The sequence below is a fragment of the Electrona antarctica genome (genome assembly GCF_951216825.1).
Source record: "Electrona antarctica genome assembly, chromosome: 12".
NCBI lineage: Eukaryota > Metazoa > Chordata > Actinopteri > Myctophiformes > Myctophidae > Electrona > Electrona antarctica.
In genome coordinates, this window is record NC_136793.1 from 34,665,900 (window position 1) to 34,724,680 (window position 58,781).

Consider the following 58,781-nt stretch of genomic DNA (forward strand, 5'->3'; position numbering starts at 1 on the left):
GTCCTGAAGAAGGTCATTGACCAGAATGTCACATTTCAATAAATGTTTAGCAAATGTACGTGTGTGGGAATTGACTTTATTCTTCCTCTTAATTATCTCTACTTTGCACTTTAGATTCGGGGTAAAGGATTATTGTTCATCATCATGCTTGGAATTGGAGGGACCTTTCAGAATGGCTGTCGTTTCACGGTCATCAGCTCCCCCTCACCAGTGAGATGAATTTTTGGTCAATTGCATTCTCCTTTTATCCGTTCAGCATGGTATATTATGGGTAATTCCAATGATCTAACTTCAAAGTGGGTAGTAAAGGACAGGAACAGAAGTCCAAAAGTAATTAGATGTTGACAACCGATATACTTAGTTGAAGAGAAGCACACTGTCTGTTTCAAATATCTCTCTCTATCTCTGTCTCCCTCTCTACAGTATTTCTTACCACATCTCTATTCTCTATATAGGATGCTTTTATAGACTGTCACATGATGTTGCTTACTGTACAGCAGTGACTGATGATTTATGAAATTGAGAACAGCATACTTAAAGGAGCTCTTCATCAATTTACAAACTTATCCTGTCCTTATGCTCAGTATTTCCATCTACTCACTCTGCGTCTCATTGGTGAGCTATGGACTGTTCAGAAACCAGCCTACCAATGACATAATCAATGGGATTCCAAGCAAATACAGCCAATTCCTGGGACATTAGCATGCTGAAATAGAGGCCATTGTTCTTGGGTTCAAATCATTATTAAAATTAGCTTAAGGGAGGACCGGTCGGTGGGCCGGTGGTCATAATCATAATTATAAGGCAGGGGTCGGCAATTGAGATTGTCCTCGGGCCAATATTATTCCCAGACATTCCATCGCGGGCCGGCCGTCTGGCGCGTGCGCGCGCGCAGCGCGCGTGCGCCCGTGGAGGAGCGCATGCGCGCGAAGCGCGCGTGCGCGAAAAAATTCGGGTCTAATTCGGGTCTAATTCGGTCTAATTCGGGTCTAATTCGGGTCTATTTGACCAATATAAATCAACTTTTTTCTTTTTTTTTGCTGGAAAAATATGGTGCTGACACGACGTTATGCTGCTTTCACACGGGCAGATGCAAAGCTACACTAGTACACCTAGTCACAGAACAGTGTCGTCGTTAAGCAGCAGGAGGATCCCACTGGCAGCACCTGTCCGTTTATCATTAGCACAACCACGAACGTCCAACACTAATGATAAACGGACAGGTGCTGCCAGTGGGATCCTCCTGCTGCTTAACGACGACACTGTTCTGTGACTAGGTGTACTAGTGTAGCTTTGCATCTGCCCGTGTGAAAGCAGCATAACGTCGTGTCAGCACCATATTGACTTAAAAAAAAAAAAAAAAAAAAAAAAAATCTCAAAATTATCTCACGGGCCAGATATTATTTCTGGGGGGCCAATTTTGGCCCGCGGGCCGCCTATTGCCGACCCCTGAATATAAGGTGTGTTGTCTAACCTCAATGTGTCGTCATGGCATCAGGTGCAAACAATTTAGCCTGCAAACCATCCCGGTCGAATTCACATTATCATTGTGTCTTCTGCAGACCAGTCTGGCCCCAAGTCAGTTTTAGTTGGTCAGTCACAGGGCCCTGAGCCAGCCTGCTACGGCCCGATCTTTAGGATGTATATATTTTTTAAATCTTGTTCAAACCTGCCTACCGATGATGTCACTGGTAGGCAGGTCCACACTCCACAGCCCTCCTCTGAGACACAGAGCGAGTGGACATAAATGGTGCCATCTTATAATGAGCATTAGTGAGTACAAATTGAATTGGTTGAAAGTGAGTGAAGTGGTCCTTTATATACTTACAATTACAATACATGACAGGAATATGTCTCAGTAGAGCCACAGAGATGGAATTACTAATATTAATACTGTATCATCTTCAAATCACGCACAAGGTCTGAAACGTCATATATTAAATTCCAACTTAATATCAATATGGCGTAATTTGGTGTAAAGGTCAAGAATGTTAGTTATTGATTAAAACATTGTCATTCATAACTTCACAGAAGAAAAGCAAGTCTCAACCATTTTATAGTAGATTACCTAATGTAATGATATAAAATGACATTCAAATGTTCCATTTCGTGGCTCAACTACACACATCTCTAGGTTGCCTTGTTTAGTGAGATAAATCGAGTTTAGTAGTGCTATCCCTTAACTCTTTTAATGCATTTACAGTACATACAACGCTTCATCAACAACACTTGGTATGAAAGATATGAAGAGGTCCCACATCCACAATCAGTCACACTAATTTGGTCAGCTATTGTTTCTATATATTCTTTTGGAGGCTTATGTGGCTCTGTCATCTACATATATATAGGAACATTTGGAAGGTGAGTAACATATAATATGGGGCCCTATTTTGGGGGCCAGGTGAAATGGCGCAAATTGCAGTCGCATAACGTGGCAGGTGGGGCGTGGTGAAAGTTATTTTCCAAACTGTAAGGGTGGAGTAACCGCGGCGAAGTGGTGACGTGGGTTGGATAGTTTGAATATTAGTGGTGGATTCAATCATGACTGATCAAATGATTGTTTTTCATTACAGTGCAGTGCACTGTTCTCAGCCCAACGATGTACTGCAATGTTCTGAAATGTAAACTGATACCCTTGAGCAGGAGGTGCAGAGTGCAAAATGCACAGCACCCAAAACAGATGATGTCAAATTACTGGTGCTATGCAAAATGTTTTTCAGCTAAGATGTGGATGTCCACAAAAACATATGCATGGACCTAGAAAAATTTCTGTTTTGTGTGCGTAGTTTTTAACCTAGTACTGTGGGTCTGCAAGATATAGATGTCCCCCAAGGAAACAAAAATGGCCGCTATGCGGACCTCATAGAGCCTACATTATGTATCTGTGCAGCAGTAATGGTCATTGACCAGAATGTCACATTTCAATAAATGTTTAGCAAATGTACGTGTGTGGGAATTTACTTTATTCTTCCTCTTAATCATCTCTACTTTGCACTTAAGTTTCTGGACAATGAAAGGACATTTGTGTTTTTGTGCCCTGTTTTAAACACTATAGCATAACCAAATAGACAAGCCAAACATACTGAATAAAGTGGGTTTATGTGATTTGGGAGATCTGGATGCATCCTCGCCAACTAAAGTGTGCAAAAAACAGCAATGGAAGTGTGTACCTAACTATACGCGGGATATTGGCAATTTATTCCGCCTGTCCCAAAATAGGGCCCTCGGTCTCATATTGACAGATTGACATATTTGATTGATTGATTCGTTCATTCATTCATTCACAACTTCCATTCCTTCTACAGGAAGGAAGCGATGATAGGGAACAGTTTGTTCTCCATTTTCTCAGCAGTGATCATGTTGACAAGTAAATGGGCAAAGTCTTTTGAAATGATTCTACTGGCACAGTTTCTATTTGGCATCTCAGCGGGTAAGCAAACAGCAAATTATTTTCTATACTGTACATACTGTAACAGCTCACATTTACCTCTGTGGAAACAACTGACCTGACAATGTCTTGTGACGTTTAGGTACAACACAATGCATCCATGTGATATACCTAGGAGAGAGTTCACCAAGAAAGATAAGAGGATTGGTGACAATGACGTCATCAACCTTTATATCACTCGGCAAGCTATTTGGACAATTTGTTGGACTGAGGTCTTCAATTATTGTTCTCTTTCTTTAAAATAAAGAAACATTGATTGCTGTGCATACAGTACATATAGACAATAATTTAGCTGTAATGCAATATTCCATCTGCATTTTTCCAGTGAGATCCTCGGTCGTGAAGACTTGTGGAACGTCCTTCTCTCTGTTTCAACTTGCTTCTCAGTTGTTCATCTGTTCGCATCGCCGTTCTTTCCTGAGGCTCCCAGATACTCACTGATAGAAAAAGGCAATGTTGAGGAATGCAGAAGAGGTTGGTGAATTTTCCCTCGTGCACGTCACTGTTTACAGGATGTATTGCCATCGGACTCCCCCTTGCCTCCTCAGTGTTTGCAACTCCATGTGTAAGAATTATATTTAGAAGAGATATCTGTCTCTGGATCGCCTAAAAGATTTCCTTTTCCTTTTTGATCTTCTGTACAGTTTATGTTTACAAGCTGTACAAGTTTCTTTTTTTGTTTTTGTTCCCATTCTTCTCTCAATCTAGCTCTCCAGAGTCTGTGGGGTCCAGGTGATTACAAGCAGGACATTGAGGAAATGGTAGCCGAGCAGGAAGCCATCAAGGGAGCCCCTCCTAAAAGTCAGCTGGAGTTCATTCAGGACAGAAGCATCCGATGGCAGCTCATCGCCATGACAGTGATGAGCTGCGGCATCATGTTCTCTGGTGCTAGTGCGGTACGAGGCGTTAACATTTTCTTTTGTGCTAAAATGTATTTTTTTGTTATTTGGGGACCTCTCAGAACAGTACGCCAGCCAGTTAATGTCAGATTTTAATAATATTGTAGTTGTCTTGAATGTTTTCAAAACATTTAAATTGATTTCTTACACTTTTAAAGTAGCCAGAAAAATATTTTCTGACTTTTGCTAGGGGTCCTTACTCACCTAGGACACTCCTGTGCCTATCTCTATAGAGGGTATGCGTGTGACATCATCATCAAACCAGGAAGTTATGCAGGAACGCCTACTGAGTGGCAAAAAACTACTTTCTGGCCTTGACAGCCCATACATCCACACAGAAAAGTCTTATCTGATTGCATTAAACAACATTAAACAATGTTAAACTCACTTTGCCTGTTGCTTTGCCACTCGATTTGCCACTCGATGTGCCATTCACTTTAAGCATGCGCATACTCTCTATATAGTCATTACATTCCTCGCACTGCTCTTGCTCCAGAATAATATCAAGTTAGATCATAATTGAAGCACAAAAGTGTTGTGGCTGGGCTCTGAAAACAAAAATGTATAGGCCCTACTAGTAGGCCTACTAGTATCCATTTTCTGGTCATTTAAAAGGTTTGATTAAATTGTTATTTTCAACTGCAGGTTAATCTCACATGTTAAAGGTCAGGTCAAGATATTTCTTGCACTTTCTCATGCAAGCAGACAGCAGACATGTCACATGTTGACATGGAAATAGATTCACTTCACCATGTAACCAAGAAGGTATGCTGGAACTAGCATTACTGTAATAATGCATCCCGGTGGGATGCATATCATAGTCATTCCTCAGCTGCATCGCAAAACTGATGCAGTGATCAGCACTGGAAATGTACGTGGTTGCGGCATATGGGGGGCTGACAGTGACAGGCGACTCAAATGTGTCCTGAGTGAAAGTCATGAGGCCCTTCAGGGTGTATCAGCAGCAGCACTGTTGAAGTGGTTTCTGCGAATTGAGCCAAAGACAGTGGAACTTATATGAGTACCTGGATACTGCTCATCTCCATCCTACTGGCTGACAGTGGGTAGACTTCTTCATTGTTTCAACACTTATCATACACCGGTTTGAATGTGCAGAGAGAGAAAGAAGGTGACATTAACTAGTTAGTCATGGGATCATCCTAACTAGATAGGATGGGAAATATACTGTAAGTTAAGTTTTCGCCGTGGCGTTCAGTGGCCATTTTGGATTGCCCAAATGGCAACTTTGGGCAACCACAGCTAAATGGTTCTAGAACACCATATGAATTCAAATCAACAAAGAAATGTCATAGGAAACAACTAATTAGTCTTGAACACATGGGAGCATCAATGGATTATTGATTTTTGTTTTACATTTTAGCACAAGAATCGGGAGTACACCTCTATATACCAGTGGTCCGGATATACATTTAGTTATGCATTATCCTCTGTCATCAACAAACACTCACTTCACCCTGTCTGTAAGTTAGACATTAGTCTCACAAACAAAAACGTCACTATTACACAATCAGAACCACAACACTGGAAAAAGTAAAGTGCACAATGTCATGTGTAACTCAAACTCTTCATCTTACAGATCACCACCTACTCATTTGACATCTTCCTGAAGGCAGGTGTCCCAAGGGAGAACATTCGCTACGTCACGCTCGGTATAGGAGCATCTGAGGTTCTCAGCTCCATCTCATGTGTGAGTGTAACAGCCTAATATCTCCCTTGGGTTTGAACTCCATCTCATGTGTGAGTGTAACAGCCTAATATCTCCCTTGGGTTTGAACTCCATCTCATGTGTGAGTGTAACAGCCTAATATCTCCCTTGGGTTTGAACTCCATCTCATGTGTGAGTGTAACAGCCTAATATCTCCCTTGGGTTTGAACTCCATCTCATGTGTGAGTGTAACAGCCTAATATCTCCCTTGGGTTTGAACTCCATCCAAGGGGGCAGGCAGACTTTCCCACGTTGAAGCTCTGGGTCCTAGTGGTAGGAGGAGGGACTACAGGCGGACCCGTGGATTCATGACCGGGAAACCCCGTGCAGCTGGGCTTTAACGTTGAGCGCTCGGTTGCCCTACGTCACTCAGGACCTCAAAGTTGAGGTCCTGGGAGGGACTTCCGGCAGTCTTCCGGGTGCTTCAAAACGCCACTGAGCAACTTCCACTGACATGAATAGCTGGGGGGGCGGAGCTTCGCGCCAGTTCAGTCTCTATTATATATATATACTCTATGACTCCATCTCATGTGTGAGTGTAACAGCCTAATATCTCCCTTGGGTTTGAACTCCATCTCATGTGTGAGTGTAACAGCCTAATATCTCCCTTGGGTTTGGACTCCATCTCATGTGTGAGTGTAACAGCCTAATATCTCCCTTGGGTTCTCAGCTCCATCTCATGTGTGAGTGTAACAGCCTAATATCTCCCTTGGGTTTGAACTCCATCTCATGTGTGAGTGTAACAGCCTAATATCTCCCTTGGGTTTGGACTTCGGTAGATGTTTGCTTTGCCATGCAAGACAGATTTTCAATTTGCAATGACAATCTGTCAGTGTGATTGCTGAATAGTTGGATAAAAGCTCAATGGGAAGGCATAATGCATAAAGCCTTCCCTTTGCATAAGGGGCATGGCCAGGCCTGATTTACAGCTTTTCAGGCATATTTTTACCCTCTGCAGGAAATCTTTCTTTTACAGTTATGCAGGAATGCCTACTGAGTGGCCAAAAACTACTTTCTGGCCTTGACAGCCCATACTGTACATACACAGGATTCCACACAGAAAAGTCCTATCTGATTGCATTAAATAACGTTAAACTCACTTTGACACTCGATTTGCCACTCACTTTATGCATGCGCATACTCTCTATACATAACTTTTCAAATAACAATATGGAACAAAGACACATACGTTTTAAATAGCACATACAGAAATACTGTAAGAAATATTGTTATGTGTTTCAATCATTAAACAAAGACATGATGTGAATTTACATCTTCAAACTATTCCAGTAATTCCATTTAATGTGATTTTTCTTTTACACACCCGCTCCGACCTTGTGGTTCTTCCTTAGGGGTTGCTCATAGAGTCTGTAGGGAGGAAGCCTTTGCTCTGGGGAGGCTTCGGTGCCCTATCAACCATCCTGATGTTAACCACTGTCTCACTCAACCTGAAGGTGAGCCTACAGCCTCTGGCGAGATAAGCATAGTCTCACATAGCCGGATGATCAGAGAATGCTTTATTAAGGATAAATAATCCTTTATACAGTAAGCTCTGTGCATAACTGTAGTCCCGGGTTTCTGGAGTGGCATACCTATTTCCTGTTCCGGTTCATTTTCCCATTGCTTCATTTGATTAGCTGATATATATCATTGCTTCATTTGATTGGCTGATATATATCATTGGTTAATTTGATTGATTGCAGTGGAGACAATCATACAAAGCTGTGGGACAATGAACCGAAACAGGAAACCTGCAGAGCCTATTATGCACTTATTGACGTTCTAAAGTGGGAACAATGATTTATAAAGGTTACTTTATTATTCACTTATTAACAGTTAACTATGCATTTTGTATCTACCTGGTCTACAGTGGGAACAATGCTTTATTAAGGTTACTGAACCTCTAGGCATGTCTGCAGGGTCTGCTGCAATACGTTCTCTCCAACTAAGTAAGACACTCTCTGACCTTTGGACAAGAACACATGTCGTTGGTTAATAATGACCCCTGCAATCCATCAATGAGCTACTATAGCAGATCTTCGATGATCTGAAGGTATTATTGCTGCTTCTGACTAACTCACAGTCTGTGTCGTGGCCATTGAATACTCCTCCTGAGGTGTGCCATGTCACACTGCCGACCTCACTGCACTCTCACTTGACTTAACTAGAAGTTTGGGCTGCTGCGGATAATCTCCCCAGGGATTTGTTTTTCCTGTGGAAGATTTTGTCTGGTTTCCAGGCTAGCTATGCAGCCCTCACGTCTAGAGTTTGGGCCACTACGCTTTTTGAGTGGGAAGAATTGTCATGGTCCTGGGCTGTGGTTTGGCGTCAGGACCTCTCTACGCTCTAGAGCTGTTAAAAACATTTTCAAAAGTGTATGATTTCTGTCTGCGATGTTTCATGCACTTTTTCCACAGACGCATAAATTGTGTCACCTGTCTTATTACAGGACTCCAGTGAGTGGGTTCCATACAGCACTGCAAGCTTGATTTTCCTCTTTGTGATCTTCATGAGGGGAGGACCTGGTATGCAGAAAATCAAGCTACAATAACAACTGAATATTTATGTATACTGTATACACAAACATAAGTTGCATACAAAGGTAAATGTGTCCAACGATGTAATCTTCCCAGGCGGAGTGTCAGCTTCTCTTCAAAATGAGACCTTTGTCCAATCCTATCGACAAGCAGCGTTCGTCTTCACAGGGATCCAGCGCTGGATAGGATCAGCTGTGCTAGGCCTCATCTTCCCTTTCCTTATTGTAAGTACACTGCTTTGCTGATCCGTTAATATCCCCATAACCTTGAGGGGGGTGGGGATTAGTAGTCATATATTACCTATTTTTAACAGCTTTTGAACATCGGAATCCAATTGTAACTCATCTCAGATCTAACTAGAAATGCACTCTGTCGAGGTGCCAATTTGCGCCTTGCACACAAGTTGTGCACAAGCAGAGCACGCAAGTACTGCTACTAACTAATGTCTATTACAACTGCTGTTCTAAACCCTTTAGACCCGTTATTGACCTTTTACCAACCTTGAAACGTACGTCACCATCAACAGCCAATAAGGGTCACCATTCAAGCTACGCCACCAAAAATACACAATCCCTGATTGGCCAAAGGGACCACCAAAAATTCAGAAACCCTGATTGGCCGAGGCAGTCACCGACATACGCAGCAGAAAACAGTACTTGCGCTCTGCTTGCACAAGTAATAATTCATCATGTGGATCATGATTAGATTTATTTTAATGCATTGGGACATGCATTTCTTTTTATTCACTGTGACGATGATCTTTCAATCTCAACAAATTTCATGACAATTTGGCCATCTAATCTTGAGTTATGTTGATAACAGTTATAAGTAGTGGTGCATGATGCACATCAAATAGTAAATCGTCTGCATTTTTTGTATAATGCATTTATCCAAGTGCTTTACAGTGTCGGCAATGGCACTTCAGTACATTTAGACACGACCAAGCATTTCCTCCCCGAAATCACACACACTTGGCACTGGGATTGAAAGCCTAAAGGCCTATTCACACTCTACAGTTGTAGGTGATAAGTTGACCACTAGTCCGGGAGCCGTGGGGGTGAACGTGGTTTTGTCAGATAAAGTTTTTTTCTCAACTGATTCTTGTAGCTAGGGGTCACGTCTTAAGAATTCAAGAGGTGCCCAGTTATATCCCTTGAGCATTTTTTGTTATTAACCCCTTGATGCCCGAAACACTGAAAATCCACCTAGTATTTAATGCAAAAAAGTTGGTCTAAGCCAATTTGATGCATTTAGACCAAGTATTTTTGCATTAAATACCATAAAACTCTATTTTGGGTGGATTTTCAGTGTTTCGGGCATTAAGGGGTTAATAACAAAAAAAGCTCAAGGGATATCACTGGGCCGCCTCTTGAATTCTTAAGAGGTGACCCCAAGCTACGAGAATCAGTTGAGAAAAAAACTTTATCTGATGAAACCACGTTCAGCCAAAAATTACCCTTTCGCTCCCGGACTTGGTGGTTGGGAAAACTATACAGCATGATGTCACTTGTCGGTGAGAACTCACCGCTCACCCGAACACATCTCTGTTTTACTAACCTTATCACCTAAAACTGGAGTATGACTAGGCCTTAATGCTTAATCTGGTTTAGCATTTAAAGCGGTCCGCTCATGTGAGAGGCAGTTGAGTTCCACGTGCGTCACAGAATTTTTGGGAGGAAAGGCCCCTTATTAGCTTCCTAGACAGCCTCTTGAGCCACAGGAGCCCAAATTAGGGGCAACAGCCGTTGTCCCCTCTTTTAGATAAAGAAAATAATGAAGCTGTCTGATATAAATCAGCACAAGTATTCCAAAACTACCTTTTATTGAAAAACACTAGAACCTGTAACGCTTTGATCAAATCTTACTGAGATTTGTTTCATTCACCCAATATTCATTAAAATGGACGTTTTATTGTTCTTGTATTTCATTGTATTGTACTGTATGTGTTTTGTATGTATAGTTTTACTACCATTTTTAAGAGCCTGCTCAAGGACTATACAGATAAATTAGCTTATGGCTAACTCTGGGCCATTTACATGGATGTGAAAACTGAAATGTTGATTAATGAGCATTGTCAAATAAATAAATACAAATGGTTCCTTATAGTTCTCTATATTGGTTAATCACTGCTCTCTATGTCCCCAGGATGCCTTGAAGTCTTTCATCTTTGTGCCGTTTGCCATGGTGTGTCTACTGGCCTCTCTGTATTGCTACTTCCTCATACCTGAGACCAAGGGGAAGACTCTACTGGAGATCTCAGAGGAATTTAAAGCCACCACTGTCTGCTGGAAGTCTCCCTCACATGACAAATACATGGAGACCAAGTTATGAGGCTGTTCAGAAAACAAAATATTAACAGCTCTACTCTTTCCAACGATTTGACAAGACCTTTACCCGTCTCCCACTCCGTGTTTCATCTGCAGATTAGCCAGCGGCATACCAGGCTAATCTCACCTGGCAATGTCTCACTGGGCTGATGTGGCAGATTTGGAAAAAGTGGAATTTAATTGTTATTAATTTCTTTCTATGGTTGAGTGGCAATGATCACCCAGTAAAGCATAATCATTAAGCTCTAATGAATCATGAAAAGTGTATTTTCTGTAGAATGATAACACAAAAAGGACACAATGACCCGCATCTGATGCCTGGAGAAAGTCTTTGACCAAAACGTTGCTGAAGTAAAAGTATTCATGTTGCAAGTGTAGACGGTGTGCAGGTCATTGTGTACTTTTTGTGACACATTAAAACACAAACACATTAACAAAAGTGAATCTAAATAATCAGTGGTGACTTGTGGGGATAGTCCACTAGCCAGAATATGAACTGTTGAATGAGTACACCAAGGTTTTATGTTAGAAATGTTGAGTATGGGTCCCCAGGATGTAGAAACTGCCGGATGCTAACTTGCATATGTTGAGCAATTTTCATATTTGGCATAATATGTGACCATACCATTAACAACCTATAAGGAAAAAAAATGTCATCATGCTTTATGTACTGTAGCATGTGACGTGTCAAACTAGGGCGTTTTCATGATGCTGAATCCATTCCAAGCACAAAAACACTCCTTGGGCTAAAAACGGCCATAGCCGTCATCACAAATGTGATGATGTAAGCACATTTGGGCAAGTGGCTATATGGCCGTTTTTAGCTCAATTGTTTTGCAAAAGCTACCGGGCCCATAGCAGCAACATCACTACCGCTACTGGGCCTATAGCAGCAACATCACTACCACTACCGGGCCCATAGCAGCAACATCACTACCACTACCGGGCCCATAGCAGCAACATGACTACCGCTACCGGGCCCATAGCAGCAACATCACTACCACTACCGGGCCCATAGCAGCAACATCACTACCGCTACCGGGCCCATAGCAGCAACATGACTACCGCTACCGGGCCCATAGCAGCAACATCACTACCACTACCGGGCCCATAGCAGCAACATCACTACCACTACCGGGCCCATAGCAGCAACATCACTACCACTACCGGGCCCATAGCAGCAACATGACTACCGCTACTGGGCCCATAGCAGCAACATCACTACCGGGCCCATAGCAGCAACATCACTACCACTACCGGGCCCATAGCAGCAACATCACTACCACTACCGGGCCCATAGCAGCAACATCACTACCACTACCGGGCCCATAGCAGCAACATCACTACCGGGCCCATAGCAGCAACATGACTACCGCTACCGGGCCCATAGCAGCAACATCACTACCGCTACCGGGCCCATAGCAGCAACATGACTACCACTACCGGGCCCATAGCAGCAACATGACTACCACTACCGGGCCCATAGCAGCAACATGACTACCGGGCCCATAGCAGCAACATCACTACCACTACCGGGCCCATAGCAGCAACATCACTACCGCTACCGGGCCCATAGCAGCAACATCACTACCGCTACCGGGCCCATAGCAGCAACATCACTAACACTACCGGGCCCATAGCAGCAACATCACTACCGCTACCGGGCCCATAGCAGCAACATCACTACCGCTACCGGGCCCATAGCAGCAACATCACTACCGCTACCGGGCCCATAGCAGCAACATCACTACCGCTACCGGGCCCATAGCAGCAACATCACTACCACTACCGGGCCCATAGCAGCAACATCACTACCGCTACCGGGCCCATAGCAGCAACATCACTACCGCTACCGGGCCCATAGCAGCAACATCACTACCGGGCCCATAGCTCACACTCACTCACACACACTCTCTCTCTCTCTCTCTCTCGGAATAGGGTTGCCCCCAATCACGATAGAAGGGTTAAGCCTGCCATCTAGTGTTTGCTGTGGTCCATTCCTACTGACCAGTTTCCTTTGGACAGCTGTCCTGACCTTGTAGCATAAACACAGACAAATAGCATACAGTGCAAAACTATTCTTCAGTGCTGATGGTCACTAAAGTTGTAGGTGGTTGTACTGTAGTAGGTTCCAGTATAGGCCTACAGTCCACCATTATGAAACAAACATCATATGTTTGAAACAATGTCATATACACTGAAGAGTGAACACAAATAAAGATGAATACAATAACAAGTATTTTGTCTGCAGTGTAATTTTTTCAAGGTGTCCAAAGGTGAATTATTCAAAGAATGTGTAGCCTATACAACTCCTCTAATGGAAGTCAATTCTGATCCTAATGAGTACGACATGGATTATGCGCACGCACAAACACACAGTTGGGAAACCCTTCAACTATGAATATTATGCCCACTGTGTCCAACAATCCCAACCATGTGTTGGGAGAGAAAGACCACATTGAGGTCCGCGTTGATGATACACAGATACACAATGTAACTGTGTCCCAGCCAAGCTCAGCACAGAATATGTACACATAGCTGAATCAAGTGGATGTGTCTGTTGTACCATGTCATTCTGTCTATGCATTGAACTGCCATTGTCCTATGAGGTCCAATTGTATGTATGAGGAGCAACTGGCTATGATGCTTTGGCAAGCTTGGCATGCTTTGACATTTTCCTGAGAGAGAGAGGAAGTGGACAAACAGGCACATACAGTATACCTAATCTGATGTACAGTTGGGTGCCACCGATATTGTCCCTTATTATTTGACCCATTTAGGCCTGACCTCAAAATTTTAAAAAATCCTCGTTTTCTGAAAAAAAAATAGCAGACCTACAAGCTCGTAGCGCGCCACTCGGTGGCGCGCTATGAGCTTGTAGATCTGCTATTTTTCAATAGCTTAATTATAACATAGTTTAAAACACCAAAAGGGGTTCCCGCCCAAAATGGGTTACCTGTCCTTTTGCGCAGATCACGCAAACCTCAGCAAAAAGAAAAGGACAATATCGATGGCCTCCAACTGTATGTGTCTGACTATGTAAAGTCATTACATTTCCACGAGGCAATCGAGCCTCCCTGGTTGTTGTTGTTTGGGGCGACTGTGGCTCAAGAGGTAGAGCAGGTCGTCCATTGATCCATGGGTCGGCGGTTCGAATCCCGGCTCCTCCTGTCTACATGTCGAAGTGTCCTTGGGCAAGACACTGAACCCCAAATTGCTCCCGATGTGCTGGTTGGTACCCTGCAAGGCTTCCGCCGCAATCGGTGTATGAATGTGTGTGTGAATGGGTGAATGTAATGCACAATCTATGTAAAGCGCCTTGGATAAAGGCGCTATATAAATGCACCATTTACCATTTAGATGCTGTGTGAGGCAGAATATAATCTGAAAACGGTAATTTCCCCCAAATAAATGATTGTGGAGGTGACGAGTAAACAAACAGAGTCCTCTCAGATCCACTTTGCTAGGCAAACGGGAAGTGAAGACAATTAAAACAGCAGCCTTGCTGTATCCTAATAGTGAGAGCTGTGGAGTCAACAGTCTTGTTCTCCAGGGAACTGTTACTAAGGTGACACAGGCTCTTTCTGAACAAACAGGCAGGAGGATTTTCATCGATTCTACCTTTCGTCAGACGAACCCTGTACTTAACTGTAATGCGTCATGAGCAAGCTATAGAACTATAGAAAGTAACTATGTTCACATTGTTCACTGTAATCTGTGCTATCTAAAGCAGCGATGTTAATTATCTACGCATAGGGAGCCCCTATTTTCAACTTCTCAATAGGCCCCCAAATAGGACATTTTGAAGGGAAGGTAATCACTAATGCCATTAATTCTGGGATTGCTTAATTTACTGTAAGTGTCTATTGTGTGCCAGCATGGGCAGCTACTGTACAGTTAACTGGCACACAGACAAACTTGAATGAAACACCCACAATTAACTGTAATTCCTTCAGCTGCATTAAACTGAGACAATGTCTGCTCTGAAAAGGAACCATTCCGTATACTACAGGAGGTGAACTAGGGTCAACACGATGTACTGTAGTAGCCTGATTCGATTTCTTGGGGGGAAAATGTTGCTCTCATTGTCAGCATACTTATTCTTGTATTAAATACAGGCTAGTGAAATGATGAAAATGACAAAAATATTATGCCACATTAGAACATGGTTAAATTTTCACATTTTCTTCACAACAATCAACAAACTCAGGGAATCAATTACAGAACAGCACAAAATGAATGCCCCTTAAAGTCTCCCCCATTTAAATTGGTAAAAATGTCACTAGCATTTGGGAAAGGATAAAAAAAAGTGTTCTCCTCAGAGCACAGGTCTCCACCAGCCTAGCCAGAGTCCGCAAACTGTGGTCATACACTAGCCACTTGGAATGGAATCTGAAAAATCAAATGTATACATCTTGATCACATCTTGATCGCCCTCAGATTGTGCGAGTGAGGAAAACATGTTTATTGTACGACTTATGGTTCAACATTTATATGCCAAAGTAGTTAAATGTTCAAATGGAAGTTCTTCTTTCACTTAGTGGGAATGTGAGTGCAAAGTTTTCCAGCAATCGGGCAGGCAAGCGTCTTGGTTACATGAATATAGATAATGTGTACTGATTTGCGTGATGTTTGGACAAAATCTGTAGGAGAAATTGGCCTCATGGTGGGAATATAACAAGCCTCCAGGTAGTGCGCGTGCAAACTGACGAGTGCGCGCGCACACACACACACACACACACACACACACACACACACACACACACACACACACACACACACACACACACACACACACACACACACACACACACACACACACACACACACACACACAGGATGGACAGACAGGGGAGACAACGCGGAGAAAAAACATACACAGTGCTCAGAAGGATTAAACTCCTTTCCCACATGGGAGACCCAGATTTTAATGGATGTGCATTACTGTAGCTGATATTGAAGTTCACATGTTAACATAAAGCAGGATGAATGCCATTCTCTTAATTAAATAAATACATATGCCGTCTTTAAAATGAAATCACATGTCTGGGTTATATTTCAGTGCATAGAAAAAAGTGAAACTGATGGTAAAAACTCTCGCACTGTTAAATTGGCTTAGTTACAGTCAAAAAAAGCTTTGACTATACGGAACAAAGACAGGCACAAATGTGACGAGACCGTGTCAATTATTCATAGATTAAAATTCCATAGTCATATTAATTTTGTTAGTTTACCATGCATCAATCACCCCCCCCCCCCCTCATTACAGGACACTGCTCTATACTGAGGTGTTTGTTTTTTAAAGACTACTAGAACTTTCAGTTAGGTAGACTCCAAGAGCACAGGGCTGACGGTTGCAGTAAAGGCCACCCAAAAACCAATATGCACATAATACTACTTACCAATAGATACTTTTCTAGAGTCTAAATATTTGGTGAGATTAAGGAACAACACAGAGGTAGTTACTGCTTATAGTTTGTCTATGTCTTGGGGTACTGTGAAGTTGTGAATATAATTAGGCCTGTCACAATTATTACATAATCGCCTAATCGAAATTATTTGGCATAATCGTCAAAAAACATTTAAAAAAATTGTGGAAGAATCCACAAGCTCACAATAATGCGAAGTGTAGTGAGCTTGTAACTCGGCTATTTCTCGGCAATGGTCACCAAGTTATGTCCACACTCCTGTGTCATGCAAATTAGGATTGTTTTGGCAGACTCCTGAACAGCATTTGTGACATGTCTGGTGAGGATTGGAGCAATGGTGTGCCTGAGGCCGCCGGGGCCCCCTAGTGTGACTATTGTCATGGCAGACCCCTGAACAGTGTTTGTGTCAGGTGTCGTGCAGATTGTGACAGACCTACATATAATACTACCCAAAATCATAGAACATTCCACAAATAAGGCAAAATTGCTTTGATTGTTGCATCCAAATAGCTCTCCACTTGCAACTTCTGGCCTCACATTGCCTCATTGATTGTGCATTGTTTACTTATCTTGGATGTGATGTTTTGGGCAAAATGTGGGTCCTCATCAAAGCACACCCTAATCTTCCCTCTGAACATGTAAGTGGGGTGATTAGAGGTTGGAGGTCATGCCAATCCACTGTTTGACCAGTTGGTGGGCAATGGCTTGTCTGGGAGGCATGGTGAAGACTGGACTGGATCCTCTGTACACGGAATCAATCACCTGTCAGATCGTGAAACATGTTCAGTGCACTGATTGGTCATTAGATAAATTGAGGTAAAATATTAGCAATGTTAGTATACTCTCTGTATTTAGTCTTTGTACATTCTTTCTGTACTGCATAAGTTCCTATATACCCAAATAGCATGTCACTTGTTCGTCATCAATGCCAATCCCACCTAAACAATGTAGAAGGTGTTATGTCCATAAAAGTAAAATTATGGTAACATAATACATTCAGCACATACAAAAGGAACAATAAAAACATGAACAATATATTAGTAAAATGTCACACAAAAGCTAGCCTTGCGGAGTCTAAAGTTTGGCATGCTACTAGTCCTACATTGTAGGACTAGTAGCATGCCAAAGTTTGTGCTATTGCCATTGAGAATGCATTGGGCATTTAAGTTAAATAACTCAGAAACTACAAATCATTTCAAAGTAAAAAGTTCCAGCATTTGTCTTCACAGTAAGCTGAATTATAAAATGTGTGAATAGAGTTTCTAGGTGAAAGTAATTTTTTGACGTGCCATAGAGCTGCCATTGAGCCCCATTATAAATTTCTCAAATTTGAAAGCACTATATTTCTAAAACTATGAAACATTTCAAAGATTCCATTTCAGGCAAACATGTCCACCGTAAGATGAACCTACATAGGTTTGAATGGGGTTTCTATAGTGTAAGTATGTAGGACTAGTAGCATGCCAAAGTTTGTGCTATTGCAGCCATTGAGAATGCATTGGGTGTTTAAGTTAAATACGGGGGGGGGGACATATTTTGACAGCAGAAACTGCCTGTCATAATTTCTTATAGAGCTGGTCATTTTGAAAGTAGATCTCACGTCATAAATGTGTGGGCACCCCTGGTCTAAACCTTTGTTTTTCTCCGTCCACTGTACAGCTCAATAAAGCAGATATGCCTTGCAAATGTTTTTAAAAAAAAGTGTTTTCCTCCGAGTGAGGCTAGGGGGTCTGTTAAGCCTTTGGAAAGCTCTGGCTGATAGTGTTCCTAAGCTTCTCAAGGCTGCACTAGCTGTGTCTAAGGTCAAATCGAGGGTATTCGAAAGCAACATAAAATCCCATGCTTTTAGTACTCCTACTGTGTTCTTCACAGTTCTTTACTAACCTGCTGCCTTGTAAACCAACGTGCTTCCTCAATCTCCTTTTCGTCCACCTTGATGTCGGTCGACAGGGCGACGGCCATACAGCCAATCATGAGGTTGGAAGGCATGGGCCATGGCTGGCAGGAGATATACTGAACCGGTCCTACCTTCACGCCACTCTCCTCCTCTACCTCCCTCTTAACTGCAGCCTCTATTGCCTCACCTGGAGGAAGACAGGGAGAAACTGAGAGTTCCCTGACAGACCCCAGTTCACTTCACTTTAAATTGTATCTCTTTAGTTCCATTTAAAATCTTTGGAATAAAAATGGCTTCAGCGAAATTGGTGCTGCATGGATGTGTTATTTGAAGGTGCTCGGCTACATTATGTACAACTATAGGCTCCGTGTCATGCTCTAATTGCACAATCACTGACTAAGTGGATGATATTAGCCTATAATTATTTCACGGCCTTGAATCTTATAACACGGATGCCAGTGATTAAGAGCTAGATTTACCCACATTTGTAACCAAAATTGTTCACCAATGAACAGTGGGTTATCGTCATTACACTATACTGTATTGTACAATATATTGGGGTTCTAACTTGTGTTATAACCGTGGCTCCTTTACAATGTTAAATCCAAATTGTGCGCATTGCACAGCACTGTACAGCACTGTACATCTCTTTTTTTAATGTTTTTTTTTGTGGCTTTCGCCTTTATTTTATTAATTTTTTTATGAAGGGACAGACAGTAGGCTGACAGGAAATGGGGAGAGAGATGGGGGGGTGACATGCAGTAAAGGCCGTCGGGAACGGGAGTCGAACCCGCGGCACACTGCCAGACTGGATTACCAGCCAAGGTGCCTGGACCGCTGAGCCACGGCCCAGGCCAGCACTGTACATGTGTGTACAGTGCTGGCCTGGTGGTGTGTGTGTGTGTGTGTGCGTGTGTGCGTGCGTGCGTGCGTGCGTGCGTGCGTGCGTGCGTGCGTGCGTGCGTGCGTGCGTGCGTGCGTGCGTGCGTGCGTGCGCATCTAGAAACGCAGTATTGTATGTGTATTACCAGGCTCTATGAATCCCGCCAGGCAGGAGAACATGCCAACAGGGAAGACTTTCTTCCTGCCGAGCAGACACTGGTTTCCATCAGGATGAATCACCAGCATTATAACTACTGGGTCTGGAATCACATGAGCAGATGATGCCTGACCTGCATTATTCATAACCTAATCTACCAACAGTCCAACACACAGGTAGCAGGATTAACAGGTAGCTTGGATTAACCAAGACTACTTTTTCAGGATTCATAATATGTTTGAATTTAAATCCTGAAAAGTAACTGTTTTGGACATACAAGTTTTCCACCCGATAGAGACAATATAATAAAGAGCTTGGGCCTCCTTTTGTAAAAAAGGGAAAAAAAAGTATTTATGATATAATTATAAATGTTAAATATATTACAGGCTGTCGGGAAGCAGTGAGGCAATGCATAGGAGGAAAGCACTGGCTAAAAGGAAAGAAAACTGAAGATGAATGAACCAAGACTAAGGGCCGATTCATACTCCTATTTTACCGCTGTTTCGGCGCTGTAGTGCCGAAATGATTTCGGCTCGTCAGAAATTTTCAGTAGCACCGAAGAGCCGACTTTAGGACGGTACCCGCCCCCCCGAACCTCAAATGACGTCACATTGTAGGCTCTACAGCGCCGAACCGACTTTTATTCGGCTCTAAAATAGGAGTATGAATCGCGCCTAAGTGGACTTACCAACGCGAGGGTAGCAGGTATTGTGTACACCTTGCAGGCTTTTACAGTCAGGATTCAGGCAGGTCCTCTTGTACCCTCCATCCTCCATTTTAGTACCACTACCACAGGTCGGACAGAAACTGTAGCGGCTGTGCCACGCCAACACTGCCCTTGCCTGGGCTATGATACCTGATGGATGGATGAGAGTTTTATTTGTTTCAAGTTTAGCTTAGTCGTGAATGAATAAGGTTATTGTAAGTTTTTTTTTTTTTTTATATATTCTGTACTAGAAGAAAATAGTTATTTTGTTCGTCAGTTTGATAGACAAATTAACAATTAGGCATTTTAGCAGATGTTCTTCTTTATCGACAGTGACTACAAAGTACAAAGTGTAAATTGCATGATCTCATGACAACTAACAACAGGTTAAGCAGCCAATTAAACATAGTATACTAGCAGGCAGACATCAAAGGTAGCATCTGTCTAAATAAAAAGCTTAGCATCGTTAAGTAACAACACCGGTAATTTCACTAAGCTGTACCTTTGTTTATTCAAATGTAATTATAATAATACATATTAACATCATACAATTACAATTTAGCAGACACTCTTAATCTAGATCGATTTACAGTAAGCAAGGACAACACAAGGTAATACATCAATGCATAGAAATAGTCATCTAGTAAACCAACAACCTATCATCAGTCTAACAGTAGAATATCCAAAGATAATCTGTACATTGAAACTATCAAACTATAGGATGCTAGGTCAATAATGACTTGGCATTTGTCTACATAACATGCTATAAAAATTTAAATTTTAGCCTTTGCATAAGCCTACAAGGTCGCCGAGGCGAGTGCAAGTGCTGCGGCAAGTGCTACAGGCTAAGGTGGAGTCTGAAGAAGTGAGTCTTCAGACTATGGCGGAAGATTGGGAATTTGGGAGTGAGTCTGCAGTTTTAACGGGAGTTCTAATGGGAGTTCATTACATAGTTTGGGAGCCAGAAGGGAGAAGAGTCTGGGACGTGTGGAGTGTTGTCTCAGATGTCATATATTTAGACAAGACCCAAAATACTGGACAAAAATGTCAGAATATGTTTGATGAATGGATGCGAGTGTGACGGTTGAGAAAACTGTGTATTTAATCTTTTTAGTCATTCAAGACATTTTAAATACAAACACAAACACAAAGTGGGCAAAGCCAACAAAATATGAAACAAATGCACAACGCTCAATGCTCACCAGCCTCATCTTCACTGAGAGTCAGCAGGTCTCTGTTGGGTCTCTGAGGGAAAACGCTATTTGCCTCTCTGCTTAGTTTAAGGAGCTCAGCCGGTTCTGTGTCTGTGTTGATGGCAAACCAGGCAGGAGGCTCCCTGATACCGTTTGTCTGAGGGGAGGATGTTGAGGAAGAAGAGGGCGTGTTCCTCTGCTCTACCCCGAGGAAGATCATCACAGAGTCTGGTTTGTGGAGTAGCTCTTTAACCACTTCGTACCCAAGCCGGCAAACTTTGGTGTGTGTCTATCAGGGTGAGAAGCAGGATTCTGTTTATTCACTACATCCTAGAGGGTCTGTTCAGCAACAGGTGATTTGGTTGTTGGATAACCGAAACACTCCAGTAATGATCACACCTGTACTTCTCATAGGTCTAATGGTTAATTGGCCTTACCCCTGGGCCGTCTTCCTGGGAGCTTAACATGGGGCTGAGGTTGGAGAAAAGCAGGTAGACAGAGTCTGGGCTTTTCTGTTTGGCCTCCAACCAGGCTGTGTCTGCCCTCCTCTCACTCTGCCTGTCCAGAGGCTCTCGGTTGAAGTAGTTGTCCTGTTGGTAAAGGTCAGAAGTCTGCAGGACATGCTGTGGTTGGTCAGGTGTCCCAGCCAACAGGTCAGAGATGTGTCTGTGGCCCCAGAACTTGGCGATGTCATAGGCCGTCTGAGATGAGTGGTTCACTGACAATTTGTCACAGCTTCACAGAGAACGGGGGACAGGAACATGCTCAGGGTTGAGGTTAGGTTAAGTTTATTTGGACATCCATGCAAAAGCTATTAACCAATTAAAACAAGACAAGCATGCATCATTTCAGAGTTCTCGTCTCTGGAGATAAGAGGTTTCTGCCTGACAGCAAGGATATATAGCAACATGCGTTTTTCAGAAACTGTAAGGATTTAGAAGGCATTTGTAGAATCGAGAGGAAGAAAGACTACAAAAGCGGACAACCCGCAACATTCCAAATTAGAAGAGTATTTTTATAGGTGCAAGGCTCAGAAGTGCAAAATGGAAACAAGGAAGCGCCAGCACACAATAAATGTCCATTTGTAGAATCGGCCTCAGGTAGGCTATTAATGGGTTAATGGTATAGTGATATTTTTTGGTTACGTTTTTTTAGAAGTGTTATAGAAAATAGAACAAAATGATGTCATACCCATGTGACAGGAGCGTTTCCGCCACATCATAGTGTCCATTACGTGCAGCCATCATCAGCGCGGTCCAGCTGTTGTGTCCGGAGCAGTTTAGCAGGGAGGGGGAGTGGGACAGAAAGGTGGACAGCAGGGACACGTGCCCTCTGGCTGCTGCATCCAAAAACTTCTCCTCCATCTCCTCCACTGCACTGAGCTGGACACTAGCCATTGTAGCTGCAATGACAGGAAGAGAAAGGGAAGTAGGCAAAATCAATAAAGGTTCTCAAAGTGGGGTCCAGGGACCCTCCTTACTTGAGGGGGTTCCAGGGGTCCCTATAGTTGTTGAGGAAGAAAAAGGCGACGGCGTGCTCCTCTTCTCCACCCCAAGGAATAGCATCAAAATCAAGTTCAAGCACTCTATTTATATATATATATATATATATATATATATATATATAAATGTATATATTTATATATAGCTCGCCAAATAGTTTAACAACAGATCTGCTATTTTTGAAAATGTTGATCTCACAAATGTGTGGAGATTATTTTTAAATATTTTAACAACAAATCTTTCCAGATGTTGTTGCTTTGGGTCAATCGCTTTGGGTCCTTGACCTTCACCTTGACATGAAAATGTTTGAGAACCACTGTAGATGATTCTGTCCCAAAACGTGGATTTATTTCCAAGAAAATGTACAGTACTTTTGTGTTGCATAAACATCAAGTAAAACATAACTTATTACCCCAGTATCACTTCAACAAGAATGAAGCCTATAGATATGAAAGTCGACTGATGCATAAATTATGCAGCATAACTCATGCCTGACAAGTTGGTATACTGTATAGGCCTATATCTTCAATCAGCTGTGGTGGTTGATTCATATTTTCAGTCATGTAACGGGGTTGTTACATGACGTAAACTATTGCAAATCAGGTAGGCTGCAGCAGGCAGTCAACTCCCTGAACTACACCTATCTCCCTCTAACTATGTTAGTAAATGTAAACGTATTACACATAGAGGAGAGCTGTACTTAATGTTTATTTTAACAAGATAAACGTTCAAGAGAACATAATTCGGTGTACTGTACATGCGGCATGATTTGCTAGCTGGGTAATAGACATCAGACCAACCTTGTTGTCAGGAATATGCGGATGTCTGTCTGAGCAGTGTTCCATCAGCAGATATAAGCTAGCAGATATAAGACTTCCGGTGGACGATCTCTTCAAAATAAGAGTAAATGTAGGCCTATACCATTATAGTACCAGTAGCCTATAACATTAAAAATATATCTAAATCCCCCACATGGAGAGAATTCAGCTGGAAAAATGTGAGTCGTTTCTTTTGCACTCCAGCCCAGAAAAGAGTATCAGTCGGACTGTTGGAGACTCTGTGGGGAAACATTGGCAAATCATTTTCATGTGTTCTGGAGTTGCCCTTCTGTGGTTCCATTTTGGAGAAGTGTCCACAGTGTCCTGGAAGCAGTTTTTGGTGTTGACATTCCTTTTGATTTTAAAACCATGTATCTTGCAGATCTGGAAGGACTTCAATTTGCAAAGCAGGATCAGTATCTACTGAGGGTACTGCTGGTGGCATCCAAAAAAGCCTTAACAAAAAAGTGGCTTACAAATGTTATACCAACTATGAATGAATGGATTGATTTAATCTATAGTATATTTATTATGGAGAGAATTACATTCAGCTTCAGAGGTCAAGTTGAAGTCTTCACAGATAACTGGTTTAGATGGATTGCTCATGTTTCTACCATAAGACCTGATTTTTTATAGTTTCAGTTAAACCTGTTAAACCTGTATATGCACCTGTTTGAGGTACTTATGTATTATGAATGATCATCGATCACACAAGGGCAGATATCTCCCCTTGTGTGTATTGTACGTATATTGTCTTGTTTTGTTTTCGGTTGTATGTATTGTCAATTGTCAGTCGTTTCGTTTTCATGTATGTTTGATTAAAATTCAATAAAAACGTAAATTAAAAAAAATATATATATATATATCTAAATGGATTAAAATGTTGTTCACTGCAGTGCATGGCCTTCACAAATTGGATGCTCAGCTGACAGGAGACGGGTCGACAGGCCGTACAGTACAGACAGTGCGGCCAAATAGAGGTTACAAAAGTGCCATTTCCAGACTATAGTGGACACTGGGCCTACGCACGTGTTCAGGAAGACCTCCACTACTACAACACCACTCTCCAGTCCAGTGCGGCTGGTAAAAAAGTGCCCACAACAAACGCTGGCCCACATTAACCTACCTGACCTGGCGGAGACCTGTGCTCTGAGTAGCACTTTTTTCTTGAAATAGGCGGGATCAAATGTAAAGATATTGTTAGTGTATTCTTTCTTTTCTTTTCTTTTTTAATAAGTTATAATAAAGTCAACTTTTCTTGACAGTATCTGGAAATTAATATCACATCACTAGAAATTTTAAAGATCATCTCCCCTCCTATGTAGGTAAATATGCACGCATATGCATTTTTAGACACAAAGATTCAGTCAAATATTTTGTTTGCACAGCCTAAAGAACCACATCCTTGAACACGTTGATGTGTGTAAGCGTAGTTACACCACACATTGCACGACCTTGACATATTGAGCAACAGGGATGTCTTATAAAAACAACAGTTCAGAGCAACATGGAAAAAGGCTTCACTATTTACATTCTGGTGTTAACTCAGCATATCTCTATACACTTGCCAACTATCTTCTCAAAGAATAGAGATCTTAAAACATTTTCATGTCAAACAAATGTATGCTTTTATGGAAATAATATACTTTATGTAAAAGGGATTAGCATAAACCAACCAATTTTATTTGTGTAAATAAAATGTAGGTTTAAAGTATGAATGTACAGTCAGAAATTATCTCTTTCAATAGCATCGGAGAAAGAAAGAAAAAAGGGTAACTAAACATCTTGTTGAGTACCAGTCTAGTTTGCACTGGTTCAGCAGTGTCTCATCTTCCATTGTTCACCTTGCTGATTAAATGTGTGACTAAGTAATTCAATCAGTGGCTGTAATGCTTGTTTGAAATCAAAATATTTTTTGACACATGATTCTATTGATATTTTGACATCACTAAAATTAAACTAAGCTGTTTGTTAAATGCCCCTATGACGTTGCAAACAGCAGCTCACCTGCTCCGGTACAACCACTTGACAAAAGCACTGGAAAATATAGCAAATATAGTGCCGGGCCAGTGTAGATAAGACAAAAAGGGGCCATGAAAATAGAAAGCGGAGAAAAAAAGTATGTGGAGGCAGATGAAAGAGGCAAGGAAAGAAATCAACAGATTTTGATCTGTATCGTCTGTTTCAAAACAAGGTTACGCTCACATGAAATACAATGATATATAGAAAACATGAAATAAAAGTCATAAAAAGTTGTTGCATGCAGTAACACAAACTCGTAAAATTAGTTTTCACTCATGAATTAAACAACTACATTTATTTATATGCACACAAGTGAGAATGAAATGGTCAAGCAAAAAATGTCTATGGGACATGAGGGTAATTTCCGCTCCTCTTCAAAAAGAGACATCCAATGATCCAGTATATCTCACCAATCCACCAGTTCAGTAACAACAAAGTCGTCCTCCATATTTTGTGCAATGTGGCAGCACAGGTGACCAATGTTCTGTTTAATTTCCACTGGTACTGTCCAGCTTACTGTCTATGTACAGAGCCTAACAGCTAATGGGAGCTGTCAAAACCTCCTAATTTGTCGGGCTTCAGCTAGTGGCCAAATCTGACTTCGGAGGGAGTTCCAGTGTCTCAGCGATCTCCCCCAACTCATCTAGTAATTCTGTGAAGGCAGGTCGTCGGAAGGATTCCACCTGCGTTACAAAGACACTTGGATTACAACCAGTTTAAAATAATACAAAGTGAATATTAGTTTTCTGTGTTCTTTCCATTAGCAGTCAGACACAGAAAAATAGTTTCAAGTTCCAATGTTTATGCTGCACAAGCTAAACATTTGTGGTTGTCTATTGAACTAATTGATATATTAAAAAACAGTCCCGTGTGAAGTGAGGGGCGCTCTTATTATCTTATCGTACATCATCATACTGTATATCATCTCATTCCAGCCAATCAGAATTTGCGTCCTCACCTTCGTCTTCAATGTTTGTGTTACACAATGTTAGTGTTTACACAATCACTCAAAATTGTCCATTCATTGTCAATGGCATTTAATGTTTGTGTAGGACAAAGTTTGTGTTTGCACACACACTAAAATCTGGATATAGGAGGGCCCTCAAAAACATTTAAGCATTAACATTAGATAGAATTGCAGTGACCAAACTAGAGCAGTATTAGGATCTATTGCATCTCTTCTTCAATGATTCAGATTCTCCATTAGCATGCTACTACAACAGCCTCTATAACCTGTTCTCTCTCACATGTTGTAAAACACACAACTCAGATCTATCAAACTACACATTTTCAGATCATTCTTAGGAATTTGTCCGTAATGAAATGGAGGTAAAATTGGGCTTTTCCAAACAAAACATCTCATAAATGGACTAACAGTGCAGCAGCTACAGTACAACAGGCATGCAGTAAAAACGGGAACCTCTAATAGCTATACAGTTACTGTAACAAAGTGATGTGATTGCTTTTGGTAGAGGCTGGCATGACTATAGTGCAAAGTGTCACCTTCTGTTTCAGGGTGTATGCTGCATTTCTCTGTAGTTTATACCCAACACACACCCCAACTACCAAAGCATCTCCAACACACACTAGACTATCCATCCAGCCAGTATGTCTACCCACCAGACAGCAGCTGGAAGCCAGTTCCAGTACGCGCTGAGGACAGCCACTCACAAGCTCCCTGAAGGCATTCACATCCAAGCCATAGTCCTAAAGCACATGAAAGCAAGGGGTGGAACAACTATTTAGTGTAACTAATACATTGGTACAGTACAAAATGAAAGAATGGGCAGAAGATAGGATCGTCTCAGCTGTTAATCTGATCAAAATGTTGTGCTACTTTACTTTATTTGTTTATTTAGAAGGGACAATTCACGTGCACATTCAATACATGAATGTGAATTCAATCATGAACATGCTATGAACAGCTAGCTAGAAGCTCATTTTCATCCCACACATAAAAACTACTACAATACAATACAATAACATCATAACAAAGAGAGAACATACATACATTTATCTTGACGAATACCATACAGTACATAGTTTAAGCCTAACTAAAAACCTTTATACCTACTATGAAGTCTAATACCTAAAACAACAAAATAGGTAATGCCTAATTTGATATATTAAAGTTAATCAGTGTTCACATGTTTGGGGTATTTTTAGCCATTGGTGTAGTTGTTTATAAAAGGTACATAGGGTGGGGCTTTCCCTTAGATTGACTGGGAGACTCGATGGACAGGACATTCTGTCCAAAAGTGGCCTATGATGGACTGCACACAGTCCCTTCTGGTGTCTGACCTAGCGCCTATGATGGACTGCACACAGTCCCTTCTGGTGTCTGACCTAGCGCCTATGATGGACTGCACACAGTCCCTTCTGGTGTCTGACCTATAGCGCCTATGATGGACTGCACACAGTCCCTTCTGGTGTCTGACCTAGCGCCTATGATGGACTGCACACAGTCCCTTCTGGTGTCTGACCTAGCGCCTATGATGGACTGCACACAGTCCCTTCTGGTGTCTGACCTAGCGCCATGCCCAGTGACTCTCATCACGCACTGGAGGAGGAGCCAGTCACTGCCCCTACCTAGATTGCGCTATTCCCTGGTTCGTTCGTGTTTTTTTTCCTTTGACGCTCATATAAGGACTGTGTTCAAAGAAATAAACAGATCACCCCGGATATTTTACTCATATGGATAGGAAGCATCAACTGAAGGTGGCAATATACCCAAAGACTAACAAAATAAACGAATCACGAATCAAACAACCCAAATCCGGGCTGTGCCAGTCGCATACTACATGCCCATGTCTTGACAGAGCGTGACATATTTTAGTAGACATTCATTTCAGACCCGGAAGTATAGTTTTAAGATTTTTACGGCAGAATTAATTCAATTTTCTCCAGAAACAGGCTGTATCAAATATGAATTAACATCATAATCAATGTAGAGCCATCTCCCTGGCAGAAAATCCTGGATGAGTTTATTTTGGAACATACTGTAATTCTTATATGAGGCGATCTAAGATCCCCTATGGGGATTACAACATAATTCTTATATGAGGCAATCTAAAATCCCCCTATGGAGAATACAACACAAATAACAAAAACACAAATCAGTGAAACAGTGACCTCTAGCGGCAGTGAAGTCAGACTTCAGTGGTCTATAACAGTAGTTCTCAACCTGGGGGTCACAACCCCTTGGGGGGGTCGCCAAATTATTTCAGGGGGTTGTCAAAAACATTGACAACCCCTGGTCTATAATAAAGAAATCTTAAACTTTAATGATTTATTGAGTCTTAAGCCTAATTTACTTGAAATGTTCAGCTGTCGAGCTCCTGTCCTGGGTTTGAATACCATACCATTAAATGTAAAGTGAAAAGTAGGGCATTGCTGTAAAAGACTTTCTCCAAGGTAAATACAGGTAAAAACTCCACCTGTGTTCTGGGCAGTATCTCTGGGTCAGCTGGGATTCTGGCCAGTATCTCACAAAGTACAATCCCAAAGGAAAACACATCAACCTGCCAGTCAAACCATGCAACACACTGTCAGTCAGTAATACACAAGGATATCGGTGCCGTCAGGCAGAAACCTCATAACTTCATGTTTCTACTTCTTATATATTTTTCGTAAATTAATGCAGTACATTGTCATACAAGAGTGTCAGACAAAAGTAGTGAAACTAGCAGATCTAGCAGAGCTTACAACATTGTGAGCTTGGCTATATAAAAAAGGAACAGTTTTGGACATACAAGGTTTCCACCCGACAGCGACGTTATGTCATTTTCAAGATATTGCCCCCTCTCAAAAACACACACCCCAGAGCCGGAAGAGGCTTTACATAGACCTTTATATGTGACTATATATTAAACTATAAAGAAAACTATAACTATATCATTCACCATTGTAATTTTTATAGTCAGTGTGAACTCTGCCATCCACTTGACTTGGAACGTTTTTTAAAACTATATTTTTATAGTGCTCAGTGTGAATGGCCCTTTAAAGAAGAACCCATTTCCATATCTTCATACTGTATAATATAATTGGTCTTCACTAATGCTCATTATAAGATGACACAATTTCTGTTTACTCTGCAGTGCACTCTGGTTTCTGAACTGTCCACTGAGACGAGGAGAGAGAGAGTACACAGAAATGGTACCATCTTTGAATGAGGATTAGTGAGGACCAATTATATGAAGACCGGTTGAAAATGCATGAAGTGGTCCTTTAAGCTTATCATATCAGGCCATTACATACAGCCACATAAAACAGTGAAAACGTTGCATCATAACACAGTTTTAGTAAGTTACACTAATGAGTCCAAGGAGTTTTGTTCAGTACCTTGCGGTCATATGGCTCCCCACGGAGCATCTCAGGGGCCATCCAGAAGGCAGAGCCTACGAGGGACAGCTTTCTGCCAGGATCTTTGACTGCCGCTTCCACTACCTCCCTGGCCAGGCCGAAGTCTGTCACCAGCGCCTCTCTGCCCCGTGATGTCACGCTGATCAGACAGTTCTGGAGGACAGAGACAAGAAGATATGGTCTGGGTATTGAGTATCGTGAAAAATGCAATACAAATAAAATGTATAATTTATTATTATTATTACCGGTACTAGTCCATACCCGTTCTGGGATATGACATACCCAATCCAAACTCTCTCTCCCCCCTCTCTATCCCCCCTCTCTCTCTCTCTCTCTATCTCTCTCTGTCTCCCTCCAACTCCCCTCTCTATTATTATTAGTGGTGGAATAAAGGAAATTAATTACAAGAGATAGGCAGACAAGATATACAGACGAATATGCAGAGGACACATTTCACATGTGTTCTAACTTCTTGTTTGTCTAGCTTAATGTTTATCATCAAACAAATCAACAAATAGTCCTGTCCTCACTTTACAACAGGGATTATTACAGTGGCTATTTCCTGCCAGCAGAGGGCAATGTACAACTGTGGAAATTGATTTGAAACATGGAGGCAAGTTATCATGGTATTGACTATTGTATGTTTCTACCAAGCCCCCAGAAGGGCTGGCCCACGTTGAAGTGCTCGGCCCTACTGGTCAGAGATGGGACTGCAGGCGGGCCTGTGCATTTAGCATGAGGAAACCCCGTGCAGATGGGGTTTAACATCGAGCACTTCTGCATTTTGGGCACCAAATTTTGCTGCCCAAATCAAAAATCACACCTGTGTGACTGAACTGAGCCGTGCAACTATACATGTATTTATAGTTCCTGTACTGTGCTCTGTATACTGTATTGTAGTGTACTGTGCTCTCTACTGTACTGATTATTTTTGGAAATATCCAGACCCCCAGGAACGCGCTCAGGGTCAGGCCCAGTTCCGGCGAGCCACCCCGTGTCCGAAACGGTCAAGAAATGACAGAGTTACCGTGTTACTGGGTCCCCCAGTAGTAGTGCCACTTTTCTCTGTGCTGTACTTTACTGGCCACTTTAGGTGTTGCAGCTGTCCGTGCTCGGACATACATACAGACACAGAGACATACGGACACACATAGCTGCGTAATGGAGAGGAGGCACCGCTCAAAAATGCGGAAGTTCTTCCGGGTGCTTCAAAATGCCACTGAGCAACTTCCATGCAATCTGCCCTCTATCCTTTATAACTCTATAGTTTCTACATTATGTAATTCTGATTCTGATTGTCCTATAAGAAGTTACTCTTCTTATACAACTCTTGAGATGAAAGATACCAGGGTGAGAAGGATTCTAGACAAATCATGGGTTTGCTATGAGTCACAATCTTCCCTTTTTTCTAACTGTGTATGATGATTTCTATTGTTATGCATAGATGTGTATATTTATATGTCTTTACATGTTCTGATGAATTGAAAATTGAGGACCCTTAATGTAAACAAGTCCCATTCTGCACATTTTCAATCAATCAATGTGAATGCAATTTTTAAAATGTTTGATTTGTTCCACCCCCTCCCATCACAACTCATGTCCATTTGCACATAGCAGATAAAGGCGTCATGCCTGGGGCCAATCTTTATAATATGTCGATAAAATGGTCGCCATTCAGCTTGAAGCCCACAGAGTAGGCAGACAGGAAGCCCAGTAGGCTCAGCCATCAGTCAACACCTTCTCACCACACTAAATAATTCAGCCCTAACCTGGCTAATGGACAGTTCACACAACACAACAGAAAGTCTTAGGACAATAGCAATAGCATCCCACCAAATACTACTCCAGCTGATTAGTGTCAAGCTGTAATGGAAACCTACATGCACATACAGTAAGCCCTCCATGGCACATGACTCAACTCCACAACAGTATGGTCAAGGTGTACTATGTGGAGAACTGTTTACTCATTGCTATTCCAATCTTGTGCACTTACTTTCTACTGCTGGTGGTACCTATTGTACTAAATGACCAAATTAAGTAAATCTACCCTCGAGAGATTAATCAAGTCTTACCATAAAGTTTAAAACTTACCTTATCATACTTTAACTACCCTTATTATGTGGTACTGAACTGTAAAATGGTAAAAAGAAATACCAAGATTTGACCGAGATTTGAGATCTGGTCTTGGACTGGTACTATTGTTGATCCATGTTAGTTAAAATACGTAAAATATGTGTCAAAGTTCCTCTCAATCCTCTGACTTCCCCATACATTACTGTCCATACTCCCAGGAGTACCACATGCATGGCCAATAGCCACAAATTGCAGCCCTGTGGTCAGAGGGGGCTGGATGCTGCATATCAAGAGGTTTGAGTCACAGACGGAGAGGCTGAAGGCTGGAATGCAGGGCAGAGGGAAAAGGACAGTGGAAGAGATGGATGGAGAAACAGTAGGAGAGAGAAGAGCATAAGATGTACAAAGGCAAGGATCGAGGGACAGATGGATGGAGAGAGCGGTAGAAGACGGAGGGGTTGCTTCTCAGAGGTACACTAGGTGTGTGTGTGTGTGTGTGTGTGTGTGTGTGTGTGTGTGTGGGGGGGGGGGGGGGGGGGGGGGGGGGGTCTCAAAACAAGACGTGCTTATGAGTGAGAGCAGGCTGACGGGGGCACGGCTGGTTCTGGAGTCACAACATCTGGCCTCTATTACAGTAGCCACTAAAGGCTGTTTCACTCTCTCTCTTGCTCACTCTCTCTCTCTCTCTCTCTCTGTAGTATGTCTCGGTTTCTCTTTTCAATAGTATTTTCCATTCAGTAGCCTGTCATTACGCAGCTCTGCTGGTGCAGTTCCAGTCCCAAGTCTGACCACTAAATTTAGCTCTGGCTTCTCGACTCGCCGCCAAGGAAAGCAACACGTTTCTGGGAACTAACAAGGAATAGCACAATTGAAATTGAAATAGCATTTGGTCCTGCACCAACAGATTCAGGAATAGTTTGAGGGATATAATGAATATTAGTGTGGCACAGTGGCTCAATGGTTAGGACTGTTCACAGTCCTAACCATTGCATCACAGCAAGAATGCTGGAACCTTTCTATGTGGAGTTCTTTTCCAAGATGATGTGGGTGCCTTCCCATGTTAGGGCCATAATTCTACCAGTGCCTGTGGCTGTGACCAAGGCACTGGCCTCAGAGCTGGAGCTGATCCTCAGGCACTGCATGACTGAGGACTAGATTGAATATCCATATCGGGATCAATAGTATAACTTAAAATAATTGAGAGTTAATAGAGAAAAGCCAAAATCAATAAGGAAGCATCCAAACTGATATTGGTATTTCTATTTAGTTTGTTTTGATTGACTGTACTTGGGTAATTACACTCAGACGTCCATGACACATAACTGAATATCACTGCCTAGTAAGTCTGCATTAGTCATGAATCATCCAGACCAGAACTAATTTGATGTATATACAGTGAGTACATCATCATACTCATCACCATCATCATCTGTTTTTACGTCTGGAGACTCCCATCTAGGACAGATGTGCCTCCTGCTGGAAACATGGCTCAGATCTGAACCCATTTGATTTTGGCGTTCACACTCCATTGTGACTGCATCCCCTTGCAGAGGAGAAAGACGTCGACCACAGGCAGGGTTCGAACCCACAACCTTCTGCATGAAAGGCGTACAGTATGCTCTAACCGCTACACAGGGTGGCTCTATATGCATAAAGAATCTGATATGATATTGAAAAATCACACCCGTATGAAGTGAGGGGCACTCTTATCATCGTACATCATCATATATTATCTCATTCCGGCCAATCACAATTTGCGTCCTCACTTTTGTCTTCAATGTTTGTGTTTACGTAATGTTTGTGTTTACACAAACACTAAAACATTGCCATTCATTATCAATGGAATTTAATGTTTGTGTTAGGACAATGTTTGTGTTTACACACACCCTCAAAGCTGGACATACTGTAGGAGGGGCTACCTACCGCCCCTCAAAAATAGTTAAGACTTAATTCCAGACGAGAAGTTAATCCTTCCATTTAGGCTTGAGATGCATGCTGGCATGAAGGCTTGGTGTTGGTCCGTTGTACCTTCATATAAACTGTGCCATGTTCCTTAAAATAATGCTCTCACTAAACTCCAGCTTCAAAGATTTCGAGTCCCAAACCCATGGCTATGGTAAACACATGACAAATTCAACAACAGTTCTTCTGTATGAGATATTATGAGAGGCCATAGATGTCATAGACATGCTGGCTCCCAGTTAACTGAACCACAATTCTTTCTAACATTGAAAACATGGGAACTTGAGAACTTGTGTTAATCCTTCAGCAATTAATCCCCACCATGTTTTTGCTCATTTGGACTATTCCCAGACCCTGTGAGCAAAGCAATTGTTTGTTAGTGTGAAGATAAATGGCTACTTGACGGTGCCAAGTATAATGGTTTCAGTACGCCGGGGATCTGAATCTGGGGGAGACAGAAACGAGACTTGGGAAACACTTTCACGCAGAAAGGGGGGGTTGGGGGGGCGGCAATTACAATGCCACAGTTGAGAGTAGGGCCAAATTAAATGTCAGCCCTTCCCTTTGCTGACGTGGTGAATGTCAGTAACCGAGGACAACATCATATTCACTGGTCGTTTACCACTGAATGTGAGAGGGGTTGGGAGACAAATAGGAAAATCACAGGAGAGAGGGAGAGATAGATTGAGAGAGAGAGAGACCGAGTTTGAGAGAAAGAGAGAGAGAAGGGGGCAAGAAAGACAGTAAGTGAAAGAGAGAAGAGGAGGAGAGAGAGCCCAAGAGGGAGAGTTCACGACCTGGGATATTTTTCGATGGAATGTGTTAATAACTTCTGCTCCAATCTACATATTTTCAATCAAGAAATAATTGTAGATCTGGATTAAGAGCATCTGCTAAATGCCTAAATTGTAAATTGTAAATATTAATTTCAGTAGCCTATATGCTAGAAATAGTTACGTTCTATACCATTACTGGTATTACATACTTAATGTTCTATATATTTTAATTTGAATAACTGAATTTTAGATGATAGTGACATTTGAACATTGTTTTCTTTTACAAATAAAGTTTTCAAATTTGGCCAATTTAGGTTTTATGATTAGTTCAACATAGATACAATTTAAGAGAGTAGCTATATAGGCGGGAAATTGATGTGATAGTTCAGTTGGTGATGAAAGCATGAAATTCGGCACAGATGACCTTCATATGACCCTAATTGATAATCAACCTCGGGCCACGCAGAATTCCACCATTTTTCAAGATGGCCGCCAGTTTGCAATTGGACCTATACGTTTTGGACTATATCACTTTGCTAGGGCTTTAAATCTTTGATTTCACCATCATTTTGATATAAGAGAAGATCAAAATAACTTTAGGTTTCAATATGGCGGCATGTTTTCCAATATGGCTGCCAATAAACTGCATAAATGTACATCTGCTCATGGTTAATGCACAGTTGGTGATAGAAACATGACATTTGGCACAGATCACCTTCATGACACCCTAATTCATAATCAACCTTGGGCCATGCAGAATTCCTAAATTTGTCAAGATGGCCGCCAGTTTTAAAAATGGCTGCAACTGGACCTATATTTTGGACTATAGCACTTTGCTGAGGCTGAATCTTTGATTTCCACCTAAGGGAATATGTCCTGGAGGTATTTCTACCAAGTAAGATACAAAATAACATTAAGTTCCAATACGGTGGCATGTTTTCCAATATGGCTGCCGATAAATTGCATAACTGTACATCTGTTCATGGTTAATCCACAGTTGGTGATACAAGTATGACATTTGGCACAGATTACCTTTATACCACCCTAATTGGTAATCAACCTCGGGCCACGCATAATTCCTCCATTTTACAAGATGGTCGCCAGTTTTTGCCAGTTGAAATGGCTTCAACTGGGCCTACGTTTTTGACTATATCCTTTTGCAGGGGCAGTATTTTTTAATTTCCCCCTCATTTTGATATAAGAGAACATGTTCTGGAGGCATTTCTACCAAGTAAGATCAGAAATAACATTAGGTTCCAATATGGCGTCATGTTTTCCAGTATTGCTGCCGATAAATGATTATGGTTAATCCACATGATCTTATAACATGAGCTCCAACACCACATGTGCTTAAATAATAATTGTATTAATAAGTACCATACACAGGATCCATTTAGGTTTTCAATGACCTAGGTTCAAATAGCGTGGCATATTTTGAAATATGGTCACCATCACCATACACAAACTTAGATGCGATAAAGCTTGGTGAAGGTTTTTGGCACATCTTTGCAGCTTGGTATGCAGTTATGGCTTTGTGCAGATTCTTAGTTTTGTCTGTCTTGTTACAGGTCATTCAAAAGCTACCAAATCACTTTAAAATGTGGCGCAAATGGGCAGATGTTACTTTTAAGGCTGCTGCGAGTGAATTTAGCCGAAGATACTTTACACTTCTCTTCTGATATTAACTTCCTTTTTCTTTCCAATGTTGATGTTTTTAACTGTTACCATGAGTCTTGGTATGTAGCTTTGTTCAAGTGTCAACTGAATTCCATCATCAAGTTGCCTGGGGTCAAAAATAATTGGCATGCAATTAATTTTGTAAAAACAACTTTGTTAGTTCAATCACTGTGTTTTGTTATGGCCGCGTTGCGTCGTGTGAGGGCTTCGGAGGCAGCCAATCATGACTAGGTTGCTACTACGCGATTTGCTACACAAGTCTCATATAGCTTAAGCGGCATTTCAGAGTATGTGGTCAGACTGGGAGTCTGACCACATACATTGGCTTTAATAGGGGCAGTCAATCATGACTAGGTCACTAAAATAAAATGAGCTGTTGTATGCCAGGTTTCCACCTGGCAAAAAATACACTACAATAATTATGGGATACAACTGGGCTGGGCTCAGTAACATCACTATCCTACCCCCAGTCCGATCATTCATCCAATGCTATGAATTTCCTATATGATCTGTACACCTTCCGAAAGACTAAAGCCCTGTCTTCCTTGGCTCGGCTCTCCCGCGCTGGCACATCATGTCAATTCAGGTGCGGCTGTTTAACTTTAATTTGGGGCAAGCTAAACAGCATTTAGGAAACTAGAAAATGTATTAGCATTGAACCCCATGCTGAGTATCACAGCTATGTCAACCAGTGTACCCTGGTACTGCAATAACACAATAAAAACTTGTCAATTGGGCTTTTGGGCTTCAGGCATCTTCCCAAATTGAGGAATTCTGCATGGCACGAGGTTGATTACCAATTAGGGTGGTATAAAGGTGATCTGTGCCATATTTCATGCTTGTATCCGGTCTGTGTATTATCCATGAGCAGATGTACATTCATGCAATTTATCGGCAGCCATATTGGAAAACATGTCACCATATTGGAACCTAAGGTTATTTCTGATCTTACTTTGTAGAAATACCCCCAGAACATATTCTCTTATATCAAAATGAGGGGGAAATAAAAAAATATTACAGTCTCAGCAAAAGGATATAGTCCAAAACATAGGCCCAGTTTCAACTGGTGAAACCTGGTGGCCATCTTGAAAAATTGAGGAATTATGCATGGCCCGAGGTTGATTACCAATTAGGGTGGTATAAAGGTCTGTGCCAAATGTCATGCTTGTATCACCAACTGTGGATTAACCATGAGCCATGAATCATGAGTAGTACAGTTATGCAATTTATCGGCAGCCATATTGGAAAACATGCCACCATATTGGAACCTAATGTTACTTTTTATATCGTACTTGGTAGAAATACCTCCAGAACATATTCTCTTATATCAAATTGAGGGGAAATAAAATATTTACAGCCCCAGCAAAGTCATATAGTCCAAAAACGTATGTACAGTTGCAGCCATTTTTAAAACTGGCTGGCCACCTTGAAAAAATTGGAATTCTGCGTGGCCGGAGGTTGATTATCGATTAGGGTCATATGAAGGTCATCTGTGCCAAATTTCATGCTTTCATCACCAACTGAACTATCATGTATTGAAAACAGCTATTTCCCGCCTAGCTAGAGTGGGAGAGAGAGAGAGAGAGAGAGAGAGAGAGAGAGAGAGAGAGAGAGAGAGAGAGAGAGAGAGAAACATGTTATTGGGGACCCATTCAATTTCCTTGGGAACCACTTGAATGACCACCCGTGGGTCCCAGAACCACTACATTGAAAACAGTTCAACATCACTGCTGTTTTGGAAGGGGCCTCTACTTTCTCATGCAAAGTGAAAATGAGACGGTGTGTGTGTGCGTAATGTGTGCAGAGAGAGTGACTGAGGGCTTCAGTGTCCAGTGACAGTGTTACCATATTAACATGACAATAGGCTGGTCTTGTTTTCCCTTATTCAATTACCTGGCAACTGGACCTAATTATATATGGTTCTGTGATTGATTAAATTACATACCGTATGTTGTTGTCTGCGTATTAAGATAATTACTTTTTACCATTTAACAGATAATATATTGAAACCTGCTGGATTGTGCATTCCTAATTGGTAAATACATAAATGAATAAATAAATGAATCATATAATATTGTTTAATATTAGAATGTATTTGTACGTTAGTATGTTTTCCGCACCGTCAACAGAGAATACCGAGTTGATCCGTGTTACCAAATGTTATGGCCAATAGCCACACATTGCAGCAGTGTAGTCAGAGGGGGCTGGATGCTGAGAGGTTTGAGTAACAGACTGGCCAATAGCCACACATTGCAGCAGTGTAGTCAGAGGGGGCTGGATGCTGAGAGGTTGGAGTAACAGACTGGGAGGCTGAGGGCTGGAATGCAGGGCAGAGGGAAAAGGTTGTGGTGGGGTTTGTTGTTCGTTGCTCATTATACTTGTTGAGGTTGGGTTGAGGGGCTGTGTGCTCTATTTAGTGACCTGTTAATTATGTATCACGCCAGGGGATTCAGTCAAATGCCCCTCTACCCATTTACTGTACAGTAGATAGCCTGTTAGATGGCTCAGGCTGTGAGCATATAATTAGAGTTACAAATACGTAATTACATTGATTTATGTTATGTGCAGATAGGATGAAACATGTTTCCCATGCATCACCTTGTTAATAAATGTTTTGTTTTATTTTGTTTGGATATACAATTTTCTATTTGGCCCAGGGGGGCATATTTTTGTAACTTTTTTTGTAACTGTTTTGTAACTGTTTTTAACTTTGTAACTGCATTTTACATTTAAGGTGTTGTTAGGAGATCCAATTCTTCAGTTTGGAAGGCATACTTCTGTAATCTGTATAAAATATATAATATCAGATAAAGATATTACATACAAAATCATATAAATATCAAAGAAATATAAATGCTCCAAAGGTGGCAGGTACCTTGGAGTTGAGGTCTCTGTGGTAGATGTTCTTGTAGTGCAGGTAGATCATTCCCCTGATGATGTCACAGGCCAGATCAACCTTTTCTCTCCAGCTGAGGGGTGTGTCTTTCCTGGCCAGCAGCTCTTCCAGACATCCCCCATTCACATACTGGAAATGGTTCAATCACATCTTTTATACAGTACAGTGTCACACACCCTCGACTCCAATGTAATGGAACAGTCCAACCTCATGCTGGATTATAATTATACAGTAAATCAATAAAACCAATCTATATTTACATATCATATTTAACACATTAATATGCAGAGCAATCTGTTGCTGTTGACACAGTGGACATACACAGAACGGACTCACATTAATATGAAGAGCAATCTGTTGCTGTCGACACAGTGGACATACACAGAAAGGACTCTCAGAACTCACCTCTAGTCTGTTGCTGTCGACACAGTGGACATACACAGAAAGGACTCTCAGAACTCACCTCTAGTATGTTGCTGTCGACACAGTGGACATACACAGAAAGGACTCACAGAACTCACCTCTAGTCTGTTGCTGTCGACACAGTGGACATACACAGAAAGGACTCACAGAACTCACCTCTAGTATGGGGTAAAGTTTGTCCTCCTTCACACAGATCCCGAGATATCTAAAGGAATGGGAAAGCTATTTTGAATATTTAAATCCAAATATATTTTATTTTGATTTTCCTCTTCATAAGCAGAATGACATTTGCATCACGTTTCTTCTCAGGATCAAAAGTCTTGACAGACATCATGATATTTCACCTATTGATTGATTGATTGAATTTTTTATTTCACAGTATGGAGAATTTGACATTTCAAACGAAAAGTCAATACAAGCTTAGACTTAATTTACAGGGACCAGTTTCGAATTGCAGCCATCCGTAGGTGCTATTTGAGAGCGGTTTTGAAGGAGTCAAAGGATTCTTAATGGCTGTTGGTAGGGCATTCCACATTTAGTGGCATAGGAGCAGTGACGTAGACTCCGTGGGGGCGGCGGGGCTCGAGCCCCCGTGATGAATTAGACCTGAATATGTACAGTATATTCGCCTAGTCGGTTCGTCCCGTTTGTACCGCGCCAGTTCGCGCCGCGCCCGTTCGCGTAATTCTCGTCTTTGCATTGACTTTGTATGTAATGGCGCAGCTCTAACCATCCAAGTCTGAACGCACGTTAACACCTTTTCTCCGGCATTCAAATGCTAATCTTGTTTAAGGTAGGGTACAGTACTGTACTCTGCTTAGGCTACAAGTTTGTTCACAATGAAAAGGAGTAGCCTACCAGATGACTCAGTGCTGCAATCATGGCATTTAAACAAACATGCTCTTATAATCTACAAACACTGTGACACGTTTAAAGAGTGTTACAAATAAGTGTTTAGAACCTAAACGCTTGGGTGGAATAAAAAAAAAAAACTTTTTCCCCCGTTGCGGCGGGCACGGCGCCCCCATGACGATTATAAAAACATTTCGTCTCTGCATAGGAGCGAAATTAATTTAATTCCTTGGGGAATTGTAACCCCTCTGGGTTACAATTGACAATTTAGGCATTTAGCAGACTTAATCCAGAGCGATTTACATGCACGTGCCACGTGGTTTGTTGAACTCCCTCTGGTGTTTGTGAGTGTGGACTTCATTGACATTAAGGAAGTATTTAGACAGGTACATGGGTATCTTGGTGGTGTAGCGAATCTTGTAGACCAGACCCATTGCAAGATGCTGTACTCTGTCCTCAACCCTAAACCATTCCAGCCTATCAAAATGGGCAGGGGTGAGGTGGGTTCGGGGAGTGAAGCCAAGTAGTAGCCTGACCAGTTTGTTTTGGGAAGTCTGAAGCCTTGTTTTAAGGGCCTTTGAGGTCCTGTGGTACCAAGAGGTGCATGCATAGTCGAAGAAACCTTGTACGAGGGCTCCTGTTAGGGTCTTCAAGGTGTTTTTGTTGACAAGTGAGGAGATCCTGTACAGGAATCTTGTTCTTTGGTTGACCTATTTGATTATGTTGGTGGCCATTTTATCACCGGAAAGATTTGTCTCCAGGATGGAACCCAGATAGGTAATTTCATTTCATTCAATTTTCATGTGATAATATTGTCACCTACTTTAACTGAGAAGCCGCCTGCCTTGCTGAGATTTGAGATTTGATCCAAAGAGAATGGATTACGTTTTTCCCAGGTGTAAAGAAGGTTTGTTATCAGCGAGCCAGGTGCAAATTATACCTATGTCTGGTCTCCATGGACCATCTTCTTTTAAACTAATAACAATTAACCTGGAGGCTGTTATTCAAGACCAATTCAATGCTTCACTTAAAGTGGGACAGTGACGTTGAATCCTAGGCAACGCTGGCTTCTACAAACACCATTTTTCACAGACACGGATATTACAGCCTCATTATTGGATTACTGTGGAGGCAGGATGCTGGGTGCCAGGTACCTCTTGACACCTCGGGCTTACACAATCACCTCTCTACGCAGGCAGCTCCGCACATACACCATGCTGCGATATGCAACCTGGCATGACCTTGCTAAATGGCTAAAAATAAGATTGCTTAGGTAAACATTCCGCCTATCTCACTTCTTATCTCATGTAACCACTGTAGACAGTGGGAGTGGTGTTAAATTGCATTACCAAGGTCCCGTTTCATTTGTACTGTCACTGTAACTCTCACCGTCAAGAACAAAAAAGCTGCACTTCTGCGGCATTCAAAATTAAGATATGTAATGTAATATGGTACATCCAGTTTTCATTTTGTGGTGAATATTCCAGCCAAGTCCATATGCTGATAACTGGCTACAAACTCATTTTAAAGATGAAGTTATAATCTGTATAACTTGTCCCCCCTCCAGACGGAGAGAGGTAATTGGAACAATGTCTGAACTACAGTCAACATGGTGGCTCAACGGCCGGCTACGACCGTCTGCTTTTAACGGGCCTGCAAATTAAGACCCGTCCTGGCCAGAGTAAGAGAGGAGGGCATGAGAGAAAGAGACGTCTAGTACGTTTAGTTTATTTGAGGAGCGTGTAGTGCACACACCCATACGCATAAATAATAATACATAATAATAATGACAATAATGACATGTTATAGGTCTACTGTTCTACTTCTATTCTATATATCGCACGCACGCACGCACGCACGCACGCATGCATACACGCACGCACACACATGCACACACACGCACACACACACACTCACACACACACTACTGTACCTGACGATGTTGGGGTGGGAAAGCTTCTGTAGCAGACTGATCTCTCGTACAATGCTGTCCTGGTCCACATCGTTTTTATAGATTTTCACCACCATCACCTTATGACTGGTATTGTGCACCACCTGACAGACATACCAATATCAAAAGTTCATTTTTAATAGCAGTGGAGATTGTCGGAATTAATTGGGGGAGAGCCCGGTATACTCGGTCTCTCCAGGGACAATGGGGCAGTGAATGACAGTGGGAAATTGTGTTACTTCACAGAGCACCCACGATGCCAGCTGCTCTTCACTCTACAATCGCAATTCACTGAAAAAGTATGTACTGTAAAATGTGTTGAGCAGCATTTTCTACAGTTGAAATTGTGTAATTGTACTGGACAATGACTATCCATCAGCTATGTCTTAATCCCTCCTCGCTCTGACTGTTTCAGACAGTGACATAATATAACACATTAAAAGTCAAAATGATCCTCCCTCATTCCCCATTCCCTCATGTAACTAACCCTAACAATCCCAATCCAGCCATTGTACTCGCATCTCTTTCTAGCACGTTCCACCAGACACAAAGCCTGAAACTGACAAAATTCTGAAAACTCCAATATAAATTTGATATGGGGGCTATGTGAGTTATGTAAGACCTGAGTGGGACATGGCTGCATAATGTGGCCAGCAGGCTCAGGCCTCCACTGCTGCTGCTGGCTAGAGGGGGACAGTGGAATGAGTGTCCCAATTAGGATCCTCAAACAAAGCAAACTTTGGTGTCAGCACCCATACGTAGGCTTCCTGGCACGGAGGCAGCTTGAGGCTTGAGAGGAGGCCAGACAAAGGTGAAGGTTAAGGTTGGGCAATATATCAACATTATATCGATATTGTAATATGAGACTTGACCATCTAGGATTTTGGATATGGTAATTATTGTGATATGGTATATGTGTTTTAATCAATGTTTAAAAAAATAGCAGAAATAGCCAATCTACAAGCTGACATATCACATCATGAAACGATGTGAGCTCAGCTTATAGATCTGCTATTATCGTTATCGTATTGTTATCATTTGATGACATTCTGGTTGCAATACAATATTGTGACATCAAGGTATTTGGTCAAAGAGAATGTGATATTTTATCCATATCGCCCAGCCCTACTGATTTCTTTAACCTTCCTTGAGAAGATATTTTTGAATACAGTAAGAGGTGGGCATTGGGTCTCAAAGTGAAGGTCACAATATTAAGTAAGTCTTTATTATACAGTAATAAAGACAGTATATTTGTATAGTATAGTGTCTGAGAGTATGCAACCAAATTGACCCGTAAGGATTTTTCTGTGCAGGGCATCTTACAGTAATAACCTCATATGTCCACAACAGTTACCTTTCAGAACTAAAATATCTAAAAATAGCAGACTGGATATTTTTGAGTGACACTGTAGTAGAACGAATTAGAGCATTCATTTACACAAGAAAACAACATGAAAAGTAAGAGGTTTCTGCCCAACAGCAACAATAATCAAAGCATGCATGATTTGATGATGCTACCTTATAGACTTTGGAGAAGAAGCCAGTGCCGACGAGCTCGGCACTGAAGTTCTCCCAGAACTCGAGCTTGCGTACGGCGGTGCGGAGCTTCTGCCACCGGTCCACTTGGTAGTAGCGGTCAGAGCTCTCGCCAAGCAACGTTGGACTGGCCGGCTCGGAGGACACATCCACGTCACACATCCTGGGGATGTCCGCTGGAACGTACGTACGTACACGCACAGACACACACACACACGCACACACACACACACACACACAAAACATTGTAGTTTTTGATAATTGCATCATACAATGCTGACCAGATAATTACCTGCAACAATAGAGAGAGGCAGTTGAAATGCATTTGAAGAGAGACTGTAAAAAGTGTTGGTTAGATGAAAGAGAAGCTAACAAAAGGCCTAATTTCAAATCACCCACTCATCACTATCTCCTCTACCTTTCACTAGATGAGATTAACAAAACATCTCCATTTTATGGGATGAAAACAATGAATTGTGAATAATGTGTTGCCTAAAATAGAGACGGTGAATATGGAGAGCAGGAGCTTGTCACTCAGAGTGTCCAGCCCAGTGTTTGTAAGCCCAGTGTTTGCATATAAGCAAAACAAAAATGTACCATGAAGGTGTTTGTTAATTTGCACAAACACTCAAACAAAACTACTAACATAGCATAACAACAAAATAAATAGATGAAGCTTCTAGTTGCGTACATTAAACTTTCAGCTAATGCACTTATCCAAACAGATTTGCTGCGGGTCACCATGGCTGGGGAATCATCACATCTGACTTTTTCCATCAAAACAAATAAAAACAGTATCAGAGTGGTCTGAACATCAGAGCCCGGGAAATCTATTTAATCATATGTATTTAAACTACATTTTTATTGAGCATACAACTTTCCCAAGTTCACACACGAATGGGCTCAACCCTACGACTGATTGGTCACAGGATGGTCTCTCTAACCAGAAAACCTTTCCATCACTACTGCAACTATGTTTAGCCGTTGCACAAGTCGCAGTTGTGACACTGTATTTACCTTGCTTAACATGTCACTGGTAACTAAATGGATGCTCCTTGCACATCCTGATCTAGGCCAGCCTGACCCTGCATAGTTCCTTCAGGTTTTCATCAAGTGGACAGGCCTCAATTCCATTACAGAAGACAGCAGAATACTCCAGGGATCCTTCTATTAAACTCCTGTTACCGGACAACCCCTCGAACAATTGAGCCACATCACCAGAAAAAAGGTGATCTTTATGTGTCTGTTCTAGTGCTGCTTTCTAGGCCCTTTGGGCTACAAAAACAATGTTATTTCTCAGATTAGCCTGCAAAAAAAGCAGGGTAATCCTGACCTATATTTACACCACAGAAGGCTGTTCTCCGACATCTAAAGTCACTTTGTTTTTGTCAGGACAACTGCCCTCTGGTCTGACAATAATGCTGGTGTGAAGCACGCGCTGGCACGCTGACACAATTGGCAAGGCTTTGACAATGGAGTGGGAATCAACCTATTCATCGTGGGAGAGAGCGCGCGCGCGCGCGCGCGCGCGCGCGCACGCACGCACGCACGCACGCACGCACGCACGCACGCACGCACGCACGCACGCACGCACGCACACACGCACACACGCACACACGCACACACGCACACACACACACACACACACACACACACAGTCACACACACAGTCACGCACACACGCCTTTGTTTGCCCTGCACAATAACAATCACTTCACTTTGAGCGCATCTACGCCATACAGTCAGAGAGAAACGCTTACAGCGCAGCCTTCTCATCTCTCTGTTTCTCTCTTTTTCTCACTCTATTGCATGCTCCCTCTGTCTTTCTTTCACTCCTTCTCTACCATCTTTGTCTTCCACATCCTCTCCCTCTGTCTGGCTCATCCTTTCTCCTCTTCTTCCCATCTTTTTTTCTTAGGTATTTCTTACTCTGTCTTGCTCTGTTCAGCAACTAATCAACCTGTTATTTTATAGGCTCTGTTAACCAAAAGAATTTGACTTGTTGTTGTTGCCGGCAATTTTGGTCTACAGATATCCGACAAAAGTGAGCACCAACAAGAGTTATTAACTTGACTTTACGCTGCAACGTTTTACAAGTTAAGGGTAAAGCAAGGTGAAAGAATTGACTTCCTGTGGTTAAGGTTTGCTATCACACACACACACACACACACACACACACACACACACACACACACACACACACACACACACACACACACACACACACACACACAGTGACTAAACAAACAGACAGGAAATATCACAGCCCCAGAATGACGTCTGCACAGCTGAAAAGGAATGAAAGAGATAGTAAAGTCAAGTTTGCAAGGAAGTGAGATTTTCCCCCAGGGCTCAGGTCAGGGTTTTGATGTGTACGCATATCTGTATGTGTGCAAAACTGTGCACGCGTGTAGACAGAGAGATGAGCATGTCAGCTAGTGTCTCAGTGTGTTTACAGGCCCTTGACTTATGATTGAGAAGTTGCACCAAGACCAGTCATTTCCTGGAACCTCATCAGCAGCCTACTGTACGTCATGAGAATAACTCACTCAGAATTAGTATGCAAATTTATACTTTCACTTTCATTTTAATAGCGTGTCTTTTTAAACACTAAAAACTAACACGGGTCCATTCTTGGCCCACTCCTTTTTTCCCCTCTAAACCAAATATTGTCACCAAAAATAGCTGATCTACAAGCTCAGAGCTAATCTTAGCCTCCTCCCAACTTCTGTTTCGTCTTTACAGTCGCGCAAATGTATCCTATTAATATAAATCGAAAACATCTAAGCATATATGGCTTGCTGCTTAGCAGAAATGGAGAAATAAATACATTTTAATGATTTATTTTATATATAATTTAAGTACTTGAATAGCAAATCATATTGTGAGTCAAAGCTTGTGATATGTACTGCAATTTGTAGAAATTATACATCACACTTGGTTTTAACCACTCACTCCAAGTGTACAAGTGATTTCCCCAAAATGTGTGCATATAGCCTACAAGCAAACAAAATGCACACATACGATCCGTCTCACTCTCAACAATGCTTTCTAACACATGCCACACATATATGGTAAATGTACGTTCACCACACATGGCACACATGTATTATACCTTTGAGGAGAGTATGCCAACTCTAGAAACACTAGATCATACATGATCTATAAAAAAGAATATAACATTATTAAAGTTAAAATTAACACTATGGATTTGACTGTGTAGCTACAGTATTCCCGATAACCAGGTTATCACTCCAGCTAGACAACGGATATGAATAGATCACTGTAAATGCTCTTCTTGGTGCTCCAGCAGGCTCAGGCTTAAAGCACAATGATGCTGCTATGCTTTCAGTATATCATTAATCTCCCTTAAACAGCCATCTATGTCGGGACAGCTCTGGCTCAGCAAACCTTGTGCAACAGAACCATGCACTTAAATTGCCTGTCAAGTGCCAATTCAGTGATAGGCTAATGGATACTTTCTAACTGCCTCAGGACCACGGGGGCCACTGTAGTTTGGGGTCTGTGTGTGTGTGTGTGTGTGTGTGTGTGTGTGTGTGTGTGTGTGTGTGTGTTGCAGAGCAAGGACAGCAGGCAGAGATCATGTTTTTTTGTGGGTCAGTGTGAAATCGATAAGGCCAGGCTGGGCCAACCCAAGCCTGACCACACAGCTGCGGCTTCTGTCCTCGTTTTGCCACAGCCACAGTGGAATGACATTACAGAACATAATGTAACCTCTGTGTGGAATGAAATTACTGTACCTCTGTCTGTGTGGAATGACATCACAGAGCATACTGTACCTCTGGATCACGCCATTTAAGTACTGCCCATTGTTGCCGGACCAATAAAGCATCACATACCAAATATGTGATGAAAATCTGTTTTTCTGGAAATAATTAATTATTCTATTTTTGCTTGCTAGCTTCATGCTGATTCAGCATTTCTGTTATGAAGTTTAGCTTTAACGGGTTTCAAGGGCCACAGAAATGTTACTTTGAGGGAGGGGGACGAGAGCAGAAACGTTTTGCGGTTATATGGTATTCCTGCGACATCAACAGTACCCTGTAGCACATGCTGTGGAGTGACATGGCTGCGATTTGGATTTCCAACAGCCTGTAGTTTGTGGTGTGGTAGCCCAAATCCAGACATAACTTAATTATATACAGTACAGGCTGCCCTCTGAAAAAGATAGAGCGCCAGTGGGAGAAATAGCTGAAGAAATACATCTGTATATATATTACTAAAGAACAAAAAAAAAACCTTGATGGGAAAAGAAAAGGAATGAACCTTGGGGAGAAGGGCACCCCCTTCCAGGGCAACTCTGCACACAATAGTGGGCAATAACAAATTCACTAGTACTGTGTGCACTGTGTAATTTCACAACTACAAATCTACGTCCCTTCCTTGTACTTGACATGACCAAGCGTCAGAGGATACCATTGACTAACAGCAGAGGATTCAAACATTAATCCCACATCATCATCCACAGTGCATTTGACGGGGTCTAGCTTTGAGGCACTGACCAGCCCTATAGAAGCCATGAGGACAAGCACCATCAGTCAATCAGCCTAAATTTCAGAATCAATTTAAATTTTCAACCCACTGCTTTCTAGACCAGTGGTTCTCAAAGTGGGCTCTGGGGAAACAGAATAGTGATCAATGAACGCAGGCACCAAAATACTAACCCGACTCCACCAGATGGGGCAGCAGAGAGTACACTGGGTTCCCCCAAAATACGGCTTCTTCCACAAATATACCAACCGTCTGTGTACTTTTTGGATCGTAATATCATTGCATATTATTATGACATGGAGGTAAGTACTTGGTTACATAAATCAGTAACTTGGGGCAGAGGTTGTTCTTTGTGTGGGAAACTGTAGAGACAGAAACAGGAACTAACTGGAAAGATGCGCTCCTCAGAGCACAGGTGTCCACCAGGCCGGGCTGCCTACCCTGGGTCCGCAAAATTTGGAACGCAGTCATAATCCAATTGAAAAGGAATCTGACTGATGTCTTGATTACAGGACAGAAAAGTATCAAAAATGCAAAATGGCAAAAAGAAAATCTAGTCTGGCACAAATGGTTGGGCCCTATATGGGGAGTTGCATCATGATCCAAGGAATCCAGGGGGATAAAAGTTGAGCTACAGTTCAAGAGTTATAGGCCAAAACAGGGCCCTGTTAAAGCACCACCATGAGGCCGATTTGACATTTTTGGGTTAAAGTTTCTTTCCTTGGGCCTTACTCAAGATGAACTGCTCACAGGCACACTGACGGACAATCAGGAGTGAAAACAGGAGTGAAAACATAGTCTCCGACCTGGCGCTAATGAACCATTCTCCACTTAGACCCACATGAATAATGGAATGGGCATTAGAGAAGATCACACATTTTAGCGCCCTCTTTGTAAAAGACGGTAACCTTAGACCATCATAAACCTAATTTATGCTTTGTAAGACAACCCCTTTAAGCCAGATTGTGTGGCTGTGTGAGCCACTTGGCTCCTGTACCTCCTGTACATTGGGCTTGTTTTTTCTGTAAAGTTGCTGTAGTTGCGTCCTAATGTCGTTTAAAAATCACTGCCTCTGACACTCATTCTCTTTTCAGCTTGCAACAAGTAACCCACCTCCATCCCCAACTCAACCTTGTCCAAATCATCTAGTGTTGAGAAGTGAGGAAGGAGGTTCATCTGCACTGCCACCACCAGCGTCTAGACTCCAATGGGGGATTCTCCCCATTAGAAGCTTATCTTATACATTAATTGTAAATGGAGTCTAATCACCAAAATGTTCTCTTTTATTCAATAAAACAAGTCGTTTGCAACAACTTGATCTCTCATTTTATTGAAATACATACACACGTATGTCCAAAAAGATATGAGCCATGCCCATGATCCATAATTATGCTTCCTTGCTGTATATAAAGTTCAAGGGCATGCGGCTGGATTATGCCCAAACATGTCCAAGTCTGACATCAGCGCAAATCTACGTCGCTAGGCAATGGTTGGGGTCAGGGCACACTGCTATGGGCAGATTGGGATTTTTTCTTTTTTACACAACAAAAAACTGCTTGTACAGTATAAACTAAGACTGGCCTACAGTAGGAATGTCACTGTCCTTTGTCTGTCACAGTGTGATCAGGTGCCAAGCACAGTAGCTCACTATCTGTCAACAAATCATCGACTTTCAACATTGTAAAGGACTTGTCAACACTGGAGCACTCCTCTTACAGGGATTAATGATTTTAGGGCATTCTGAGAAACAATAGTGGTCGTGGAGGGTTACCTTATTTTATCTCCTGCTGTGTAGTCGCTCAGTTTACGTTAAAACACCAGTGACTCTCCGAGAGTAGAGCAGGAACACAAAATCATATTTTGAAACCAGGCATGGATCTTATTTTTATATGACATATGTATGTCTAAACTGGTAGGAATCACCACCATCAACAATCAATATCTTTAGCCCAATTTGCTTAATAACAAAATGTTCCAAGCAATTCATTATCCCTTTAAAGCCATACAGACTACACAGTTATTAAATATTCAGTAAAAAGTATTCGGCGACCAAGGCATTCTTGTTTGCCATTTGACTGGGACGGAGAGGAGGGTGGGCGTGATAGAGTGTTGAAGAGGTCATAGATGATGAAAAGAGGTTACAGAAAATATGGTTAACACACAATGCGTCTCTGTCCTCCTCTCCGCAGTTTCTCCCATTGACATCATCGGTTGGTTTAACCATGCAGGCAACCACAGTGTTTGTTCAGGTCAAGTTCTTGTTATCGCGCTAACGTTGGTGCTAACAGTAAACTCAAGGCCCCACCAACATCAGCATTCCTAAATGAAGCTCTCAGGGACAGCGCATACAGCCCTGCCAAGCCAATATCTGATTAAAAAAAATAATAACTGGATATTATTTTACATAAAAAGAGCTGGATTGTCGAAGGGACAACAGTGTGCTTTTTGTTGACATTGTCTGCATAATAACAGCCAACTACTGTACAGCAGCACACTGTAAATCATTGCTCTTAACAAGGGCAGGGTGGAGTTATGTTACTGGTGGGTTACACCCAAACCCCTCACAGAGTCAGACAGAACTGGAGTGTTTCAATTCACCACTCATACGTCAGTAACAGTTGTTTCTCAATTCGAACACAACAATGAGGAGACCTGAAGTTACCAAAGTTCAGCGGACAGACAGTACACAAGACCATCTGCAAGGTGAGAGCTTAGAAGTGAACCGTACACAATGATACTGTATGTGATCATCATTGATTCCAGACTGTGAGGAATCCCATCCTTACTGTACAACTAGAGGGGGGATTTAGGATTTCTAGTCTAAAGCATCTCTCTAACTATTCCTCAATCCCTTCATCCCTCCATCCATTCATCCACTCCTCCATCCATTATACTGAAGGCTACAGCAGTGGTTCCCAAACTTTTTCATGTCAAGGACCCCCAAATTGACACTAATTAGTCTGCAGACCCCCATTTGAAAAGATATGCCAGGGATCTCAATAAGAGAAGATTTTTATGGCTCTAGTAGTGATTTTCAACCCGTTTAAGGACCCCCAGTTTGACATGCATTAGTCTATGGACCCCCATTTAATAGTATTTCTATCTCTAGGACCCCCAATTTATATTGTAAAAGCAATGTTAATTTAATTCTGAGTGTAAAAATGTGTACATTTGTACACTCTCTGAGTTACAGACCCATAAGGGTCCATTCGGTTCCAAATTATCATTTAGCTGGGTCCCCCCTGGAACTCCCTCAAGTACCTCTGGGGGTCCCCGGACCCCACTTTGGGAACCACTGGGCTACAGCACATACTCTGCTTCTTTGCCTTCTAGAGACAGAGAGGTAGCAAACACAGATGACTGGCTTGGAACAATTTACAAAGGTTTCACACAATCTACACAGCTACTGCAAACAGCTGCCCTGTAACTAAGCAGCTACTCACGAAAGGGATGCACCAATGCTACCACTTTTTCACAGACAAAATGGTTTGTGAGCAGTGCACTTTCAGCATAGGCGAATACAGTAGAAAGACGCTAGAATGAGCTGAGGAAACATTACTAAGATAAAACCATTGTTCTCATGTAAACCCTAACGTTCCACTCTTTCTATTGTACTGTACAAAAAGTATCCCACCTTTCATTTATCAAGCCATTTTCATAATGATACCTCCTTTTACTTTTGATTTACATTTGAATTCATGAATAGGCTATGATGTTTATGTTTTGGTTGATTTATGTGGTTGTTGTCCACATTGTGAACTGTATTTTTTAAACCTCTTACATAAATAATGCATTTTTAAATGAGCAGTTGTTTATTATTTTGGTTCTTGCCATCAAATATATTTTTCTCACTAGTCTACGGGTATTTTAGCTTGGTACTGGCCCAATATCCAATGCAAGTTAATATTTGTATCACAATAAATAAGTGTAGTTCACATTTGGTAAACAAATTAGCCTATAATAATCACATTTAACAATCAACGTATTTTACAGTTTACACATATTTGGTCCCTTACTCCTCCTAACTTTAAAGGACAACACTTGGGTGCCAGTGGGAAGCAATGCATTACATCATAACATCCAGTCTTAGATGGAGGATGGATAAGTAACAGGATACTTTCCTGACACAACAAGGTTGCACAGTCAGCCAGGATGCCGAGCTCAGGGTTTTCTAAATCAGGACAATGTCCAGCTACAATTCTACACACTTATTGCACATTAGCTAGCCTACAGCATCTGTGTTAAGCTTATAAAATAAAGAAAAAGATATGCATCATAATTATTAGCCTACCATCAAACATCTGACATGAGAAACTATGACTGCAATAAATGTCATATGATTTTAGACAGGCATTTAGCAAAAAATAATGCTGTTGGTGGTCGGTATTGCTGGAAAGGATTCTGCTTAAGATGCAATCCATAACTTATTTGAATGAATTAAAGATTTTAACCAATCAGTGTGGTAGAGTAGCCTATAGTGTAATCTCCATGTAATACCACGTCTGCTGTGGTTGGAGGTGGTCTCACTCTTCCATTGAAGATTTTAGACCATAATTGTTGGGTAGGACATAAATCTTGGTTGATTAGTAATGACTACAACAACTGTACCTGTAGCGCTAACAGTTTCCCTGTCCTGAGTCCTGTCTCTCATGCCTCATACTAACTGTATATCTCCCTTGCCACGGTAGATCATGGATGGAAAGCCAATTTAACACTGAGGTGCCCACTCTTCCTTGGTGCCCACTCTTCCTTGGTGCCCACTGCCCACCTATCCTATTACCCTTTAAACTGTACATTTTTGAACGCTCCACAATTCCACTCATTAGCTTGAGCTGAACTTCCAATCCTACAGTGCAGTGAAAAACTTTTTTGCAGCAACAAAAACACAATACTTACTCCAGTGATTTAACATGCTATTCATATGCATCTTGGGGAAGGGTCGGCAAAATATGCCGTCCGCTGACAATGATCACAAGATCTGGTGACCAGCAGTCACCAAGTCCAGACACTGGGGAGACACACATGCAACAGACAAACAATGAGCAAGCGCATACGCAGTACATCACAAAACACCATTTGCTTTCATGCAGGCAACAAACAGGAACTATTGAACCACACGAATTACACCATAGCCCACAGGTTAATGAAAATCTTTCTGTCAAAATGATATAGTAGGCTAATTTCACCTGTTGCATTGTAGTTGCCCTCTCCCTCCCCATTTGTAATCAATAAATATAAGTAAACAAAATAACAAATGTTATGTTAAATTGAGTAGTGTAGTTAACTTAACAGAAATAGCAATAGACTATATGGACGGAAACAAATCAAACAATTTAAGTTAATACTTACATTCTGTGTAGGCTATAATGGATAAGTCCTTTGCGTTTAAAGATGAACAGTGCGTAGGCTGGACTAGGCTACTGCATTGCTCTATCTATATTTATTGTAGTTGTCTGTCTCTCACTCAGCATCGCAGCAGCGATGTTCTTTACCTCTCCTCTAGTCTAGACAGTAAACTAATGTTTCGCAACAGCGAGCAACAATTTCCGTGCACTACTATCGTGTGCATGTGCAGCTTCAGAGCTTCTGCAACATCAATGCGCTGGTTGCGTGCCTGCAGGGCTCCCACACACTTTGCGAGAGAAAAACACCTCGATACATGTTTGATGGGTCGTCAAGCAACCAACCTCATTACGTTGGTAGTAGTAACTCCGCCCACAGAAAATATAGTGTCTGAGCAGCCTACGCTTGACAGAAAAGGTAGAGAAATAAATAAATACTTTGGTTCAGTGGTTCCCAAAGTGGGGTCCGGGGACCCCCAGGGGTCCTTGAGGACCATTTGGTGCATTTGGTTCCACTCTGTTATTTTTGGTGCATTTGGTTCCACTCTGTTAGTTTTTAACTTCACTTTATATAAGTAATAACAAACAAAAAAATAATTATATATATATATATATATATATATATATATATATATATATATATATATATATATATATATATATATATATATATATATTACTTGATTACTTGACATATATTAATTAATTACTTGACCAGTAATGTGCTCGACTTTTTTCGGAACTTTCTTTCTACTTTTGTAAATGGCCAGCTTTAGCCTGCCTAACTCCCAGCCAAACTAGGTTTAGGGCAGCTATCCAACTCCAGTCTGCTGATCTATAATTTATAAACCAAAAAAATCCAAATGTAAGCTATTTAGAAATTATACTGTATGTACTCATTGCACTGTAATATTGTTTTACCCATTTGTAGAGAGGAGACAAGATGTCATAGTTATAGATATTTTGAACAGTATGTGTATGATTCATAATACACCACAACAGTAGTTTCAAAAGTGCTTGAGCCCAGAGCATAAACTCCCACTCACAGTGAATGCACACAAACAGAAGACAAAGGAATTATTGATGGCCCAGTCAGTGGGCAAAACAAGAAAATGTAGTAGGCTGAAAGAGGTGGATTAGCCTAGGTTATCAAACAAAGACATTGATTGAAACACTCACCTTAAGCCTTAACTTCACTGAAGACCAGGCATGAATTGTAGCCTACAGACTCTTATCCAGGGCAAAAGTGTGAGCTCGGATTAAGCAAAGTAATACAAGCATGAACTCTAGTCAACAAACAACAGGGTAAACAGTCACACGCGGAGAGCAAGGAGAACAATGTAGTGCCTCAAAGAAACTAGGATACCAGGCAATGAACCTTGCATCTGTACAAACAACATGCTATCTAAATTACATTCTTAACATCAAGAAAGCAAAGTAACCATATGTATAGGATGTGTGGAGCATTGTGCCGGGTGTTTAGGGAAGGCATAAACAAGCCTTCCTGTTGCTGTTAAGTGGGTTGTAGCAATTTGTAGGGTTGGATTGTCTTCAAGGTATGGGGTGCCATGCCTTTGGTTGCTTTGTAGGCCAGCACCAGTGTCATGTACTGGGTGCATGCAGCAACCGGTCATTTGGAGGGGCTTCATACTCACTGCAATGGCCAATAAAGAGGGAGTTTCAATATACAAGCCAGGATAAGCCAGTGCTTGGGCACTCTTGGGTGAGGTCGAGGAAGGGCCGGGTCTTATCCTTTGGATGTTGTAAAGTGTAAACCTACAGGATCGAGTTATCACTGCAGTGTCTGTCTGCCTTAATTAAAGGACAGCTGATCTGACTGTCCAGGACGATGGCTCTTGGCATTTGGAACAGAAGTTGTCGATGGAAATGGTGACACTACAACTCAAAAAACGTATTTATTTATTTTTTGCAATACACTAGTTAATGTGTTTTATAGAGCTGCAGGCTAGATGTAATACAATAGTTCATGTGTTTTATAGAGCTGCAGGCTAGATGTTCATGTGTTTTATAGAGCTGCAGGCTAGATGTCATGTGTTTTATAGAGCTGCAGGCTAGATGTCATGTGTTTTATAGAGCTGCAGGCTAGATGTAATACACTAGTTCATGTGTTTTATAGAGCTGCAGGCTAGATGTAATACACTAGTTCATGTGTTTTATAGAGCTGCAGGCTAGATGTCAAGCAGCCATCTGGCAAGGCCTGGGCAGACTGGGTTCATTCACCAAAGAGGCTATTTCTGAGCCCACTTACTGCTGGTCTTGCTGGTCATTACACTGTATCTAACATGTTTTACCATCTCATCCATTTGGTTTATGGATTATCCCGTAATTTAATCTGATGTGAGTAAAGCAATAAACATTTCTTTATTCTGATTTATTAAGAAAAAGTGCAAAGGAATGCAGCGAAATGCATCTATGACAGGATATGTGCCATCCATAAAATAGTAAATCCAGCATATACATTTTGCATTACACCCACAAAAACTCAATGAATAGTAACTTTGAATTGACTAATGCGATTCCCTGATTAACCCCTTTAAACCCTAGTCTTAGTGAAACAGACTGTATTTGACTACTCAAATATATTTAATTGAGCAGTATATTATTTATTATATATATATGTTACTTAATGCAGCATATAAGAAATACAAGACAGTGTCAACTGTAAATATATAGGCTGCCGCTACATGACAGTATCTGACTCCTGTTTCTTAGTGTGGAGTAATGATGCCACCATCTGGTTAATATGTGTAAACACAATACATTCAATTATTTACATAAGCACTAAAACTCAATATACTTGAAGAGTCTATCCTTGAGCCTCCTCCTCTATACCAAATCTCTTCCTGATAATAGCTGATCTATCTACAAGCTTGTAGATCTGCCTATTTCCACTATAGGGTTTGTGTGATTAAATCTACATTCAGATATTTACATTAATTCTACAGTCTTTCATATGACATTTGAGCTGAAGCACATATCCAGAAAATTGTTCCCTGCTATGCTTGTGTGCAAAGTATATTTTAATGAAGCTCATTCTCTTTTTAATGGCTAGGGGCAAAAAGGCGCTGCAACCATAGTATCATATCAGTGTATTTAATTTGTTCAAGCTCAATATTAGATTGGGGCGAGTGCATTGCCCAAGGGCACCTGGAACGTAGTTGCTGAGAGGAGCACTGTAATATTTTAGGCACTTGGAGGACAATTACCCAGAGTGGGTTGCAAAAGAACTCATCACCAACATAACAATCACAAAACTGTAAGCAGTGCCAACTAGGCATATTTTCCTGACAATACGGTGTTCCTCACGATACAGCAGATATATCTGAAACAAAAAGAGCTAAGGAGAGAGGTAGATAATATCAACATATCAGATCTATTGGATCAACTTTCTATTTCCTGAGAAGTAACTGTTTTGGTCATATACAGTAAACATTCCACCCGACAGCAACAATATATGACTTCACAATTTTTGCACTACCACCTAAGGATGGCAAAGATTCGGATTGCAAAAATTCTGTTGAGAAAGACGTAAAAGAATTCTAATCTCAGTAAGTAAGTAGCCTTGCCGAGCCATGAGGCCCATAGGGCAGGAGCCTATCGATCTTCTGTAGCGTGAGGCAGCTTGATGTACAAGTACACCCCCTGGACATGACGCTAGTATGACGCAGGTATGTTAATCTCAGTAGGCTAGTAAATTATCAATGATTTACTTGACCACATAACACTTTGACACCTATTACTTACTAAAGCTGTTTCTCAATCTCAACCAAATTCAGGTCCCAGTGTGAAACCAAACATTTATACCAGTGGTTTCCAACCCTTTTTCCTTGGAGCCCTTTTTTGGTGCTATCCCTTTTGAACATGAGTGTTTGACTGCGCTATTTTTACATTTATGTTCAATAAACTATATTCAATCAATCAAAACACACACGTTTACAACTTAAGCCATATACTTCTCGTACAGCGAATAGAGAAAATAGCCGATCTACGTATTGGAGCGCTGTGAGCTTATAGATCTGCTATTTTCAAAACGTTTTTACAGAACATTTGAAAACCGTTTTCTGTTTTGACTTATATCAAATTAGGAATTTACAGACTGACTGTGGGTGAAAGAAAGTTATGATTTAGTGCAAATCGTTTTGACAACAGTTAACAGTCAAGGCCTCATGACCTGGCCTTCCCCGGGGGGGCCACACACTGATTTATACTACCAGTACCAAATAATAGATAGCCTATGGCGGACACGTATCATCTAAACCTAAACATAACTAGAACTGCACTCTGTCGAGTGCCTACTTGCTTGTTGCACACAAGTAGGCCATTTTGGCCTACTAGTGCACAAGCAGAGCGTGCAAGTACTGTAGACCGCTACAAACGTTCAAATCTCAGCCTCTCTGTGAAAGAACATTTGCAATATTGAATTATTAGGTTTAGCTATTTGCTATGTACCTTGCTTCTGGAGGAGAAAAAGTAGTATTTTGAAGTATGGTAATGATTACTTATGCCTGTTATGGCAGTGGTGTCAGATTACATACATGTATACATAGAGGCATTACCTTTAGTCCACCCGACACTGAAACATGTCATCGTTACGTCACCATCGATAACCAATTATACCCTGGCATTGGTACATATATTCATCACGTCATATGCTCATATGTCTATATATGTGTATATGTCTATATGTATGTATATGTAATTTCTGAGTGATAAGTGGTATAATGTGGTTACTCGGGTGGTTTGATGCGTATGTCCCTTTTTTTAATCCACCTGACACTGAAACATATCATCATTACGTCACCATCGTAAACCAATTATACCCTGGCATTGGTACATAATCTTCATCACGTCTTGG

General features: G+C 41.6%; 3 protein-coding genes across 3 annotated transcripts; 1 reads left to right on the forward strand and 2 right to left on the reverse strand.

Annotated features, from left to right (window-relative positions):
• Window positions 1-3,315: 3,315 nt before the first annotated feature.
• On the forward strand, window positions 3,316-10,941 carry slc2a9l1 (solute carrier family 2 member 9, like 1; the record flags this gene model as incomplete). The annotated part of the gene is made up of 9 exons (XM_079516966.1): window positions 3,316-3,430; window positions 3,531-3,660; window positions 3,774-3,922; window positions 4,157-4,344; window positions 5,945-6,055; window positions 7,426-7,527; window positions 8,523-8,529; window positions 8,707-8,834; window positions 10,756-10,941. 9 exons carry the CDS (start codon window positions 3,316-3,318, stop codon window positions 10,939-10,941), a joined length of 1,116 nt encoding a protein of 371 aa, XP_079373092.1.
• Window positions 10,942-15,831: 4,890 nt separating this feature from the next.
• nudt12 (nudix (nucleoside diphosphate linked moiety X)-type motif 12) lies at window positions 15,832-23,565 on the reverse strand. The gene is made up of 8 exons (XM_079516272.1): window positions 23,504-23,565; window positions 22,393-22,603; window positions 21,639-21,936; window positions 21,211-21,490; window positions 19,991-20,158; window positions 19,292-19,405; window positions 18,251-18,450; window positions 15,832-17,128 (listed from the first exon to the last, which is right to left on the reverse strand). The coding sequence occupies exons 2-8, from the start codon at window positions 22,596-22,598 to the stop codon at window positions 17,018-17,020; spliced, it is 1,377 nt and encodes a 458-aa protein (XP_079372398.1). The 5' UTR covers window positions 22,599-22,603; window positions 23,504-23,565; the 3' UTR covers window positions 15,832-17,017.
• Window positions 23,566-25,584: 2,019 nt separating this feature from the next.
• Window positions 25,585-54,186, reverse strand: LOC306934129 (dual specificity testis-specific protein kinase 1). The gene is made up of 10 exons (XM_079516613.1): window positions 53,913-54,186; window positions 53,460-53,571; window positions 44,034-44,227; window positions 42,498-42,619; window positions 39,869-39,917; window positions 39,269-39,418; window positions 29,885-30,058; window positions 28,981-29,064; window positions 27,164-27,250; window positions 25,585-26,226 (listed from the first exon to the last, which is right to left on the reverse strand). The coding sequence occupies exons 2-10, from the start codon at window positions 53,488-53,490 to the stop codon at window positions 26,122-26,124; spliced, it is 996 nt and encodes a 331-aa protein (XP_079372739.1). The 5' UTR covers window positions 53,491-53,571; window positions 53,913-54,186; the 3' UTR covers window positions 25,585-26,121.
• Window positions 54,187-58,781: the final 4,595 nt, after the last annotated feature.

Excerpts from the sequence above, each read along its gene's own strand:
- nudt12 (XM_079516272.1), bottom strand. The coding sequence starts at position 22,598 with ATGGCTAGTGTCCAGCTCAGTGCAGTGGAGGAGATGGAGGAGAAGTTT. Across the intron at positions 21,491-21,638 it reads CCCAGGAAGACGGCCCAGGG|ACACACACCAAAGTTTGCCG; the intron begins GTAAGGCCAATT and ends TCACCCTGATAG. Across the intron at positions 19,406-19,990 it reads TACCTGCTACCCTCGCGTTG|ACCCAGTAGTTATAATGCTG; the intron begins GTAAGTCCACTT and ends ATGTGATTCCAG.
- LOC306934129 (XM_079516613.1), bottom strand. The coding sequence starts at position 53,490 with ATGCATATGAATAGCATGTTAAATCACTGGA. Across the intron at positions 44,228-53,459 it reads TAGCATGTTAAATCACTGGA|CGGACATCCCCAGGATGTGT; the intron begins GTAAGTATTGTG and ends CGTACGTTCCAG. Across the intron at positions 29,065-29,884 it reads GGGAGCCATATGACCGCAAG|GTTGATGTGTTTTCCTTTGG; the intron begins GTACTGAACAAA and ends TTTGACTGGCAG.